Below are 68838 nucleotides of genomic sequence, written 5' to 3'. Positions count from 1 at the left end.
CTACTTTCATTTTATATCATAAATAATAAGTAGACTTCATATTCAATTAACTAATAATATTTATATTTTATTATAAAACTATACTCACTTCATCTCATAAAAATAAGGACACGTTCCTTTTTCATCGGTCCCAAAAAAATACTTCCTCCATCCTATTAGAAATGAAACATTTACTTTTCAGTACGAGATTTTATGTAGTGTTGTTTTGTGAGTTAATAAAGAGTGAATAAAATAAGATTAATGAAAAAAATAGAAATGGTGTTGTTTCCATTTTAGAAAACGTTTCATTTTTTATGGCACAACCCAAAAAAGAAAAACAAATTCATCTATACATATATAAAAAGCGAGTTTTGGCCATTATTTTGAATGTTTATAAGTTTTGGGTAACATCTTGAAAATTTAGGAATTTTGGGTGATGGTAGTAAAATGTTAGTACGTTTTAATAAAATCACATAATAACTCCCTAGAGTAAATGTCATTTATAAAATAATGTAGGCATATACAACTGCCGATGGTGTGGGGAAAATATTAAAATTAGTGACTTTTGAAATCTATGGCCAAATTAATGTATTAGTTTATAAGTTTTGGGTAACATCTTGAAAATTTAGGAATTTTGGGTGATGGTAGTAAAATGTTAGTACGTTTTAATAAAATCACATAATAACTCCATAGAGTAAATGTCATTTATAAAATAATATAGGCATATACAACTGCCGATGGTGTGGGGAAAATATTAAAATTAGTGACTTTTGAAATCTATGGCCAAATTAATGTTAATACATTAGTAATATATGTAACCCCACATGTAACGACCGATGATGGTGTGATACAACTGCCGATTTGCAGGGAAAATATTAAAATTAATGACTTTTCAAATCTACGACTAAAGGTATCCATTGATTAAATCATAAGTTAATATTCATTTTAATTATTATTGATTACCTAGAAAATGCATTTTTGTTACTATAATGTATAGTGGAATTTCAAAGGTTTTAGAAATTATTGGTAGCATTTAGTTTTTGTCTATAAATACATGTTCTTTCATTGTAAAATTATCTTTTCAGTACAAACATTAAATAAATTTTAAAATTGCTTCCTCAAGGGATTCAACTTCAGCAGTTGACGACGGGAGCTCTTTTGCAACGGTTAACGGAGTCGGAGGCGATGGAGATATTTTCCTATAAAAGGCAAAGAGCTGAAGACGCGAGTCTGTGGAGAGAGGGTCGTGTAAGAGAGGTGAAAAGAAAATAACACTTTTAAATCTTATTTTAAGATCATTTTCTATTTAAGTGTTTTAGTTTATAATTAAATTTTTTCTTAATGTTATTATTTTTTATTTTTTGTTTATTTTGCTTGAATATTTTCTATCTTAGCGATGATAGTTATTTTTTCTCAAATAAAGAAATAACAGAAGCTGACTATTTATAACATTTGGAAGCTGAAATTGTTCGTTTGTCGCCAACTTTATTCATACTACTATCAAAATAAGAGTAAAAAATATTTTAAGTCGCGCATAGCGCGTAGGTTAATACTAGTTTTTAATAAAGGGGTGTATCTCATTTTCATTTATGGAAAGTTCTTCTAAACTCATTACTCATACATATTAATTTATTTACAACTTGAGAAAAGATAAATTAATAACAATTGTATATACAAAATACCCTTTAATTTAATTCTATTTTGGGGATATAATTTTATGACTAATTTACCCTTAGTAATTAATATTGGATATTTCTAACTGTATTAGTTTAGGAAAATATCATTGATTTAGATTTTAAACTATTTAGGGTAATATTGATTAACACACTACATAATTAAATTACTATATTTAATTATAAAATAAATACTACTATATAATTTATTAACGTACTGTACTATTTATTTTTAAAAGAAATTTATATTTGATCATTTTTTAGTTTAGTATCTAGTTTTTTTTTGTCATTCATACTATTATTTTTTCATAACTTGTTTGGGTTTTTTTTGTTAATATTTCATTCCAAATTGTCATGCGATATAAATCATCAATATAGTTACAATGAAATAATTCAATATATGAAAAAAATAAATTAAAATAATAAAACAATTTTATAACTGAAATGTCAACTACATGAGAAAATACTTAATAGTCATAATGATTTAATATTTCTTGTGTTTTCTTTTATTTTTGTGGTATTTGTCTTTAATACTGTATTTTCCTAAGCTTGTTCCTTTTTTATTAAATATCCAAAAGCATATATATAACTTTTTTTTATTTTAATTACCTTTAGCAATAAGTTTTTTTTTATATTAATCAAATATTAATCATTATTTCTTTCTTAATTAACACGAAGGGTGTTTATACTTGATACTAAGTAAAACATGTAGTTGCAACACCTCTCATGTACAAGTGTGAGGCCTTGGAAATAGGCTTCTGGCAGGACGGTGGCATCATAAATTGATGAAGAATCAAATTACTACTCCATGTCCTTGAAAAATTAACAAAGTTGTTGTACTCCCTCCTCTACTCTAAGGAAGATGACCCCTTCCTTGAGTGGCACATAATTTTATACAGTTTATTTTGTGTATTAGATGGAGAAAATAAAATAAAGATAAATGAGTTTCTATTTTTAGTAATGGACCATCTTGGATTGGAAAAAAGAAAAGTCGGTCATCTTCGGTGAGACGGAGGGAGTATATGACACAGGTTTTATTGTTTTAATATGCAGTGGGTAAAGTAAGAGAAATAAATGGAAAAAAGTAGAAGAGAGAGGGGAAAAAGTAATGGAAATAGTATTAGTGGATTATGGGATCCACGTGATTAGTAGTTCAAAACTTGCCTTATTTAGACTTTGTCCAGATTTAGGGGACAGTCCAAAATAGAAAAACTAGTCTATTTTCTTTTTTTGGAACATGGAGAGTATTATATTACTCCATCCATCCTAATTAAGTTAAGTAAACTTTTAGGTACAAGATTAAGATAATGAACAAAATAATTTTCATTATATGGGGTAGTCCATTGTATATGCATTAAATGTTCACTACGAGTGTATACACGGTCCATGTTTTGACGTTATGACAAAATATAAGATTTGAATCTGATTACACCCTAATTTCAAAAATGTTCATAGGTCTGAGTCATTCTGAATCATTTTAATTTCAAAAATGTTCATAGTTCAAGCAATAATTGTGGAGGAGTGGGAGAGAGGTCTTGAGTTTTACCCGCTCCGCCGCTCCGGCCTCAAATTTTGAAAAATATTTTTAAACTAAAACCTAACCGATTTCGGCAGTTCACAATGGCCTGATAACGATTTTATAAGATGATCCAGACTAAACTACATGTCGATTCACGGTCAGATCGGTTGAATTGGCCAGTCCAACCGCTTCGATTGGCCAGTCCGATTTTTAAAACACTGATCTCAACAATCCCAATAAGAGTGAGTTCACATCTAAAACAATATTTAAAAGAAGAGGTTATTCTCACTTAGAAGTTAAAACAACCTCACATAGTTGGTAATCTCAATCGAAAACACATCAATCTCAAATATATACTCCCTCCGTCCACCATTAGGAGTCACACTTCCATTTCTGCACTCGTTTTATAAAAATGATAATAAATAGTTAAAGTGGAGAAATGGTAAAGTAAGAGAGAATAATGCAGAGAAAACTTTTCTCTCTCTTACTTTACCATTTCTCCACTTTAACTATTTATTATCATTTTTATAAAACCGAGTGCAGAAATGGAAGTGTGACTCCTAATGGAGGACAGGGGGAGTATTTAAAAAAAAACAAAGAAATGAAAAGCAGATAAATGTCAGATTTTCATTTTCAAATGGCCTTTCCTCAGGTCTCTATTATTTTTCCCTATTTGCTTAAACCGAAAAGCAAATATTTGATTCCAAGCAATATCATTTTGATCACAATGTGAAACACTTTAACACACTTGTGGCACAACATCTGTCGATAAGAACACACGTTGATGCTGGGATTTCAACCTTTTGAAATAAGTGAATTATGCCTTAATCAATAATCTTTGCAAATTTCAAACTTGGATACTTTTTACATTAAAACTTAGTTATTTTGGGTCCAAAAAGATATGCTTTCTGACCGAATCCTAATTCACTAAATATCCCTATTAAATATTGTACAAATAATCAAATTACTGTACTTACTAATTCATACATGGACAACATTTTACTCGATCATCTTTTTGTATGGTCTACAGGTGGTATATTGATAAAGTGATTCATTTTTTGGAGTATATTTTCTATGTAGGGTAGTTCTAATATTATTTTTTAGTTTTCACTTATCAACATCCTCCCTCAAACTCTTCAAGGTGAATCTTGGAAGGGTTGGACCACTGGCCCAAATTTTAAGTCCAGATATACTGTTAGGTCAGTCATATTTTCAGTTTCGGCCCAGATATACTGCTGGGACCCTCAAACTCTTCAAGGTGAATCTTGGAAGGGTTGGACTTCTGATCGATTGGACCACTGGCCCAAATTTTAAGTCCAGATATACTGTTAGGTCAGTCATATTTTTCAGTTTCGGCCCAATTTGACACACAGTCGACGACCCGCTCTGATACTATAATAGAAATCCATGGGTTCCATCCTAAAACCAATTGGTGATAGGAGGAGGGCCCATGAGACTTATATACTGATTTCATTGCTCTTTATACACCGATGTGGGATAGTTCTAATACTTTTTTTTAGTTTTCAATTACCAACAATCTCAAATAAGGCAGAAAAAATAAACCGATTCTTGACTGCAGATAGTTAACCATGGCATAGAAAGCGCCTCCCTGGATGAAGTGCGCCATCTTACCACATAATTCTTCCACCTGCCGGATCTGGAGAAGCAGAGATAGATACACAAGCAAGGAAATGATATTGAAGGTTACAGCAGTTGTCCACCTGCTTCCAGAACCAAAAAATTCGAATGGTCTGATAGGTTGCATCTTCAAGTCGCTCCAGAAGACGGTATAAAACTCAAATTTTAGCCTCAGAATACAGAACCTTTCCGGTAAAAAAAAAATGTAGGTCCTCTCATAAAGTTAAGTTCTGACTACACAATTGATTTAATATTTTCCATGTACCTGCAGAAAAGTATTGGAAGACTACTCTGCTAAAATAAGACATGTGGAAGAGAAAATCTTCAGGTCAATAGCAAAGACATTAAGCTTAAGTGATGAAGACTCCTTTGTGAGAAAGATGCCCACCATGTTTGCACAGTTCAACTACTATCCGCCATGTTCAAAACATGATCAGGTTATTGGTTCAACAACTCTTTTGCTTTCTCTTTATAAACTTTCTTCTTTTGTTTACCGTACTTAAGTTTATACTCCCTCCGTCCAAGAGAAGTTGGCACACTTTCCTTTTTAGTTTGTCCCACAAAAGATGTCACATTTCCCTTTTTGGAAAAAGTTCTCTCTCACATGAATATAAAAATTATATTTTCTCTCTCCATTTAACACACAAAACAAAACCTCCTAAAATCTCATGTCATTTTCAAAGTATGCCAACTTCTCGGAGGGAGTACTTTATATTATAAAAATGGACACTTATTTATCTTAGCCGCCTTAATTCTTTACTACAAAACTGAAGTTGAAATGTGGGCTACTAATTTCACTAGTGTTAGCCCACGCGCTATGCGCGACACATAGTATTTTTATTCTATTAATTAGACATTGTGAATAAACTAAATAAAAAAAATATATAGTACTACTATATAGTAACAATATGTTAAAAAGAGAGCGCGAAAACAAATGTGATAGTTTATGATCTTCATTTTCTTTGCTTCCTTTCGTCATTTTGTTGCTTTAGGTGTTTTTTTGGCATGAAAACTAAAGTTGTAGCTTCAAAATATTATAGATGGTTAGTTAGAAGCTTACGTAATTTCTATATTCGTAAAAAAAGAATTATAAACTGGACAGAAAAATTAAAACAAAACTAACAAAAAATAAAAGAAACTAACATTAAGAAAAAACTTAAATATGAACTAACATCACTGGAAAAATATCTCTCATTGGATACGTGTTTTTGGTCGCCATTCGAGATGCTCTTAGCCATTGGAAATAAATACTTATCATGACTTTTCGTAATTTGCCTTCATTAACATGAAAGAATTTCAAAAAAAAATATTCAACTGTAGATCAATATTGCAATTTTTTAAAAATATACAGATGAAGGCTTAATCTTAGTGGAAAAAGCATTTTCGGCTTCCCTTCGATATGCTGTTAGTTGTTCGAAATAATCTCTTGTCACGCCTTTTTTAAACCGCCGGAAACTTATTCATCGTTGCCAATCGCCACCATATTCTCTCGTACCCCCTGCCGATATACTCTCTCCCTGTAGCCATCACACACATACCAAACACAAATAGGATAACACATTTTTTATTAATGGTATTGGTATTTATAGAAAATTATGTAACTTTTGGCTTTCTTCATTTTTCTTGGGTCAATATCATTTATCCTAAATTAAATCAATGATTCATTATTTTTTTAACCTCTCAAATTATGATACTCACATAACCGCAAATTTTAAAAGTGCATAATAAAACCGTTTTAATGATTAAGGAAAAAACTTTTGACTAAGAAACCGATTATGCGTAGCAATTTATTGTTGGTAAATGTCAATTATTGAAAACCGTTATGCATATGCATAATGTTTCTAAATTCTAATCAATTCAGTGATGAATTATATTTAAATTTATTGTGTAGATTCCAGCAAATAATGGTCTATTAAATTATTATAAGCATGAGCTTTAACAAATAAGTATAATAAAAAGTACAAATAACTGTCAATATAAAAACTTGTTAATTACTACTATAATCCAGTTTACCAAAACTATATACGTCTCAACCAATTTTATATTTCTGCTAATGGTTTTCATTCTGATTTTATTTTCTTATATCTAATTATAAATTTAAGATATTTAACAACTCACAATTCCAATGAGGTTTATTTATTTTTCAACTTCTGAATCAAAAAAATTTAGTTGCAACTTTCACACCATTCCACCAAAATGAATTGGGTGACTAAACTTCTTACATTATTGATTGAATTTGGAGGACGAATATTTCTATAAATCTACAAATTAATTGGAAACCGAAATGAATTGATACAAATCTATAAATTAATAAGCAGGTACAAAAGCAAAATAGTGGGAAGATTTTGTAATGTTTTATAGCTACTATCCAAAACTCATTAATATTTAAAATCCTTTCCAAAACTTTTAAATATTCAAAATATAACTCAAAACTTGTAAATATTCAAATTTACGCCCAAAATTCATAAATATTCAAATTAAGGCCAAAACTCGCCTTTTATATATGTAACGCATACACATATATCCTTACCTATATAGGACGTGGCATAATAATAGGAATCCATAATTGTTGATAAATATTGTCACTTGAAAACATATAAACTGTATAAAAAAAATAGTTGCACACTTTAACTCATTTTCATTTGTATACAAATACATATAGATACTAAATATATTTATCTAACATTATAATGCATATATACACACGTTGACATATTCACGTGTAATAATGTATTTCCATACCCATATTCACATTACTATACATGCCCCCACACTTATACTTTTTTACTCCCTCCTACCCATAGAAATTGACTATATTTCCTTTTTCGTCCATCTCATAGAAATAGTCACATATCTATTTATGGTAATCTTTTTTTCTCTTTTTTTTTTTACTTTTTCATTTATGGGTCCACCATCCACTACACAATTTCAACTACTTTTTCTCTTTCTCTCTTACTTTATCAAATTACGCATTAAAACTCGTGTCAATTCTAAAGAGCCAATTTCTATGGGACGGAGGAAATAATATTTATGTAAAATATGTATAGGGACGTATTTATTATAGGACCTGTATGCATATATAAAAATATCATATATATTTAATATTTATCATACAACTAATAATATAAATACGTAAAGATAATATGAATATGATAATATGTAAAATGATGCATGTTTCAAATTAGGAATGTGATATTTGTGATGCTCATCACCCTAATATTTTATATTTATAGGGATATTTGAGGTTGATTAAGTACATCAATTAAATGATAATTGGGACTCTATACTACTTGGGAACTCTACGCAACTTAGGAACTCCAATTCCATAAATGGTGGGCGGTCCATTTAATTATCTGGTTGACACCTCAGTCCATAAAAGTAGGATATTGGCCCAAAATTTATACAACATCGATAAGAAAATACATTGATAGCTCAACATGGCTGAAGCAATAGCTCTTCCGGAACCAGCACCAATCTGCCTCATAACAGCTCAACAACTGTCCGAAACCGGCGAGGATCCACCACAACGCTATATCTCGACGAGTAACATAGAAGTTGATGCACCTTTGGCCATAGAAATCCCAATCGTTGATGTTAGCCGACTGGTTTCCTCCACTGATGCTGAGCTCACCGCGCTTCACTCTGCTCTCACCAAATGGGGTTGCTTCCAGGTTGTAGCTTATCTTCCTTTTCTATGTATGCTATTCACCATCTCAAATAACGCTGAAAAAATTAACTGATTCTTGACTGGATTCTTGACTGCAGGCAATTAATCATGGCATAGAAAGCGCCTCCCTGGATGAAGTGCGCCGTCTCGCCCAAGAATTCTTCCACCTGCCAATGCTGGAGAAGCAGAGATACACGAGGCAAAGAAATAATATTGAAGGTTACAGCAGCTGTCCATCTGTTGCCAGCATCCAACAAGTTGAATGGTCTGATAGGTTGTATCTTCAAGTCGCTCCAGAAAACGGGAGAAAACTCAAATTTTGGCCTCAAAATCCAAAACCTTTCCGGTAAAAAAGAATTGCAGGCCATCTAATAAAATTGAGTTCCGACTACAGAAATGATTTATCAAGTAATATTTTCTATGTACCTGCAGAAAAGTATTGGAAGACTACTCTGCTAAGATAAGACAAGTGGAAGAACAAATCCTCAGATCAATAGCAAAGACATTAAGCTTAACTGATGAAGACTACTTTCTCAGAAAAATCACCATCATGTCTGCACAGTTCAACTACTATCCACCATGTTCAAAATCTGATCGGGTTATTGGTCTCCGTCCACACACAGATGGCAGTGGAGTAACTCTTCTCTTGCAGGACAGGCACGTACGAGGCCTTCAGCTACTTCATGACAATCAGTGGTTATCAGTTCCCACAATGCCTGAAGCACTGCTCGTTCTGGTAGGGGATCAGCTCGAGGTACGTACGTGCGTACATATATACATGGATATAAGCAATTCTTGAGAAGACGATCTTGTAACATGTTCTTGCTGCAGATAATGAGTAATGGAATATTCAAAAGTCCTATGCACAGAGTAGTTATAAACTTAGAGGCCGAGAGGAACTCCGTGGCTATGTTTTGCTTACCAGATGTTGTAGAAGAGATTGAACCAGTGGATCAACTTGTTGATGAAGACAGACCAAAAATGTATAAGAGAGTAACAAACTATGCTGGGAGTTTTTACAACTACTATCACCAAGGGAAAAGGGCTATAGATGCAGTTAGAATCAGTCAATGGCGGATCCAGACCCCGAAAATAGTGAGGGCGAAAATTTAATATTTAAATATTAATTATATAATTCAATATTATTTTTAATAATAAAATAAATAATATTATATTACTAATATTTAAGTAGCACTAGCTTCGTTAATAAAATATAAACATGCATTAGCTTGCAAATATATATTATTCATTTAAAAATATAAAATTATTATAAAATTATATACATTTAAAATCATCGTAAATATTATATACAAACGTGATATAAGTAGAGCCGTAAATATTAAGATATCAAAAATATTTAAATGTTCATTTTGTTACATAGAGAATAATTATGATGGATGGATCACAAATTATAAGTATTTTAGGACAAAAAAAACGTTAACACAAGATTAAAAATAATTATAACTAAAGAATAAATATAACAACATACTATATGCAAAAAGTTTAGATTTTATAAAGTTATGCTCTTGTTGAGGGTTGATCCCTAGACCTCTTAGAAAAAAACAACCACTCAAACCATAGACAACTCCATTTTATATGACATATATAGAAAACAAAGTATATTTCTACACTCCACGGAGGGGACGGATATGCTATTTTCAGCTCGATTCAAGGAAAAGTTTAGGCTCTCCAAACGGCCGGGAGGGGACGCCCCCAGATCCGCCACTGAATACTAGAAAGTACCTATAGCAATCAAATGAGTTCTTGTCAAGTCATTTACTCATATTAATGATTTGTAAAACAAAACAATGTAGAATAGTCGGGGATCGATGTGTTGCAACACCTCTCAGGTACAAGTGCGAGGCCTTAAAAATAGGCTTCTGGCAGGACAGTGGATTACGCCCTTACTCTTAGTGGGTTACTGTGTAACCTGATTGAGAACCACTCACAATAATGTTGGCCCGGAATATGTGGGGCTCTTGGATGCTGAGAGTTCAACCTTATGGAAGAAGTGAATTATACCTTAATCAATAATCTTTGAAAATTTCAAACCTGGATACCTTTTACACCAAAACTTAGTTATTTTGGGTCCAAAAAGATATGCTTTATGACCAAATCCTAATTCACTAAATATCCCTATTAAATAATGTACAAATAATTAAATTACTGTACTTACTAATTCATACATGGACAACATTTTACTCAATCATCATTTTGTTTGGTCTTCAAATGGTTATTGATAAAGTGATGCACTTTTTGGAGTATATTTTATTATTTTAAAACTTGGAAATCTTCTATTGTAAAAATATTGATATATTCAGTTCTCATTAAGTATCTACTTTTGTTATTTTTGTTGGTCCTCTATTATAAATCTATTTTTACTTTTTTATTATAAATAATAAGTAAACTTTATATTCAATTAACTAATTATACTCATATTTTATTATATAACTATACTTACTCCGTCTCATAAAAATAAGGACATGTTCTTTTTTCGGCGGTCCCAAAAATATACTCCTTTAATCCATTAAAAATGAAACATTTGCTTTTCGATACGAGATTTAATGTAGTGTTGTTTTGTGAATATGAAGAGTGAATAAAGTAATATCGATGAAAAAATAGAAATGATATATTCATTTTAGAAAACATTTCATTTTTAATGGCACAACCCAAAAAGGATAAAAAATTCAATTTTAATAAAGGGGGAGTATCTCATTTTCATTTATGGAATGTTCTTCTAAACTCATTACCCTTACGCTTAATTTATTTACAACTTATATCACCAAAGTCCACTATTAATGTGGGTCTCATTATTTTAGTATCAGAGCATCCGCATCGCGGCTCGATGCTGGCTCGGTCTCGTCTCGACGACACGAGCTGGCATCGAGACAGCGATGCCGCATGCGTCTCGTCTCGACGAGACGAGCCATCTCCTCGCGCGTCGCGCGCGGAAGAGGCCGGCCTCGAGCTGGCTCGCCACGTGGCGCATGCTGGTGCGCGGCGTGACGCCCACTCGCCGGCCCGCGAGTGGGCGTCGTAATAATGACGTCATAATTCATTTTTTTCTAAAAAAATTGAATTTTTGAAAAAAAAAAAAAATTAAAACGGTCAAATGACCGTTGCAGCAACGGTCGAATTTTTCAATTTTTTTTTTTATTTTTCTTTTATTATTCTATAAATATTTCATTCCTCTTCCATTCTCCATTTTACACACAAACACTACACTCATCTATTCTTTTCTCTCCAATTGTTGAAAAAATGTGATAAGGCTCGTTTCATGCATCGGTTTAGGGTTAAAATTCTGTGCATTTGGGGCGCTAATGTGCGTTATTGAGTTCAGGTGCGTAGTAAATCTGTCGGACCCAGGAGTTGTTGTTACCTGACCTGGCAGATGCAAAAGAGATGAAATTGAAGCAAAAAGCAGAAGTCGTCGTTCGGACCTGGGAGAATCAAAAGTTGGCGACAGGAGCAGAATGGAGCGAGAGCAAATTATTTTAAAGAGTCTTACTCAAGGGTAGGAGCATAAAATCACCAGAGGGGATACCCTAGGGATCAGAGCCTCACATATATAAAGAGCTCAACCTTGAAGAAGAAGAGAATCCTGTGAACAGCCACTTCTACGCTCTCCTAGCTCTAGTTCTAGTTCTCTACTTAAAAATTTTCATCTTGGACTGCTGCGCACTTGGACATGGAGGATTCTGGCCACCGTGGTTCTCATCGTCATCGTTGTTATTTTGCTGTGTAACACCGCCTTGTGGAGGCGAAGAAACAATTTTATTTGCTTTCGTTTAGTACCTTGTTGATTTCCAAGTTTCACAACTCTAGTTTCTTGCTTTGATCTACTGGATTCAGACCTATTTCAAGTTATTATGGAAGTTTATGTTTGCTTTTGGTTGAATATCTCTGAGTTTATGTTCATCTCTAGTTTTTAGCTCTCGTTTGTGTTTGTTGTTGGAGGTTGGGAATTTGCATATGAAGATGTTTGGATTTGTTGAATCTTGGTGTTTCGGAGTTGGAGTTTCGCATATTTGGTGCTTGATGTTTACGTTATGCATGATTATGGCTATTTACTTTCTGTTTCTGCATCCTTTAGGTCCAGTAGCGTAGATCTGTTAGTTTAGGCTTTAATTTCTCGTTTTAAGTCTCGTTTTAAGTTTAGATTTAAGGTTGCTCTGTTTTCATGGTGTTTAATACCCTGTTTTATCTGCTATTCTCGTTTGATTCCCGAAGAAGATGAAGTTGTTGGTAGTTGAACCAGATCTGCTTTATGTCAAGTACTTTTCGCATGTACTTTACTTTTTCTCGCATATCTCTGCTAGACCTGTCAGTACGATCTACTTTGTCTCTTTTACTTTTCTCGCATGCTTTTCCAGACCCTGGTAGTTTACGGAAATTTGTCTTGCTTTTCGCTTTATGCTTGTCTGTCCAAATTAGGAAAGTCTGTCTAGTTAAGTTTACTCCAGTTGTCTTAGAACTTTAAAATATCTCACTTTCTCTCGAGTCATGTATGTTCCGTACGCTTTCGTTTCTCGACCGAGTAGGTAGAGTAAAGTTCTCATGATCTATTAGACCCAATAGGTAGAGTAAAGTTTCGCTTATCTCTCAACAAATTATAAGTATTTTAGGACAAAAAAAACGTTAACACAAGATTAAAAATAATTATAACTAAAGAATAAATATAACAACATACTATATGCAAAAAGTTTAGATTTTATAAAATTATGCTCTTGTTGAGGGTTGATCCCTAGACCTCTTAGAAAAAAACAACCACTCAAACCAATAGACAACTCCATTTTATATGACATATATTGAAAACAAAGTATATTTCTACACTCCACGGAGGGGGCGGATATGCTATTTTCAGCTTGATTCAAGGAAAAATTTAGGCTCTCCGAACGGCCGGGAGGGGATGCCCCCAGATCCGCCACTGAATACCAGAAAGTACCTATAGCAATCAAATGAGTTCTAGTCAAGTCATTTACTCATATTAATGATTTGTAAAACAACAGTGTAGAATAGCCGGGGATCGATGTGTTGCAACACCTCTCAGGTACAAGTGCGAGGCCTTAAAAATAGGCTTCTGGCAGGACAGTGGATTACGCCCTTACTCTTAGTGGGTTACTGTGTAACCTGATTGAGAACCACTCACAATATTGTTGGCCCGGAATATGTTGGGCTCTTGGATGCTGAGAGTTCAACCTTTTGCAAGAAGTGAATTATGCCTTAATCAATAATCTTTGAAAATTTCAAACTTGGATACTTTTTACACCAAAACTTAGTTATTTTGGGTCCAAAAAGATATGCTTTATGACCGAATCCTAATTCACTAAATATCCCTATTAAATAATGTACAAATAATTAAATTACTGTACTTACTAATTCATACATGGACAACATTTTACTCAATCATCATTTTGTATGGTCTTCAAATGGTTATTGATAAAGTGATGCACTTTTTGGAGTATATTTTATTATTTTAAAAGTTGAAAATCTTTTATTGTAAAAATATTGATATATTCAGTTCTCATTAAGTTTATACTTGTGTTATTTTCGTTGGTCCTCTATTAAAAATCTACTTTCACTTTTTTATCATAAATAATAAGTAAACTTCATATTCGATTAACTAATTATACTCATATTTTATTGTATAACTATATTTACTTCATCTCATAAAAATAAGGACATGTTCTTTTTTCGTCGGTCCCAAAAATATATTCCTTTAATCTATTAAAAATGAAACATTTGCTTTTCGATACGAGATTTAATGTAGTGTTGTTTTGTGAATATGAAGAGTGAATAAAGTAAGATCGATGAAAAAATAGAAATGATATTTTCATTTTAGAAAACGTTTCAGTTTTAATGGCACAACCCAAAAAGGATAAAAAATTCATTTTTAATAAAGGGGGAGTATCTCATTTTCATTTATTAAAAGTTCTTCTAAACTCATTACCCTTACACTTAATTTATTTACAAGTTATATCACCAGAGTCCACTATTAATGTGGGTCTCATTATTTTACTATCAGAGCATCCGCATCGCGGCTCGATGCTGGCTCGGTCTCGTCTCGACGAGACGAGCTGGCATCGAGACGGCGATGCCGCATGCGTCTCGTCTCGACGAGACGAGCCATCTCCTCGCGCGTCGCGCGCGGAAGAGGCCGGCCTTGAGCTGGCGCGCGGCGTGACGCCCACTCGCCGGCCCGCGAGTGGGCATCGTAATAATGACGTCATAATTCATTTTTTTCTAAAAAAATCGAATTTTTGAAAAAAAAAAAAATTAAAACGGTCAAATGACCGTTGCAGCAACGGTCGAATTTTTCAATTTTTATTTTTCTTTTATTATTCTATTAATATTTCATTCCTCTTCCATTCTCAATTTTACACACAAACACTACACTCATCTATTCTTTTCTCTCCAATTGTTGAAAAAATGTCCGGCGATGGAAACTCCAGCGGCGGCGGCTCCGGCGGCTCGCGGCGGTCCGGCGGGTTCGACATGAACTCGTTTGACGATTGGGCTAGCATGTACAACTTTTTAGGTACTCCCGGTTCGTCGCCGGGCACCCAAGGCTCGACGACTCCGCCGGCGTACCAAACACCACATTTTGATGTGGATGCATACTATCGTCCCTCCCCCCAGAGGTACGGGCAATCGCCGGGATTATCCCAAATTCCGGAGAATTTTCCCGGCTGAACGCACTTTAGAATACCGGCCGATAGGTGGAGGCTCCGTCAGGCTCGGCGTCAATGCCGAAGAGGAAGAGGAGGAAGAGGGCGACCACGAGGTTGTGGGGGACGGCACCCGTCATCCATACAGCCAAAAGGAGACGTTGGCTCTGTACGACGCTTGGATCAGCGTCTCGTACGATCATGTCGTCGGGAATCAACAAACCCACATGTGTTTCTGGAAAAAAGTCACCGAAGTTTACAACGCACGAAGGCCGAAGAAGACCTTTGCCCGCAACGTGAAGATGCTCCGCAGTCATTGGGACCGATGCGACAAAGATATCAAAAATTTTTGCGAGATATACAGGGCAGAAGAGGTGAATTACCAAAACGGAGCCAGTGGAGCCGATATTCTAAGAGCGAAGTCGGCCCCAAGGGACCAAGGCGACAAAGGCGGCTAGAGGGAGAAGGGAGGGGCTGCGGCGAATCAAGCCAGGCGGTCTCGGGCTCGGGCTCGGGCTCGAACACCCTAATGTCCATGTACCTGGTCGCCACGATGGCTGACACTTCAAAAATGAATCCTCGCCAGTTTGAAGCCCATATGGACGGAATTGAGCATTTGAAAGCTCAACTTGGTATTCGGGATCGATCTAACTTGGATGCACCGCCGACTTCGGGGGATGATTCGTCGACGGAGTAGTTTTTATAATTTAATTTAGAGTATTTTAATTATGTATTTTTAATTTTTTTTTTTAGGATTTTAATTATGTATTTTTTTTATGCCTTTAAATTGTAATTTTTATTTTATTTAATGAAGTGTGTTTTTATTAATTGAATTTGTTGGAATTAAAAATAAAAAATGAAATTGAATGAATAGTTAAGGGATGAGATGGTTAAGAGATGGAGGGATGCAGGTGTTGTCTCTTAGTTAAGAGATGAGGTGAAAAGTACAGTGGGACCCATAAATAGTGAAGAGATGAGACGGATAAGAGACAGTGATGCGGATGGCCTCATTCTCTTCATCTTTACTTTACCAATTATGCATTAATACTCGTATTGTCTCAAAATTCCTTATTTTGTTTGGAATAGAAGAGTATTTAAAAATGAAACTCATATTCCAGAGCTCTTTCAACCTACTTTCTGTATATTTCTTAAAATTAGGACCGAATCAAATATGGACCCCTTGATTAAGAATAATTAAGTTGCACATCGGATACTCCAACATTTTCTCATTATTTAAATTGAGATAGCCTATTATCATTTCTATTCATCGTAATTTTACTATTCTTCCAACAACGTACAATTAAAATGGCATGCCTGTATATAAAATAAAAAATTGATAAATTAACTTTATGAATATTCTTAGTTCTTACCCATAGTGACACTAATACACATAATAATTCACACATTAATTATTATGTATTTATTATTTAAACCCATAGTGACAAATTACACACCTATTATAAAATATTGTAGATAAACACCGTAATTAAGTAAATTAGAATTTCACAAGCATCTTTCTTATATGTTTGAAAACGAATCTTATTGAAAAGGAAATTCAAATCTAACATAATCACATATGATTAAGTAAACTAGAATTTCCCAAGCATCTTTCTTATATGTTTGAAAACGAATCTTATTGAAAAAGGAAATTCAAATCTAACATGATCGCATATAATTAGTACTTCCTCCGTCCATTACACGTGAGAAAATTTTTTTGGACACAGATAGAGTAAAATAAAATGGAGAGAAAAAAAGTAAAAGAGATGATAGAATAAAATAAAGATAGATGGCTACTTTTTGCATAAAAGGAAATGTCTCACTTATCATGAGACGGCCTAAAAAAGAATACGTTTCACTTGTAATGGAACGGAGAGAATAACCCCAATCCCAAACACTAGCATCTGACTCATAAATGAAAGCAGATAAGTTGAAATCCATCATTTTCTTTTTCGATGGTCTTTCCTCAAGTCTCTGTAATTTTCCATATTTGCTAAAACCGAACAGCAAATATTTGATTCCATATAATATCATTTTTATCAACATGTGATACACTTTCACACGTTTGAGGCACAACCTCAGTCCATAAAAGTAGAGGATATGGCCTAATATTTACACAACATCGAGTTCTGAAGTTGTGATTGATAGTTCCACATGGCTGAAACAAAGGATCTTCCAGAAGCAGCAGCAATCTTTGGCAAAATGGCTCAACATCTGTCTCAAACCGGCGAGGAGCCACCGGAAAGCTATATCTGGACAAATATAACAGAAATTGACGCACCTTTGGCCACAGACATCCCAGTCATTGATGTTAGCCTGCTGGTTTCCTCCACTGATGCTGAGCTCAATGCGCTCCACTATGCTCTCACCAAATGGGGTTGCTTCCAGGTTGTAGCTTATTGTATGCTATTCACCATCTCAAATAAGGCAGGAAAAATGAACTGATTTTTATGGATCATCTTGAGTATACTGTGTGATGCAATTTGCATAAAAATAATCATATGATCCATAAATAATGTAATCATATAATCAATAAATAATGTAATCATATGATCCATAAATAACTACTCAAGAGTCTAGTCTACAAAATTTGTCATTGTTCTTCCAGCTTTTGACTGGGTTATTTTGATCAATTCATAATGTCAAAACCTCACTAAGAAAAAATTTATAATTCAAATATACGCGACAAACACATGAAAATCAAGCAGAACCGCCAAAACTATATCATCAGCACCTCGAAGAATATTTGGAAGAAGAACAGACAACGAGACGAGTAAAAGTAAATGGCGAAAGCCCAGAACATGATATAACTAATGAAGAGAATCACTGGGAAAGGAACTGATTATGATATAATCAGACAGTTCATTCCAATGTAGAATTATTCATCTAGAACTACATGATAATAGGCACTGGGAGCTAGCATGATCCTGATGAAGCTCATCCGATACAATATCTTATGTAAGTGAAAAAAAATACATATAAAAAGAAGAAAAAAGAACAACCACGAAGATTGCAAGGATAGAATCTCTCATCGATAAGTTAGTCTGCCATCTGTTGCTCTATCAGCAGGATAACATACAGATTAAGGAAATAGTGACACCTGAGGTAAAAAATGAAAAAATATATATATACTGTAAATATGAGCTACATACTACCAGCAGGTACCTACGGCAATTAAATGAGTTCTTGTTAAGTCATTATTTGTAGAAAGAACTAATAATGAGACAAATGAATAGTTAAATGATATCCATTTTCAGTCTTTGGACGACACCACAGTCGATGATGGATCTTTCAGTAATGTTCATTATTATCACAAGGCACTCACATACAAGTTTTATACGTTACAACTTAGATTATAAATCTCACTAAGCATAGAGGTGATCGACAGTTACCGCATCCATTTCAAAATACAGTGTAGGTCCAAAACCATGTACTATTTCAATAACAAATTGCTATTAGCTTCATTTATCAGGAGGGTCCAACTCCAACAGATAAGGTATTACGCAAAACTTGGTAAATGATAACGGAAGCAACCCAAAAATAGTACAGAGCACACATAAAGATACCCCTCTTCTTAACCACCATACACTCTGATAAAGACACTAGTCGTTCACATTAATCTGCTCCTACATATACCTCAATTAAACATATTGCATTATCATTCAAGGCAGATACTAATACAGAATTTGAGAAGTTCTTACTAACTTCCAGTTTTTTCCCATTAATCTGCTGCATTATTTAGAAATGACAGCTTGGAGATATCTACTTTCATCTTTAAACAAGAGTCTTACACTGGAAATCAGACTTTTACTTTTCTTTCACTGTTACGCAGAAGCAACATGAATCTTGCCAAGCTATAACATCAAATGTACTGAACACACCATATATGCTTCATTTTGTGTTATATCATGTTACCAACACTATTTCAATCATCTCTTACCCAATGTATTGAATCCATCCCATCAATATACGATGATCAAAAGACAGGAGCATACCTAATACAACACAAAGCAACCTAATTGTTCTTGTTGGAAACAAATGGGATCCCATTCTTCGGCAAATTGGCCAGCATCGGCCTCCGATGACCTCCCTCCTTGGACTTCCCAAACCTCAACGCCTCAAGCGCCAAATCCAATCTCTCCAGCTGCTCCATCGCACTCTTGTTATACATAAAGAGCCCATAGTATAGGTTGAAACTGTCACTGGCGGCGTTCTCCACCGAATTCAACAGCATCTAGTACCCTTTGGTGTTGATCGAAGTGCTATCGAGCTGCAAATTCTCCAGCGTCCTCCCCATGGTGTACCTGAAGAACTGAGACCCTGAGGCGTACCTATCTTGCTCCGCACAGCTCATTTCCACCATCGTGCACCCTTCCATTTTGAAAATGTCTAAGAAGTAATCGACGGAGTTGATTCTGGAATCCTCGTTTCAAATGCTCACTTTGTCGAACACAAACGGCCAATTCTTCCATGTCACCTTCCCGCTGAACATCGGGTCCATGCAGAGGACATCGAAATGGTGGGGGAGGACCTGCAGGATAATGTTTTAAGGGAATTCCTTCACCGAGAGGACGTCGACGAAGGGCGTGATCAGACTTTAGTTAAAAACTATTGTATTGCAAAAGCTCTAATTATAAATATCTGATTGTGTTTAAAAGAATTAAAGTCAGTTACAGGCTCTCTATATAACAATATTATTGTAATCACCACATGACTTCTAAAACCAGCCAGGCCATGATTGATAGTATCAATGTGGAGTTTGGCCTAAGAAACTAACCTCCCACCAAATATTTTCGAAAGCCAACCACCAGGCAACTAACTAAGAGCATAGCCCCAGAAGAAAGCGACTGCTTCCAACCGAATTGATGCAACATTGGAATTATAGCAATACTCAAATTTACCTATTCAGTGTAAAAATCAGTTCATGGGCCCAAAAATCGCCGTATATATCTTTAAAATTATTTTGTGTAGCATAATTGGAAATGGGCCAAATATACTCCTTTTGGACGGTGCTGTGCAAAGGTGACTATCAAGTATCAATCATTTTGATCAAAATATTTATTTTCGAAAAAATATTAAATATTTCAATCTAAACAATTAAAATGGCTTTGAAGGAGGAATTAGCTGAAATTGTTATGGGAGAATCTATATGCAGAGAGTATCTGATGGGTTGCTTAAGGAGGAATTAGTGAAAATTGAATCGGAGAAGAAATCGAGCTCACCGTCGAAGCTATCATTGCTATTGTCGTCAAAGCAATGCAGCGGTTGCGGGCGCATTTCACAGCGGCGGAGGACGTCTCGTTGTTATCCTCCATGGAACTCTGAACCATCTTATCCAAACAGACCGAGCTCAGACGAAATCTAGAGGACGCTGGTGAACATAATGGTCAAACAACCATTTGGTGTGGGTCGACTCAAAGGAAATTAAAATACGTAAAATAGTACTATAAATACTAAATAAAATTAACTAAGCAAAATCTCCATATTTTTGGGGTGTGCCGCACTTCCTTTGCGATCGGGCTTCTCTCGCCACCGGCTAAATAAGCCAGAGGCAATGACTTTGCTCGTGGTGGTGACGGCAGGGCGTGGTCTATTGTTGAGTCCTTGTCACATTTTATGTGTATATATATTCTTTATCATTCAAAATGGTTTTTTTTTTCTATTAGTATAGTGATTAGTTTTTAAAATTTGAAGTAGATTTATCAATACCAACATTTTAAAGATCGAGCCGGCCCGGTCGGACCATGAACCGACAAGTAGGCAAGTGTTATTCGATTTGACGAGAAAGCTGGAAAAAAGTTGATGAGAGGTGATGTTAAAGGCGATTGGCACGAACGTGAAATTGAAGGATGGAGAGTGTTTTTTTTTTTAAATAAAACAACAAGACATTCAAAGTAACTCTTGCCATAACATAAAAAAAAAAAAAAGTAAAACGGCAAACTCGCACCTAACAAAACCAAGCGACATACCACAATCAAATAAGTGATTCGTATTCTTCTTCTTTTTTTTTACAAGAATCCATTTCTATTCAATTACAAAGAAATAATTATGAATATAATTAATTTCATATTAAAACTTTTTTTTTATTATAGGTAATAATGTATGTTATAAATTTTAATATTGAATTAGTTAGGTTAATATGGTTAATTAGATTTATAATTAAGTCACTAATTTGGTCAAACCATATTTGACCGGTAATATAACGAAAATGTTAATTCTGGTCCAAAACCTATTGTTTAAGACCAAAAGGTAACACATTTAATATATAAAACTAAAATATTTTTTTGCGCAAATGTAAGAATCCAAATTTTAAATTTAGTCTAAAATAAATCTTAAGCAGTTTTTTTAAAATTAATGAAGTTTTAATGAACCATAAAATTCAATTAAACACGAGAAGTTCGAAGATTTTAGAATCATATAATCCATGAAAAATATTACTCCCTCTGTCTCTGAAAAGTATAAACCAGTATTTCCTTATTAGTTTGCCCCTGAAAAGTATCATGAACTTTCTAATTTTAGAATATTTAAACAACACATTACTCATACAAATTATTTTATTTACAACTTATACCACTACATTACTAATAATATGGAACCCACTCTCCACCAACACCACCTATGCATTAAAACTTTTGTGTTGAACCAAATGTTCATTTTCTTCAGGGACTGACGGACTAGTTTGATAAGTGACTAAAGATTTCATTATCATATACTCCTTGAAAAATAGCTTCCTTTAGGGATGTGGTGAATTTTATTGTGGAGTTGACAAAATATGAGAAGAAAAAAAAAATGGGTATAATATGAAAGATAGAATAAAGTAAGAGAGACGATCTACAAAAGTGGTAAGAAAGTTTATCAATAATAGAAATGTCAATTGAATCCGAACTCGATGGCATGGCTTGATTAGCCTACTAAAATTAGAGGGTTAGAGCTGAAAAATTATAAATCAGTTCAAAATCGGGTTAGCGCTTTCGGGCAAGTGGATTAACCCGGTCAGCCCAGCGGGTTGTCCCATTGGTCTGCTTCAAAATCAATTTTTTTTTACTCGCTTTTCATTTGATACGTGTCCCAACATATCATTTGAACCATTCATTCACATTTTCTTCTTCTCATCATTACACATAGCCTTACATAAAAGATAATCCAAAATTTATAACTGCCCCAGTTTAAAAAGGGATTAAAAATATTCAAATGCAAATTTTCTATATAAATATATGCCCTAGAATTAATTATATTTCCTTATTTTCTTATTAACTTTATTTTTTTCTTATATTCACCTTATATTTATATTTTTTTTATTTTTTTTTATGCTAAATATATTTTTATCTATAGTGTTGATTTTGATAATGACATAAGAAATATAGAATCTTCACAATTAATATATAAATATCACAATTTTAGAAATTTAGATAATGGTAATCCCTCAAGTCTCTCTTACATTTTTAATTTCGTATAACAATTATTATTAAATGGCCTTCCATTAAATCTCTCTTACTTTTCCCTATTTGTTTTTAATAGCCTTACTTTCTCTTAATTTCGTATAATAAAATTTGTTTTTTAATAGCCTTCACACAAGTCCCTCTTACTTAATATTATTTAATTATAACATATTTTATTTTATTAATAATCTTCACTTAGATTCCTCTTTTTTCCCAATTCGGTTATAAAAAATTTTGCTTTTTAAGATTTTCGCTCAAACCACTCTTACTTTAACCCCATTTGGCTATAACAAATTTTATTTTTTAAGACATTCACTCAAATTCCTCTTACTATTCTCTATCTGACTATAACTAACAAATTTTATTTTTTTAATAGTTTTCACTCAAGTCTCTCTTACTCCATGTTTGGTTATAACAAATTTTGTTTTTCAAAAGTTTCACTCAAGTCCCCTTACTTTTTCCTACTTGGTTATACTAACAAATTTTATTTTTTAATGATCTTAATTCAAGTCCCTCTTACTTTATTCTATTTAGTTATAATATATTTTGTTTTTAAACAGCCTTCACTCAAGATTCCTCTTACTTTTCCCTACTTGATTATAACAAATTTTGTTTTTTAATGGTCTTGACTCATGATTCTTCTTATTTTTCTATTCGGTTATAACAAATTTTGTTTTTTTCTTACTTAATGGTTTTTCAATCAAGTTCCTCTTAAATTTACCCAGCTTAATTATAAAAAAAATTATTTTTAAAGGCATTCACTCAAATTCCTTTTACTTTTCTCTATTTGATAATAACTAACAAATTTTATTTTTTTCTCTATTTGATAATAACTAACAAATTTTATTTTTTAATGGTTTTCACTCAAGACTTTCCCTGTTTAGTTATAACAAATTTTGCTTTTTAAAAGTTTCACTTAAATTCTTCACTCAAGCCCTCTTACTTTATTCTATTTGGTTATAACATATTTTGTTTTTTAATAACCTTCACTCAAGATTTCTCTTACTTTTCTCTATTCAATTATTTTATTTTTTAATGGCCTTCACTCAAGATTCACTTTTCCCTATTCGGTTATAACAAATTTTGTTTTTTTAATTGTTTTTCACTCAAGTTCCTCTTACTTTTTTACCTTGTTTGATTATAACAAATTTTGTTTTTTAGTCCCAGATAATTTGGGACATTTTGACCCGGCACGGGTTTTAAGAAATCTAATGGAAAGTGAGTTGGTGGGATGTGGGTCCTACTTTTAAAGTATTAATTTTATAATAAATTGTGAGTAAGAATGAGTTAGTGGAATATGAGGTCCACTACCAAAAATGGTAAAAGTGAAGTGGGACAAATTATGTGGGACGGACTGAAATAGAATACTGGAACGAATAATCCAGGACGGAGGGAGTAACAAATTTTATTTTTTGATGGTTTTCACTCAGGCATCTCTTACTTTCCCTATTTGGTTATAACAAATTTTGTTTTTTAAAAGTTTCACTCAAGTTCCCATTACTTTTTCCTATTTGATTATACTAACAAATTTTATTTTTCAATGAACTTCACTCAAGTCCCCTCTTACTTTATCCTATATAGCTATACCATATTTTATTTTTTAATGGCTTTCACTCAAGATTTCTTTTACTTTTCTCTATTCGGTTATAATAAATTTTGTTTTTTAATGGCCTTTACTCAAGATTCCTCTTACTTTCCCTATTAGGTTATAACAAATTTTGTTTTTAATGGTTTTCACTCAAGTTCCTCTTACTTTTCTCTATTTGACTATAACTAGCAAATTTTGTTTTTTAATAGTTTTCACTTGAATACCTCTTACTTTCCCTATTTGGTTATAACAAATTTTGTTTTTTAAGAGTTGCACTCAAGTACCCCTTACTTTTTCCTATTTGGTCATACTAACAAATTTTATTTTTTAATAGCCTTCGCTCAAATACCTCTTACTTTCTCTATTCGACTATAACTAGGTAGATTTTGTTTTTAAATAGTTTTCACTCGAGTACCTCTTACTTTCCTTATTTGGTTATAACAAATTTTGTTTTTTAAAAGTGGCACTCAAGTACTCTTTACTTTTTCCTATTTGGTTATACTAACAAATTTTGTTTTTTAATAGCCTTCGCTCAAGTACCTCTTACTTTTCTCTATTCGACTATAACTAGCATATTTTGTTTTATAAGAGTTGCACTCAAGTACCCCTTACTCTTTACTATTTGGTTATACTAACAAATTTTGTTTTTTAATGGCCTTCACTCAAGTACCTCTTACTTTTTCCTAATTGATTTGTGGCACAATCTCAGTCTATAAAAGGAAGATATTGGCCTAAAATCTACACAACATCGAGCTTTGAAGTGTCACGGATATCTAGCTCAACATGGCTGAAACAAAGGATCTTCCAAAATCAGCAGCAATCTATGGCAAAACATCTCATCAATTGTCTGAAACCGTCGGGGAGCCACCGGAAAACTATATCTGGACAAATAAAATAGAAGTTGGCGCACCTTTGGCCACAGACATCCCAGTAATTGATTTTAGCCTGCTGGTTTCCTCCACCGATGCTGAGCTCAAAGCGCTCCACTCTGCTCTCACCAAATGGGGTTGCTTCCAGGTTGTAGCTTATCTTCCTTTTTTACGTATGCTATTCACCATCTCAAATAAGGCATAAAAAATGAACCGATTCTTGATTGCAGATAGTTAATCATGGCATAGAAAGCGCCTCCCTGGATGAAGTGCGCCATCTTACCACAGAATTCTTCCACCTGCCGGAGCTGGAGAAGCAGAGATACACAAGGCAAGGAAATGATATTGAAGGTTACAGCAGCAGTCCGCCTGTTTCCAGAACCAAAACATTCGAATGGTCTGATAGGTTGCATCTTCAAGTCGCTCCAGAAGACGGTATAAAACTCAAATTTTGGCCTCAGAAACCAGAACCTTTCCGGTAACAAAAAATGCAGGTCCTCTCATAAAATTGAGTTCTGACTACAGAATTGATTTAATATTTTCCATGTACCTGCAGAAAAGTATTGGAAGACTACTCTGCTAAAATAAGACATGTGGAAGAGAAAATCTTCAGGTCAATAGCAAAGACATTAAGCTTAAGTGATGAAGACTCCTTTGTGAGAAAGATGCCCACCATGTTTGCACAGTTCAACTACTATCCGCCATGTTCAAAACATGATCAGGTTATTGGTCTCCGTAAACACACAGATGGCACTGGAATAACTCTTCTGTTGCAAGACAGCCAAGTACGAGGCCTTCAGATACTTAAAGACAATCAGTGGTTATCAGTTCCTATAATACCTCAAGCACTGTTCGTTCTGGCAGGGGATCAGCTCGAGGTATGTGTATACATATATACATGTATATAATGTAATACTTAAGGAAAGCTACGATGTAAGGAAAATAAAGTGGGATTACCTCGGATTAGGGAGTAAAGCAATTCTTGAGAAGATGATCTTGTAACATGTTCTTGCTGACTGTTTTCCTGCAGCTACTGAGCAATGGAATATTCAAAAGTCTATGGCACAGAGTAGTTATAAACTCAGAGGCCGAGAGGATCTCCGTGGCTATGTTCTTCTATCCTGATAATGCAGATGAGATTGGACCACTGGATCAACTTGTTGATGAAGAAAGACCAAAAATGTTCAACAAAGTAACAAACTACAAAGGGGGTTACTTCAACTACTATCACCAAGAGAAAAGGGGTATCGATGCACTTAGAATACAGTGGTTTTTCATCTTGAGTATCCATATGCAGTATGCATATAATAATCATATGATCCAAAAAAATATATTCATATGATCCATAAATAATTACTCAAGAGTTTACAAAATTTGTCGTTGTTCTTCCAGCTTTTGGATGGGTTATTTTGATCAATTCATGTTGTTCTTCCAACTTTTGGATGGGTTACTTTGATCAATTCAGGTTATTAATACCTCACTAGGAAAATCTTATAATTCAAATATATCCAACAAACACATGAAAATCAAGCAGAACCGCCAAAACTAAATCATCAACACCTCGAAGCAGGGTTTGGAAGACCACAACAGTAGGTACGAAGAGGGAACGTGATATAATGAAGAGAGAATCACTGTGAAAGGAACTGGTGTAATCAGACAGTACATTCCAACGTAGAACTATTCAACTAGAAATTAAGGCATACAGCGTAAGTGAAACAGAATCCAGATCAAGAGAAGATAAAAGGAACAACTACAGAGATTGCAAGGATAGAATCTCTCATCGATAAGATATTCTGCCATCTCTGCATAAATGGATTCTCTACTCTCTGTTGCTCTATCAGCAGGAATGCAGGATAATATGATCTACAAATACCAGAAAGTACCTATGGCAATCAAATGAGTTCTTGTCAAGTCATTTACTCATATTCATGATTTGTAAAACAAAACGGTGTAGAATAGCCAAGGATCGATGTGTTGCAACACCTCTCAGGCACAGTGTAGTGTGACAAACACGGATTTTGCATGTTTTTAAAGGCTAAATTTGATCGTTTTAAATGTCAATCATGCAAATTATGTTCTTAAATTGCATATGTTATAAATTTGGTATTTTTGATGTGTTTGTTGATAAATGATAGAAAAAGGTGCAAAAAGGCCAAGGTGCAGTAGCCTCTGTTCGAGCTTATTCTGCCAGCGATTTTGAAGTCCAATCAGTGCTTAATGCATACCATTCTCTTTGTCTTTGAAAGAGCTTCGCGCGGATATTTCACACGTCTCAATCGGAGTTCTGTGGAGAAAGTTATGGCTATTTTACGAACATTGCACAGAGCTGGCGGGAATTTAAGCGAAAATTCATGGAAGAAAAAAATTTATTACATTGTGAAGCCCAATCTCTCCTATTTCTTGAAGGCCACGAAATTATCAAAAAATAAACCTTTTTCCAACCTATAAATACCTCTAACCTAATTCATAATCGCCCTCCAGGGCCTCCAATCCTTCTCCCATCTACACATTCTTTCATTCCATAATCCACACATAATCATCCATCTTCCATTGGAGCGGAGCTCTGCAGATCCAGGCAAGAGAAGGCTGAAGATTGAAAATTCAACCTTGGGTTTTATCAATTTCTTTCATGGTACTCTAATTGGTGTATTTACTTGTCTATGAGTAGAACATCTTTTGTGGATTTTTTTAGTGAAGATATTCAATTGATTTTCCTCGTTAGCTCTTGCAGTTATTTGATTTATCCTTGTGCTTTCTATGTTCAATTGATTAGCTACCTCTTGAATACATGTTAGAGTTGATTAAAGTACTCGGGAGACGAAATAGTTGACTTGGAAAAGGGATAACTCACACTTTAATTCAATATAACTCGGAAGAGTTGAGGTTTCACGTGAGGTCATTGGTCTTAACGATCTTTTAGGAGTTAGGTCTAAGAATTAGAAGGGGACTTCAATTATTACACCTAATCTACGGATTTCTCACCTCGGGAGGGGGTTTAATCTAGTTAAGTGACCGACTTAATAACTCTAGAGACCGTAATTCAAGGAGGTCGATTGTGTTTTGGATCCTAAAATTCTACATCATTCGCCTGCTTTGTATCATATGTTTTTATGCTTCTTGTTATTTGTTTATTTATTTTATGTCTAGTTTATAAAATCAAACCAAAAAAATTTTGTGTCTCTAGATAGTATGTGATGCTTAATATATGGTAGTCAGTTGCAATCTTATTCCCTGTGTTCGATATCCGATCTTTAGCTATACTAGATCTACCTTGTATGCTTACAGGTATATTTAGTGCTAATAAATAGTGCATCACGTGTAGTGTGAGGCGGTGGAAGTGGGTTTCTCACCCTTAGTGGGCCATTGTGTACCCTGATTGAGAACCACTCACAATACTTTCGGCCGGAATATGTGGGGGCTCTTTGATGCTGGGATTTCAACCTTTTGCAAGAAGTGAATTATGCCTTAATCAATAATCCTTGCAAATTTCAAACTTGGATACTTTTTACACCAAAATTTAGTTATTTTGGGTCCAAAAAGATATGCTTTCCGACCGAATCCTAATTCACTAAATATCCCTAATAATGTACAAATAATCAAATTATTGTACTTACTGATTCATACATGGATAACATTTTATTCGGTCATCTTTTTGTATGGTCTACAAATGGTATATTGATAAAGTGACTCATTTTTTTGGAGTATATTTTATTGTTTAAAAAGTTGGAAATCTTTTATTGTAAAAATATTGATGTCAAAACTACTCTTTCGGTTCTCATTGAGTATCTATTTATACTATTTTTGTCTGTCCTCTATTAAAAATCCACTTTCATCTTTTTATCATAAATAATAAATAGACTTCATATTCAATTAACTAATTATACTCATATTTTATTATAAAACTATATTCACTCCGTCTCATAAAAATAAGGACACGTTCCTTTTTCGTCGGTCCCCAAAAAATACTCCCTCCATCCCATTAGAAATGGAACATTTACTTTTCAGTCCGAGATTTAATGTAGTGTTGTTTTGTGAGTTAATGAAGAGTGAATAAAGTAAGATCGATGAAAAAATAGAAATGGTGTTGTTTCCATTTTATAAAACGTTTCATTTTTAATGGGACAACCCAAAAAGGAAAAAAATTCATTTTTAATAAAAGGGGAGTATCTCATTTTAATTTATGGAAAGTTCTACTCAAGTTTCCCTTACTTTTACCTATTTGGTTATGCTAACAAATTTTATTTTTTAATCACATTCACTCAAGTGTCTCTTACTTTATTCTATTTGGTTATATAACATATTTTGTTTTTAAACGACCTTCACTCAAGATTCTTTTTACTTTTTTCCTATTCGGTTATAACAAATTTTAATTTTTAATGATTTTCACCAAGTCCATCTTACTTTTACCGTGTTTGGTTATAACAAATTTTGATTTTTTTTAAAGGAATTCACTCAAGTTCCACATACTTTTCTCTATGTGACTATAACTAATAAATTTTGTTTTTTAATAGTTTTCACTAAAGTAACTGTTACTTTTTTCCTATTTGGTTATAACAAATTTTGTTTTCTAAGAGTTGCACCCAAGTACCCCTTACTTTTTCATGTTTAGCTATTCTAACAAATTTTGTTTTTCAATAGCCTTCACTCGAGTGCCTCTTACTTTTTCCTAATTGATTATCAACATGTAAAACACTTTAGCACGTTTGTGGCACCACTTCAGTCTATAAAAGGAAGATATTGGCCTAAAATCTACACAACATCGAGCTTTGAAGTGTCACGGATAGCTAGGCTCAACATGGCTGAAACAAAGGATCTTCCAAAATCAGCAGCAATCTATGGCAAAACAGCTCATCAACTGTCTGAAACCGTCGGGGAGCCACCGGGAAACTATATCTGGACAAATAAAATAGAAGTTGATGCACCTTTGGCCACAGACATCCCAGTAATTGATTTTAGCCTGCTGGTTTCCTCCACTGATGCTGAGCTCAAAGCGCTCCACTCTGCTCTCACCAAATGGGGTTGCTTCCAGGTTGTAGCTTTTCTTCCTTTTCTATGTATGCTATTCACCATCTCAAATAAGGCAGAAAAAATGAACCGATTCTTGACTGCAGATAGTTAACCATGGCATAGAAAGCGCCTCCCTGGATGAAGTGCGCCTCCCTGGATGAAGTGCGCCATCTTACCACAGAATTCTTCCACCAGCTGGAGCTGGAGAAGCAAAGATACACGAGACAAGGCAATGATGTTGAAGGGTACAGCGGCTCTCCGCCTGTTTCCAGAACTAAAACATTCGAATGGTCCGACAGGTTGCGTCTTCTAGTTGCTCCAGAAGACGGGAGAAAACTCAAATATTGGCCTCAGAATCCAAAACCTTTCCGGTAAAAAAAAATGCAGGTCCTCTCATAAAATTGAGTTCTGACTACACAATTGATTTAATTGAGAACAATTTTCCATGTACCTGCAGAAAAGTATTGGAAGACTTCTCTGCTAAAATAAGACATGCGGAAGAGCAAATTTTCAGGTCAATAGCAAAAACATTAAGCTTAACTGATGAAGACTGCTTTGCGAGAAAGATGCCCACCATGGTTGCACAGTTCAACTACTATCCGCCATGTTCAAAGCATGATCAGGTTATTGGTCTCCGTCCACACACAGATGGCACTGGAATAACTCTTCTGTTGCAGGACAGCCAAGTACGAGGCCTTCAGATACTTAAAGACAATCAGTGGTTATCCGTTCCAATAATACCTAAAGCACTGTTCGTTCTGGCAGGGGATCAGCTCGAGGTATGTCCATACATATATAATGTAATACTTAAGGAAAGCTACGATGTAAGGAAAATAAAGTGGGATTACCTCGGATTAGGGAGTAAAGCAATTCTTGAGAAGACGATCTTGTAACATGTTCTTGCTGATTGTTTTCCTGCAGCTACTGAGCAATGGAATATTCAAAAGTCTATGGCACAGAGTAGTTATAAACTCAGAGGCCGAGAGGATCTCCGTGGCTATGTTCTTCTATCCTGATAATGCAGATGAGATTGGACCACTGGATCAACTTGTTGATGAAGAAAGACCAAAAATGTTCAACAAAGTAACAAACTACAAAGGGAGTTACTTAAACTACTATCACCAAGAGAAAAGGCGTATCGATGAACTTAGAATATAGTGGTTTTAATAATCATATGATCCATAAATAATTACTCAAGAGTTTACAAAATTTGTCGTTGTTCTTCCAACTTTTGTATGGGTTACTTTGATCAATTCATGTTGTTAATACCTCACTACGAAAATCTTATAATTCAAATATATCCAACAAACACATGAAAATCAAGCAGAACCGCCAAAACTAAATCATCAGCACCTCGCAGCAGGTTTGAAAGCCCAGAACATGATATAATTAATGAAGAGAGAATCACGGGGAAAGGAACTCATATAATCAGACATTACATTACAAAGTAGAATTATTTATCTAGAACTACACGATAGAAGGTACTGGGAGCTAGCGTGATCCTGATGAAGCTCACCCGATACAATATCCTATGTATAACTAAAACAGAATACAGATCAAAAGAACAAGCAGGGGGGATTGCAAAGATAGAGTCTCTCATCGATTAGTTAGTCTTCCATCTGTACACAACTAGATTTCTCCACTCTCTGTAGTTCTATCAGCAGGATAACATACAGAACAAGGAAATGGTGCTCGACACCTGAGGTAAAAATGAAAAAGATAACTGTAAATATGGGCTACATATTACCAGCAAGTACCTAAGGAAATCAAATGAGTCCTTGTCAAGTCATTTACTCATTTTCATGATTTGTAAAACAAAACAATGTAGAATTGAATGTTATCCATTTCCAGTCTTTGGACCACAGACTATGATGGATCTTACAGCATTGTTCATTATTATCACAAGGCACTCGCTACAACTTTTATACTAACAAGGTAGATAATAAAGGTGATCGACAGCTTCCATTTCAAAGTAGAGCACATCAAGGTTCAAAATCATGATTTTTCAATAACAAACCATTTATCAGGAGGGTCCAACTCCAACAGAGCACATAGCACACGGAAAGTGGTACTCCAAATGATAACGAAAACAACCCAAAAAGAGTACAGTGCACACATAAAGATACCCCTCTTGTTAACAACCATGCACTCTGATAGAGACACTAGTCGTTCCTCTCACTTTTCTCCTATACATACCTCAAAATTATAAACATATTGCATTATCATTCAAGACAAATACTACCAATAAGAGAAGTTGTTACTAAATTCAAGTTTCGTACATTAATCTCCTGCTTTATTTATAAATGACAAACAATCAAGAATGAAGATAACTACTTCCAACTTTAAACAAGATTCATACACTGGAAATCAGACTTTTACTTTTCTTTTACTGCTACACAGAAGCAATATGAATCTAGTCAAGCTATACATTGCATTCGATCATTTCACAACAGCATATATGCTTCATTTTGTGTTGTATCACAATTTCAATCATCTCTCGCCCGATATATCGTATCCATTCCATCAATATACGATGATCGAAAGACAGGGGCATACCTAACAACACAAAGCAGCCTAATTGTTCTTGTTGGCAACGGCCTCTGATTGAGGTGGCAACAAGGGAGTCCCATTCTTGGGCAATTTGGCGAGCATGGGCCTCCGATGACCTCCCTCCTCCGACTTCCCAAACAACTGCTTCCTCAAGGCCTCGTGCAAGTGGCCGAAGAGCTCGGTCTTCAAGGCCTCAAACGCCAAATCCAATCTCTCAAGCTGCTCCATGGCATTCTTGTTATACATGAAAAGGCCATAGTATAAATCGAAACTGTCGCTGGCGGTGTTCTCCACCAAATTCAACAGCGTCTCGTAGCCTTTGGTGTTGATGGGAGTGCTCTCGAGCTGCAATTTCTCGAGGATCCTCCCCATGGTGTGCGTGATGAACTGCGAGCCCGCGGCGTAGCGATCGTGCTCCGCGCAGCTCATCTCCACCATGGTGCACCCTTCCTTTTTGAAAATGTCCAAAAACGTCTCCACGCGGTTCACTCTCGACTCCTCGTTCCCGATCCTCACTTTGTCGAACACGAACGGCAGGTTCTGCCACGTCACCTTCCCGCTCTCCGGGCCGAACATCGGGTGCGTGCACAGGACGTCGAAGTGGTGCGGGAGGACCTGCAGGAAGATGTTTTTGGGGAATTCCTTCACGGAGAGGACGTCCACGAAGAGCGTGTTGCGGCGGAGGCGCTGGAGCGGGAGGGAGCGGAGGACGGATTCGGTGGAGATGACGGAGGTGCAGATGAGGATGACGTCGGGGTGCTGCTCGCAGAGGTCGTGCGGGTCGGGGAAGAAGGCGGCGCCAAGAGACTGCGCCACGGCGTGGTAGTTCGAGCGGGAGTGGGCGAAGACGGTGTGGCCTTGGCGGATGAAGGCCTTGGCCAGGAATTGCCCGAAGTTGCCGAACCCTACCACGGCGATTTTCAGCTTGCTCGACTGGCTGAACCGGTTGAACAGGTACGCCTCGTAGTCGTACGGCTGCGCGGCGTCGATTGCGCGGATGCAGTGCGGGCGGCGGCGGAGGCGGCGGTGGGAAGGCGGCGGCGGCGGCGAGGGGAGCGACAATTGGTCGGGGTGGTGCGGGAGGAGGTGAGATGTGCGGGTGGAGGTGGCGGTGGCGGACGGCGGCTGAGCGGCGGCGGGTTGAATGGAAGAGAAGGAAGCCATTGCTGCGGAATTAAGGTGCAATTTACGGTTTATGCGGTTGATTATGGATGAGCAGAGTAATTATGGTGTATATATGTGAATAAGCAGACACGCAGTGAAATGTGTTTGTGCGTGTGCGCTTTGGTGGTAGTTTGAGGAGAAGGGGTTTGGTGTCCTGCTTTGGTAGTTGAGCTTTGAATCAAATGAGGTGGCTGCAAATTTTCATTTTTCCTCCACATTATATTGTGTTTTTTTGCTCTAAATTTCTCATAACAAAACCAAAAATAACAAAATTATTTTTCTTTAAATTGATCATTTCCACTCATTTTATATATATATATATATATATATAAAAAGGAATCTTCATTTTTCTTATTCTCATTTTCACACCATATTACTCTTTTTCTCATAATAGTTTTAAAAGAAAAAAACTCTAAAATTAGCGACCCAGTTTGTATTTTGTCAAGAATGAAGCCATAAATTATTACGTAGTCCAATGCAAGGCCATAAGTAAATACTATACTATTATTAATTAAGTAATTAATCAAACCGATAGGATTAAAATTGTTTTTCAAACTATTAGTTACAAAAGCTTTACTTAATCATCACAAGTGGCAAAGTGCCAGATTCCATGACTCACTAATGTCTTTCTATAAGAAATTAAAAAGATTTCGAGATCGAGAAAATAATAGAATATACGACCAATTACAAATTTTCACTTTAAATTATTCATCCACCACGTTCTGCGTATAAAATTAAGCATAAAATATCAACTATGTGGAGGGCTAGGGATCCATCATATTTATCGTACTTAATACTCCTGTATAAATTCAAATATTTTAGGTTACATACGACTAGCTAACATCATTGCCTACATTCGCATGATTAATTTATCAATAAGAAATACTCCTACCTCAATTAAGAAAAGTGATATACAAACTTTGATTCAGTTTACATATATTCCAAAATTTTACTTGTATCATTGTCGAATAACGTGATTCTTAAAAGTTAAAACATATGTGTTGGTGATTAATCCCTCCTCGCACACCAACCAAATCAAGCTTATACTCAATCACAGCATGTCAATTCGCATGCTTTATTTTCTAATTCAAATGAGACTATTATTGAAAAGTTAGCATATTATGAAGGCGATGACATTCTTACTAAATGTGCTAAAGGTCAAAACACATTAAAATTGGTAAGGGTGAGAATAAAAGGAAAAAAGGTGAAAAATTACTTCCCATGGAAATGGAATGGTATAATATCGTTTAGACTTGTCTCCTCACTATTGATGCATTGAATTGGCCACTTGCTTTTAATATACCCTGCCTTTGTTTTTCGTTTTACTTTTTGCTACTTTCATCTCACTAGATTCAGTTTATGTAGGGGGGAAATATCACATTATTCGTCACATTAGTAAAAGTGGTGTTCGGTTTACAGGATAAAATAGTACTACCAAAATATAATCTAAAATAGAGTTGTGAGATTATTTTAGTCATATGGTGTTAGCTACGACTAATTATTCCATGATTATCCATCTAGAATTGAATTGTGGATTTGAATCACATGAACCAAACACGCTACAAATTTAATCTCATATACAATCTTGCATACCGAACAACCCCTAAGTAAACTAAGGTTTCACTTTGTAGTTAACATCTAATCATCTATGATCGGCTTGCGTGCAAAAAAAAACCCCAAATTTGCGGTTATAATTTTCGTTGCTAAATCACGCGAATTAATAATTACATTCTATTGTAAAGCCAAACTAAATTGAAAACTAAAATTTACTCTCTCGTCCCACATTTGGAGTCACTTATTGTTATGGCTCAGATTTTAAGAAAGAGTTGAAGTATGTAATAAATGAAGTGAGATGGTGGAGTTGGTTGAAGGTGAGTCCCTTTAGACTCTTGATTTTTATTTGATTTATTTTAATGTAGATAATGACATTTTTATGTAATTTTGATGAAGAATGGGGTAAAATTGTAGGACCAAATATGGAAAATTCTAAAAGTGACTCTTAAACTGAACGGACTTTTATGGCAAAAAGTGACTCTTAATCTGGGACCGAGGGGGTATTTCACAACTATTTGTTTGGTCGAAAGAGAAGTAGACGAAGATAACAACCAAAAATCAATGGTGTGGCCTTCTTTACGATCTAATCACAGAGTTGGTCCATCACAACTAAAACAAGAACAATCAATTATTGTGTGAATTGCCCTAAAATTAGTATTCAAGGGAAAAGGTTTTGGATTCGAGTTCGCCGTATCCGTCTTAAATTTTCTGTCAGTTTAGCTAGTAGTATAAAATTTCAACTCATCCGTTGTAATCTTATTTTGCCCATTTATTGTATCCGATATAATATTATGGAAATTTTAAAATAGTTACAAAATTCGATTTGGTCGATCCAACTTTATTTGTTTCTTAACTTATTCGTTTTCTGTTTTCTACTGGTATGAAATAATGATTGATAAACAGTGAATTAATTGGGTAGGTAGAGTTTTTTTCCAGCCATTCTATGTATCCGAACTCCAAAGTTGACCATATATGTGATGAAGTGGTTCAATTGAAAATTACTTTCAAATAAATTTTTGATAACTTATCATTTGGCAATGAAAAAGGTTAGACTAGAGTTTTGTAACTTGTAGATATTCCATACATAGTTTAATATCTAGGTTAGGTATAAACTAAAGAAGGTTACAATACTATTCCACAGTAATACAATTTTTAAAAGGTAAAAAATTCAAACCAAATTTAAATACTACTCATGTCACACGACAACGATACGAAATTATGCAAAATATGAATATAATATAATTTATTACTGATTCATTGATTTTGTATTAATTTGTTGATTTCGTATTTTCATGTTGGATCAAGATTCTATTGCCTCAATATTTACTTGCTTTGAAATTGTCTACGAGATTATTTCAGATTAATTTTGTTGTACACTCTGAAAAAGGGTGAATAGAATAGATTTAAAGAGTTAAGTACTGTATTTGTTGAGTTAGAAATAACACAACATTTATTTAATAACTTTGACATGTTTTGGGAATTCTGAAATAGACACATTCTCTTTTACTCCAACGTTCTGGATTTTATTTTAATAAAATTTGTGTGACGTTTATCATATAATGATGACGTCATGTAAATGCCAAAAAACCCCTACTATTCCAGTAAGTATAACTAAGCATAAAGTGATACTTCTGAGTACGATAATTTATCATTTATTTTCATTTTTTTTTATCCATAAAAAATTATCACCTTTTAATTTTACTATTATTTTGTAGTGGACTGTATATTACACTAATTCATTTGTACTTATATTTTACTATAAAATTAATATATAAAAATAGGACTCACATTACACTAATTTTTTCACCCACTATCTATTACAATTCTTATAACCTCAAATAGTGACAAATTATAAGGACGGATGAAGTAGTTACAATATTTTAAAAGGTATAAGAAAATTATTAATTTAATTAATTGCTATTTCAATCTATACAAATTAAATTAAGTACATGAAGCTAATCTAGTGATTTGGTATATCAATCTAAACTAATATCTGTAGCCGTCGTATCAGGTTTTAGTTCATTTTTTGTTACTTCAAGCTTAAAGTCTCAAACACTAAAACTAATAGTATTCAAATTTGTGTGCAAAATAATGAATGAACGTATATTTTAAGCCAATTAGTTATGCACAGTTTTGCTGGGCCAAATCTAAGAAAATTCCCAAAATTGTAAACAAAAAGTTGTGTTAATCCTTTAAAATTCCTCTTACATTTTCTTATTAATTAAGTCATTTTTTTTCAGGTACAGTGTTAAAAAAAACATATAGATATTTAGTGTTAAGTGAACGATGACTAAAATATGAGAATGAATAAAATAAGAAAGAGAAAATATATTACTTTTTTGCCAAAATACAAAATGACTCAATTATTTTGGAACATGAAATAGAAAAACAAGTCAGTTAACAACAAATGAGGAGAGTATATTCATTCACAAAAAAAGAGAGTCTATTTTCATATTTTGGTCTAATATTCACTAAAATTAGTATAAGTAGAAGTTTATTATTTTTTCTTTTATCTCCTACTTTATCTATTTTTAAAATTCCACTCTCCTCTTTTACCTATGTCTATAATGTCATCTATAATAGGACTGTTTTTTTATGATAAGAGAAAATATTAATTTCGTTTTTTCTTTTCGAGTATACTCAAACATCGTAATTGAAAAGTCTAACATACATCGTAATCACTGGGTCACTAGCTACAGGCGCCAACACCAAATCTGGTGGGGCATATTCATTAAATTACATAAAATTATTATTCCGCCTATACATTAGGTGAAGATTGAAGTTATATTTTTAGTGTTGATTTATTTGATTAATATTATACGGAGTATATGTGTTTTATTTTAGAGACTACCTATAAGAAGTAAGATGTTCTTACACGAAATATACATCGTTTAGTAAATGTGTAAACGAAATTTATTTAAAGGTGCAAATGGAATTTGAAAATAGATCCCAAAAATAAGATATATGAATCGCTACTTTTGTTATGGAATTATATTAATATACAATATTTTTTGCCTACGATAAAATCCGCAACAATCCACGCGAGAGGTATATATATTAGACAATATTCGTCCTCAATATAAAAATTACCAATAAAATTGAATCTAACATCAAACAAATTTACAAAAGTAGTGAACTAAGTTTGAATGGTAAAAAAGCGATTTTGTAAAATAAATTTCGTGCAGCATAGTCCAGCAAACGACAAGAGCCTACACATTATTAGGTTGCATCATATTTTAATACTATAGTATGTTTAAATAAACGTGTGGCAACGTGACCAGAATATTACATAAGTCGCCGCCTAGATAGTCTTCCTCTCTCAACTACAAAGCAAAAAAAAAACTGATGCTTTCATTATAAAAATCCCACTCTCTATGCCAAAAAGAAAGTTTGTCAAAAAGTTTAGACTTAGCAACATAATGCAGCCTAGTTGTTACAACGTAGTATTTCCTTTATTTTAAAAAGAAATATTGATTTCTAAAATAATCAACTTTGGCCAAACTCTAATACGTCCAAGAACTTTAAAATTAATTTAAAATATTACAATTTGTGTGTTATTTCCAAATAGACCTGTATAAGATATTTTTGGTAAAAATTTATTCTTCGTAGGCCATCGTGAATACACAGTTTATTTATATGGAAAAGAATTCACAAACATAAATGAATAGCATGCGAACAGGTTGTGAATCAGTAAACCAACAAACAATTACTTCACCAAAATATCCATATTTTTAGTTTCAACTTGTTAGATCTGCAGCAACAACTTAAAACAAGAGATACGGAAAAACAAATGAAATCTGAAAGTATACTGCAAAAAATTTCCATAATATATTAACACTAAGCTATAAACAGAAGCAGAGCAGAGTTATATTGCCTTACTTCAGAAGATCTTGAAGAGCAGGCCGCCATGGACGGCAAAGAAAGGGGCGAATACGAGCGATTCTACCGCCATCAGCTTGATCAAGATGTTCAGTGATGGCCCCGACGTGTCCTTCAGTGGGTCACCAACAGTGTCCCCAATCACGGCTGCCTTGTGTGCATCGGACCCTTTAGGACCAAGAGTCCGGGCATGCTCCGAAGCACCAGCCTGTTGTTGTCACCAAGGATCATTAGTATATAGCGTGCTTCAGTTTGACCGGGATCAAGCAAGCCGAGAAAGTAAATTGATACGTTTACCTCTATGTATTTCTTGGCATTGTCCCAAGCACCACCAGTGTTGGATGCAGAAATTGCAATCTGCATCAAGCAAAACAATGGAAGTTTGTACACCAATATAGATATTTTTTAGCTCGTTAATCATTCAAAACTCTGATATTGTCGCCCAACATAACCGTGTGCAAATAGAATGTGCAGTGACTGATTGGGGTTACCTGAACACCGGAGACGAGAGCTCCAGCAAGGACACCGGAAAGGGTCTCAATGCCGAACAGAATCCCCACAATCAGGGGTGTGAGCATGACAAGTGCACCCGGAGGAATCATCTCCTTGAGAGATGCATCTGTGGAGATCTTGACGCATGTGGCATAGTCGGGCTTTGTTGTGCCTTCCATGATCCCTGGGATGGTGTTGAACTGCCGGCGCACTTCCTCAACCATCTTCAGAGCAGCACTACCGACACTCTTCATCGTCATGGCCGAGAACCAGTAAGGGAGCATAGCACCCACGAGTAGACCAATGAACACTTTCGGAGTTAAAACATCTACAGTAGAAATGCCAGCACGGCTCACAAATGCACCAAAGAGTGCAAGGGACACAAGAGCAGCCGAGCCGATTGCAAACCCCTGCATAGAATGGCAACAATATTTTGTTACAACACTGAAAGTTACTGCAAACTCTTCAGGTAACATGACTTCAAACACAAGATCCAATGATCATTAAGCATACTTTTCTAGAGTAAAGATCGAAAGATTACCTTTCCGATCGCTGCTGTGGTGTTCCCTGCAGCGTCAAGGGCATCAGTCCTCTCTCGGATACTGTGGCTCATGCCGGCCATCTCTGCAATACCCCCAGCATTGTCACTGATGGGTCCATATGCATCGATCGCCAAGCCAGTCGCAATTGTACTCAACATCCCGAGGGCAGCTACAGCAATACCATACATTGCAGCAAAGCTAAAACTAACAAAAATGCTAATTGCGATGGCAAAGATTGGAATGATAACTGATTTGTATCCTAGAGCAAGTCCAAAAATGACATTGGTTGCTGCTCCAGTACGGCATGAATCAGCAACATCTTGTACAGGGCTGGACACATTAAGAACCGAATTAAATTCGAACATGTTTAAATTAATTCAAGATTTTTCTGGATGTGTCCAAAAAGTTACCTGTAAGCATTGCTTGTATAGTACTCTGTAACAAATCCAATAATGAGGCCAGCCCACAAACCAACAGCCACACACAGGAACAGTTGCCTGCGAGCACAAACTCATAGGTTTTGTAAGAAAAGAGAAAGAAATGGTATCTGTTATTACACTAAACATGGAAACAGTACCAGAGCGATGAGGAAACTCACCAGTTCTTAACTACTTTTTGCTCCCCGAAATTAAATATCGTGAAGGAAGAGGGTAGGGCAATCCAGCTAACAATAGCAATTCCCACAGTCATAAATATGGTTGAGATAATGAGTTGCTTCTTCAGTGCTGGCTCAATTTCTTTCACAACCTTGACCTCAAAGAAATCAGTTGCAAACAATGTGGTCAGCAGACAAACAAGTATTCCGATAGAGCTGATTAGCAGAGGATATAGAATAGCAGTCAAGTCATGGTTGATCCCAAAAGATGAGATTGATGCAACAACAAGGGCTGCACAGGAAGACTCTGCGTACGAACCAAAGAGATCCGAACCCATACCAGCAATATCCCCAACATTATCGCCCACATTATCAGCAATTACCTGCAACACTTTCCATAAATAAGTCGTCGACGTTAAAAATTCTATTCAAGCATTATAGTGTTTCCATGGCCATACCGCAGGGTTCCTCGGGTCATCCTCTGGGATGTTCTGTTCAACTTTCCCCACAAGATCAGCTCCTACATCAGCAGCTTTCGTGTAGATACCTCCACCAACCCTACCGAACAGAGCCATTGAAGATCCACCAAGCCCGTAGCCAGTTATTGACTCGAACAGGCCTTGCCAGTCATCGCCATAGTATAACTTGAAAAGGTTGATGGCAATGTACAAAACAAGAAGACCATTTGCTGCAAGGAGAAATCCCATAACTGCGCCAGATCTAAAGGCAATGATGAACACCTTTCCGACACCCTTCCTAGCTTCCAAAGTTGTTCTGGCATTTGCATAGGTTGCAATCTTCATTCCAAGAAAGCCGGAAACCACAGATGTAATAGCACCGAGAAGGAAAGATATGGTACTAAAAACTGCTGTGGCGAGTGCAGGCTTGCACACTTTGGTCTTGTCATATGTACAAGGTTGGCTCTCCGTGCTGAATCCTTCCACGGAACCAAGGAAAAGGAAGATCAATATGGCAAAAGCAATCATGAATATACCAACATACTGGTACTCCGTTACAAGAAATGATGTTGCACCTGTATCATTGGAATTGGCTTATCAGCATAATCATCAATAAACAGGTTTTGTTTGAGAGCCAAATTAAATTCTAACTTGTGCTTAATAAGCCCCGACTACATATTGATCCAATGCCTTATCCCAATTAACATTTCGAATCACACTATCAGAACCAGTGTAGTCCCAAGTTCCACCGATTCTCGGTTCAAATTAGCATAAGTTATTATTCAACATACTGTTATAAATATTAGTGGAGTATTAGTAAGTAGCAAATAATAATGCTAATTAGGTAAGTTTTCATATACATGAATGTTCATTAATACATACACACGCAAAAGATTCAAGATTGAAGTCAGATCCATGATATGTTATTATTAGTTCGATTCTGATGATTGAATATCTTTGTTCTCATATTTACTGTAAGTGCAAATAACTGAAACACTGTCCATTAATACTCATTTAATTTGATTATACAATCTCAACTCCTCAGATACTTTAATGTTTTATCCAATTCTTGTTGGAACAATAATGGCAAAAATGGATCCGAGATACAAGAATGCAAATTTAGCCCAGAGAGAAATGCTATATTAGATATTTTTTCTAGGCAAAGATTTGTTTTTCTTGAAAAGCCTCGTCTTAAATTATTAACAAGGAAAAAGTAATTCCATAAAGATGAGTAACACGACAAAAACGAGCCCGACAAAGTTAGAAAGTGAAATGGAAATTCTGCAGAAGCATATAAATATGCCGAGTTGAGCAATAACTGAACGGTGGAGAAATTAACCTCGTTTGAGCTCAACTAACACGTTTACATAATAATAGCAGACACAAGCTTGGGCCATGCCACACGTGTCAATAAAGAAAGCATTATATGCAGTGATAACAATTATGAACAAATAAATATGGAAAAAAGAAAAGAAAGGAGAAGATGATAACTTGACAAAAAGGAACACGACCACATTCTCCATCAACACGAACCCTACTCTACGAAAGAAACAGTTTAATATGAGGAAACCGACAGAAAAAAGTAATTAATTACTCGATTTCACTTTCTGAAAGACGAGAAATCTCGTCGAAATCAACTCACTCGAAGCAATTGAATTACAATCGAAAAATCGGCTCTTAATTTGCAAAATTGAATTCGAGTCGAAAATGAATTAGTTACCTTCGGAAATGGCGGCCTGGATGTCGGCGCACTTGCGGACGACGGAGTGATCGGCGACGCCGTCCTCCTCCTCGACGAGCGGATCGGTGATTCCATTTTTGGAGGCGGCGGCGGTGGAGAGCTTGACCTTGGAGACAAGCAGCCACTGCAGGGCGGCGAAGGCTATGCCGATGAGGGCGCAGATTGGGATGGCAATCTCGGTTCCGAGATCCGAGAGCAGCGTAGGCCCGCTCATTGCTGAAGAAGAATTCGTGATCACAATCAATATAGCTGCGCCAAAAAATTTGGGAGGTGCTGTATTTACTGTGAGTGATTTAAGGTTTAGCACCTATTTATATAACATGCCTTCTCTGGTTATGGGCAAATGTGGAAATGATTTATTATTGTAAAATGGTGATTAAATATGTATAAAGTTTTAATTGAAATTTTTATTCTATAAAACGTCTCCGTTTCGACAAGATGAATTTGAGGCGTTGTAAATTGTAATGTTGCATGCATATGCAGAAATCAGAATCGATGTGAAGTCTAGATCAAATGTATATATTGTGTGCATGGTGTAGTATCCCATCTACCTACTTACATTCTAACATAAGTACATTCTTGCAACTCTTTTAATGTTTCGCATAATTTATCAAGTCTAATAAATCCTGCTATTCGACGAAAATAACAGTTTTAAACAGAACTCAAGAATTAATTACCACTTACTAAAGAGTAATAGCTATTCGTCTTCTAACATATGTATGATTAGAAAGTTGAAGAGAATGCGAATGTAAAAACGATGTGAAAATTGATTAAATTGAATAAGTTAATTGACAAATATTATCATGGGTGTCAATTGCTACCGATAACATACTTTAATTTAGTACTAGTATTAAAAACGACGTGGAATTGTGTAAAGGAACAAGTAAGCATGAACCCAATTACTAATATTTTTCTTTGATGAGACATTATATGTGAAATAAGAAGCGAGTTGGTTTAACTAAATTAGAGCCAAAAATAAAATATAGGCTCTAGAACATACGTGAAGGTAGTGATTTCTAAAAATACGTCGAAGTCTCTTGGAGTTAAATAAGCCTCTTTTTGGAGATAAATGTTTATTGAACGAAAGATATTTAATCATTTTTAGATACGTATGTTTATAAAATAAGAAATAGAGTTAAATAATAATGTTATCGTGTACTCCACAACTTAATTTTGGAGAAATAAAATCGACTTTCCCTTACACAATCATTTCAGGACTATAGTATTGTAGTGAAATTTTATGATAAAACTGATATACATTGAAAATATTATTATAAAATTGATAAGTGAAGTATAGTGCTGTATATTTAATAAATTGCTATAAAAATTGTAATAATAGTAAACTCTATATGATTATAAAAAACTTTTAACTATGAAAATTGAAAGTTTTATGGAGTATGACTATTGGATCACCAAAATAAATGGTAAAAGCTTATACTCTTTTAGAGCATCTCCAAGGTGAAAATGTAGGAAGAGAAGTATATTTCTAATTTATCTTCTCAAAAAGGTTATTATACCTTATTAAAAAGTAAAAAACTCAAAAAAAAGAAGGTATACTAAAAAGGCAAACAAAAATAACTAATTTTTTACATTCTCTATTAAGAAGAGGTAAAAATACCTTCTCAAAATGAAAGAAGATATAATACCTCATAAAATACCCTTTCTATTGGAGCATGAAATTTTATAAAAAAATAGGTAAATATGATATTTATTTCTCTTTACTTCTTCATTTACCCTTTTCCTTGGGGATGCTCTTAGTTTCGATATTCCTCAAATAGCCTAGATTCTGTTGTTATATAGTACTAGTATAAATAATTGTAGAATATATCGACTCCTTAAAGTATACCACTACAAGATTCTTTTATAATAATTTTTTAAAATGCTTTATAAGCATAAAAATAGAAATGAAACTGATAAGTTAATTAATTAATTTGACCATAGAAATATGAGCGGTTAGCAACATAAAGAAGAGAAAGGGAAAGAAATCCCCAAATTACCGTATCCTCTCTCTCTCGTTTTACCCTTTGCTAGATTTTGTTGATTGGCATCTCCGCTTCTCGCTGCTCTATCTTCGCGGCACCTTTCACCCCCATTTTCCCTTAAACCATCAATCAATCACCCCAAAACCTCAACCTTTTCTGCCTCCCAATCTTTGCTCACATTTATTTATTACTACTACTATATTGCTACTATTGTTTTTGGAAATTGCATAATGGGGAAAAGAAAAAGAAGGGCTGATAAAAATAAAGCACCGGCACATCCAGGTAAATGCTTCTCATGCCTGATTTCAACTGCAAAACTCCATCTTTTTCGTTTTCGATGTTGGAATTTGCATGATCAATGATCGATATTTTGGGTTCTATTTGTTTTATATCATCGGATGATCATCTTCCGCGCTTAGCCTTTGAAGTTGATTTTGTGATTAAGGAATGAAATAATCCGCCATTTTTCTTGTTCCTTTTTTTCCCGGGAACAGATTTGACTTGTTGATTTTAGTTGTTTAGTGATAGCGGTAGGTTTTAATCGACGCCATTGATGCATGAGATGATGCCACGCTTCCTTTTTATGCTTTCACCCAATTTGACTTTATGTAGTTGATTCGCGTGCGTGATTAGGCTGGCTGATTGGCTTTTTTTTACGAGTTTAGGCTTCGCGTTTTTTAATATGTGTTGTAGCATTAAGGTTTTTGTTAATAGTCATTGAGTCAATTTAGGACTTTGCTGTATAACTTTTAAAGATGATAGAATATTTTTGTGAAATGTAGAGCCGATGCTTTTGGGGATATGATTCAGTAGGAGCAGTTCATGGGGCGGATTAGAGTCGAATGTTTTACAGGAAGAAGTGATCTCTTCTCTTATGTTTTGTGTACTTTGATGACTCCCAAGTTTGTCCTTTTGATTTCTTCCTTTAAATAATACCAATGCACTTCGAGGTGCTGGTGCAAATTGAACGTATAGCATTGTATAAGTGTCAGTTATATGCGTCATGAATGGACTGATAAAATTTAGAGTGGGTGATTTTTTATAGTGGATGCTTTGGGTTTAAAAGTAGTCATCATCAGTAGTTATAACCTTTTTACTAATTGATACTAGAGGTAATCTATAAGTCTCTACTCTCTTAGCTGATATGCACGTTTTTGTTATAAAGACCAGGCATTTATGTGAGCACCCCCATTGTGTGAGTTATAATTTGAATGAGAACTACGGAATTAGGGTAAACTTGACTTTAGTTTCCATGAACTTATGTTTATCCCATCAGCTGATTACTAGATTATCAGCTTTTCATATCCAATTTTAAGTCTTTCGTCTATTTTTATTCTGGACATGATATCACCAATATCTACTTTTTACCCTGAACTTAGATGAGCGATTTAAAATTTTGAGAGTTCCATCCATGACTTGAATATTCTTGTTTTCTCACAAATATCATGCATCCATCTTTTACCTTACAATTTACTACATGGCTTTAGATTTTAAGTTTGATTTTACTTGAGAGATTTTATAATATTTCATCTTTAGCATTCCATCTGCTTAAAAAATATATGAAGTGGAGACTTCTCGTTGCTTGCTATATCATTTTTGGTTAATCTGTATCCTAGAATTGGAAAGCCCGGCATACCACATTTGGTATGACATAATGTGGATGAAGATGACTGCCAAATTTGCTTTTGTAATTCCAATATCTTTAAGCCTGGTATAATCATGTGTGCATTATAACAGGCATGGAGGTAGATGTCAGAACTTAGCTATGGTTGATTTGAGTTGATTTTGATCCAGATTTTGCTAGCAAAACCTGTATTCAAGTTCTATTTCCAGATTTTCTTGTTGATGATGATCCAGAATTTTGTCAATAGCCATCTTCATTTGTATGTGTTTTCCCACGCTTCCTGGAAAAGAACAAATTTTGTCGCTAGGTAGTTGTAATTTTCATTGTTCCGCATGCAGTAGGTGGTTATCAAGAAGTTTGTGTCATTTTTATTTTGTTCTGCCTTTCAATCACCTCTATTTTATGCTGGTTCTGTCAAATAGAATTTGTGGTTTCCAATGACATTAAGTTTTTTTTTAGGAGTCACTAACTATCAGCTGTCAATTTCAGACATCATACCACATGCATCTCAAGGGGATCTTCAGTCCAAACAGGTTAGTCCATCATTGTCAGTTTTGGCTTACCCCTCTCCCCCTCTCTCATTTTTGCATTAAAAATTTTAAAACATAATGATGTACCAGATATCTTTTGACCAAGTTGAAAGCAGTGCATCACAGGCGCTATTAATAGATGCTCCGGGTAGTTCTCTTAAGAGATCACCAGGTCATGAATCACCTCATCATCAGAATCATGGCTCCAGCCATAGAATATTGCTGAGGCATTCTCGCCATCCATTTGGTCGCCATTATTCTAGACGAAGCTCTAGTAATTATTCCGATGCATCTCCTTCCAATTGGAAAGGTTCACCTGTCTATGATACTAAGCTGTCCTTCAAACCAGAAAGTAAAGATCTCTCAGCCTTCCAGTATAGAGGTATAACATATTACTCATCTACAAATCTGATTTCTGGAGTTAATCTGAAGTCTGAACTGTCATGTATAGAAATATTAGATAAGTAGCCTTCAAAGTTGTTCTTGCAATTTATGGTCTCACCTGAAACATGTCTCGTCATTTTTACATGTTGAATTTCAGGGGGCGGGATATTTCAAAAACCTGAGAGGATAAGGTCAAATTCATTCGGTGAGAATTCAATATCTGGAGATGTAAGGAAAATGGAATGCAGGATATGCCAGAAGCGTCTAAGGAAGCACCCATTCATTTTTGAGAATTCTCCATCTACGAATCTCTCTGTTGTGGCAGTTCTAGTTTGTGGCCATGTCTATCACGCAGAGTGCTTGGAACAGAAGACAAGCCACGTAGATAGCCAGGACCCGCCATGTCCGCTGTGTGTAAGTCAGACGTCATCTGTTGTCTAAATGGAATAGAAGTTGTGCTAAAGGTATTATGATTTAACGCTAGGAAACCAGCCTCTGAGATTCGAATTCGGTTGGGCCTAATATAGTTAACAGACTATATGTATATTAGTCACTTTTTATCAGCTCCCTCTAGTGCTAATGCAACATGGGTTTGCAACCTTTCAATATAGTCTCTAACAAAGTCATGATCTTTAGTTTTTGGGTACGGCTTTATGTTGTCTATGAATCTGATGGAAGTAGATACGTAATGATCAGCTGTAATTTGCTGTTACTTCTTTAAGTTCTTATTTTGTAGTTTTTGTGGAGTAGTCAACAGAGAGCTTTATAAAAGCTGCACTTATTGTCAATATTTGGTTTCTTTCCTTACAAACACTGTTGGTGAATTTCGACATACACTCACACGTATACAAGTGTATGTATTATTGCAGAATGTAAATGGTCAACATGTGTGTCTGAACAGCCATTGCCACTTCTTCTGTGATTTTGTTTTCTGTCTTCTGCTTCTGTATGAAGCTGTTATCTCTTTCACAACTCCATCTGCAGGAGAAGCTTTTTCCTACGAAAGTTGAGTGCAGAAATGTAAATCTGCGGTAGGCATGCATATGAACTATCACTCAAGCTGCAGCATAAACAGGTAAAGAACCTTACTTGTGCTTGGATTGTGGAGTGATCTTCTTCCGGTTGTTGTTTATTGTTTGTGTCTCCATTCCCATTTTTACCAATCATTTCTGGACCTTGCACTGTTGAAGAGCTGGATCTCGACGTGGTGTTCCCTTCGACAATCTCCAAACTCAACTGCAGAGACAAGTTACATGTGTAAGTACAACACATCCTTACCATATCTTGCCATTTCAATCTCGTGTTTTGTTTCATCAGTGCATGCTTATCACATATTGATTCGAGATTAAAAACATGAACGGACCTCAAGTACCCGTTTTTCAAGGAAAGCGAGTCTCTCCATAAGCGTGCCCTTGTGATGGACTTCCTCTAGAGCTGAGGACAGAGTCTTGCACTCATTTTTGCTTTCAATTGCACAAACACCACTCTTTGAGAAGCTATGCTTCTCTGCCAAAAGCTGAATCTGCATAAGTCTTTCACATCTCTTTCATAGATTGTTGAAAACATCCAAATCAGATGTAAAAAGAGAAAGGGAGAGTTTACCAAACGATCGAGGCGATCCAATCGTGCAATGACTGGAAGGAAACACGGGGCTTCTTGGTTTTCATCGCCATGCTCCATCACGATCACTACTGTACAATCATAACACGAAATTTCTTTTTGTCTTTTTCCTTTCTACTATGTGTGTTGTGAGGAGGAATGGGAAATGATATGAAGGTGAGAATGAGGAAGATATATAGTAGTAGTAGTAGATAGGATAGGTTGATTAATGGCAACTACCTAGCCCATACTTTAGATGTCATTTTATACACATATGACTTATCGTATCCAATAATTTGGCATATCCAACCTCTCCATTTACATACACCATATCGTTGACAACAGCTGTACGACTTAGTTTCACACCCTAAATTTAATATACTAAATAAGTTCATGATATTATGGGTATGGTTGAAACTTGTATAGCTACATGATTTTGTAATAGTTTTAGATGCAGATTGAATTATGCGAAATATTTTGGGAATTGAATGGGAGAAATTAAGTGTAATTGCTATGTGAAAATGAGAGAAATTACATGTTTCTATTGTTTTCCATAAAAATGATAAAATATGTCCTCAACCTTCTCGCCAACAAATTCAAGACCAACGTCACCTACATTTTATTGTATTAAATTAAATTAAATCCTCCTTACCTTCTAAGTTTAATGCTGCGTATTTTTTTCATATGGAGCATTTATTTTCTCATTTTTTTGCAAGGGGAAAATTTGTCATCATTGAACTTGTTCTACCTATAAGATATCTACCAATCATAAGTCTTAGTCAGAATCATTTAATAAGAAACTAATAGTAGTACTAACAATTATTTATAGACCCACCATCAGCATTGCAAAACCGCTTGGTATATTTCATTTCTCATTTTTGTGAAAGGGGAAAATTTCATTTCTCATTTTAGCAAACATTTGATTTAATTTAGGTGAGCGTAATGTGCCAGTGTTGTTTAACGTTACTTACGGTCGATTACTTCCTTACGTCATAACTTGTTTTAGAGGTATATAACTCTATATTGATCATTCACTTTAGCCTTAATTATCGTAGCCACAATTTCCTTGTAAGTTGCACACCTAAATATTCATCTATCGTCAATTCACAATCCAATATGCAATCGAATTTGCACTTGCTTTTGTACCAATACATATTGATACTAATCATCAATATAATACTCCCTCCGTCCCGCTTTAAGAGTTCCGGTTGATCAATTTTGGGCGTCCCGCTTTAGGAGTCCCGGTTGAGATAAATTAATAAAAAATGTCTACAAAGTGTTAAAAGTGGATCCCAACATCCACTACAACTAATAAAAAAGTGTTAAAAGTGGGTCTCAACATCCACTATAACATTTATTTGTTGGACACTCGATTAAAAGTGGGTCTCAACATCTACTACAATATTTATTTATTACACACTCAAACACTTTTTTCTTAAAACATGTGGCCGACTCAACCAGGACTCCTAAAACGGGACGGAGGGAGTATCTAAGGGGTGCAAAATATCAATTGGAAGGTAAGTTGACACTTTTAACCAAAAAAAGGGAACAACAAGTACTTTAGTTTTATGGATTTTTTTTTATAAACTTAGGGCAACGCTCGAGGCTCAAACCATAAAACTAGGCAAACGAAAGAACAAGACATATCCAAAAGAAATACTAAGATCTCTACTATCCTACTACAAGACTTGACTAACAAACACACTCACATAACAAATTATAAGTAAAATTAAAACAACTCACCGAACGAAAACACCTTTAGCACAACAAGATGAATGAAAATAGAACCTCGAAAAGCTAAACAAGTGATCAGATTAAGAACAAAGTAAGAAGTACCTCAGAAAAACTTTGAATCAACTTGACTTACCTCTTTGAATCAACTTTCGAGCATCAACCATTGACCCAAGTACCAAGACGCCATAAAAATCGTTTCCTTTTGACCACCCAACTTAAAATCTTGAAAAGCCACGTCCACGTGCATGTACTTGAATGTAGTGACTTTTGTTTGGATTCTTTAAGTCTTCAATGAGTTCCATCACTGGTGTGGCTACAATTTTATGGAGTAATTTAGGATTTCCTAAGCAAATAGTGTGAATACTGAGTAGGTAAGTGTACTTCGTTTGGTAGTGTCACTTTCTTTTATTTAAAAGAGTTCACTGTCATTAATATTATCATAGTGTGATTAAAACATGACTTTAAAAACAGTACTGATTAAAACATACGTGATTGTGATTAAAACAATGTGTTTAAAAAATTGATTGAATTGTAAATCAACAAATTAAAAGTGGAGATAAAATTGCTATCTTTAAACTCGTATTATAATGACAAATTTTAGAAAAGAAATTATGGAACAAGCAACTTATTTTCTTCAAATCTATCGAGCCACGAAGTAAGAATTTGGGAAAGTAACTTGGTTAGATTTTGTTGATTTGTAACTGAGTTCTATGACTAAAATACCTATATGTGGCTGCTACGTCAAACTATTGTAAGGTTATCTCCTACGGCGCCCTTCCCGTTCGTCCGTCGGGGACGGGCGACCCGACGGGCGCCATAGTGGGCGGGAAGGGCGCCCACGCCGGTCCCGGGTGCCCCTGCGATGAGCTCGCCCCTCCCGTCGACGGGCGAGTGGGACGGGCGCCACTGTGGCGAAGGTCGCCCGTCCCAACTCGGACGTCCGACATATTTTTTTTTTTTTTTTTTAAACTCTATAAATAGGGCTCCTCCAACGTCATTTCATTCACACCACTTGTGTTGACAAGTTTCTCTCTCTAAACCTCTTTTTTCAATTATCTATAATGGCGAGTAGTCGTGCGGGTGGTAGTGGCGCAGGCGCTAGTGATAGTGATGGCTTTAGCGATGATGAATTGGATCTCGCTGTGCAAGCGGCGATTGATCGACGGATCCGGCAGAGGCAGCAGCGGCAGCAGGCGGCGGCGGCCGTGCCTCGGCCAATCCATCGCCGACGGCATGTACCCCGGGACCACATTGCTGCACATCAGCGGTTGTATGAGGACTACTTTGCTCCAGAGCCGCGTTTTGGGGATGCCTTATTCCGCCGACGTTTTCGGATGCATCGTCCTCTGTTTATGCATATCGTTGGTGCATTAGAGAGGAGGTACGAGTTTTTCAGGATCGGGGAGGATGCGGCTGGCAAACCCGGACACACGCCAATACGAAGTGTACGGCCGCAATCAGGCAACTGGCGTACGGAGGGCCGGCCGACATGTTCGACGAGTACCTCCACATTGGGGAATCTTCCGCCGTCCAGTGTCTGTTGGAGTTTTGCGCGGGCGTTAGAGCGATATTCGGGGATCAGTATCTTCGACGTCCGAGCCCCGAAGACTGCCAGCGGCTGATTAATATGCACGGGTCGGTGCACGGGTTCCCTGGGATGTTGGGCAGCATCGATTGTATGCATTGGGAGTGGAGGAACCGCCCCGTCGCCTGGAAGGGGATACACACTTCCGGCTTCAAAGCCAAGCATCCCACGATGATCCTTGAAGCCGTAGCTGACTACCGGCTGTGGATATGGCATGCTTATTTTGGAGTAGCCGGGTCGAACAACGACCTCAACGTCCTCCAGTCGTCGCCCCTGTTCAACGATAGGTGCAATGGCGTTGGTCCCGCCATCAGTTTCATCGCCAACGGCAACCAACACAACATGGGATACTATTTGGCGGATGGGATATACCCAAGCTGGCCCGTCTTTGTGAAGTCGATCAAGCATCCGGTCGGGCCAAAGAAGAGCTACTTTGCGACCCGGCAAGAGGCAGCGCGCAAGGATGTTGAGCGCGCATTTGGTGCGCTCCAGAGTCGATGGGCGATGGTGAGGGGTCCGGCACGGCAGTGGTATATCCCCAACATCGGCGACATCATGTACGCGTGTATCATTCTGCACAACATGATTGTCGAAAGTGAAGGGGACGAATTGACTCAGTGGAACAGCGAAGATGACACGGGTGCCGGACCCAGCCACGGTGTGGCCACCGCGAATGTGAACATGGGTGTACCTCATGGAGAGGTTGAGCGGTTGCGCGCATTTACCGACATGCGGCAAAGAAATGCCCATATTCGACTTCAGGAGGATATCATCGAAGAGGTTTGGACGCGGAGGGGTGGACACTGATGTGGTTGTTTTTTTTTTCGCATGATGTATGTTTTTTTTTTCTACTATGTAATTTTTTTTTTCGAATTATGTATGTTTTTTTTTAATGAAATATTCGTATTTCCCGTTCGTATTTTTGTCGGATTATGTCTTCCGTGAATTTAAATTTTAATTGTGAATTAATTTAATTGTGGGAAGGGCGAGTGGGAGGGGCGAGTGGGAAGGGCTAGTGATGTGGCAGTGGAATGGGAGGGGCTAGTGCTGACGTGGCATGGGAAGGGCGCGTGGGAGGGGCGAATGGGAGGGGCGCCGCCGGAGACAACCTAATAGTTAATGTATAGCTAAACTAGCTTAAGTTGTGTTTATCAATTTTTCTCGACAAATGATTGACTAATTCTTAAATATACATATTACATTCCAAACACGTCATCATTAATGTATATTCTTTTTTTAGGATCCATTAATATGTAAGCAATACACTTAAAAGGAAATTTCTTTACATATGGAGATACATATCCTATGCTAAGTGCAACCGTAACTTCCAATTCATCATGCCCAGAATTAGTTGAATAAAATTGCACACCTTAGTTAACTTGAAAGAAACATTGAGTTGCGTATGCATTGGAGAAAATAGAAAATATATTGAGGTGAACCTAGGTCTTGAAGTTAATTTAAGATAACTTGTTCAACGTAATTTAAGAAAAATATAAATTGCAAATAATAGTAAAATATTTTAACTCTCAAAGGAATATTTGTTTCGATTGTAATTTTATTCTTCTTTCCTTATGTTAAGTTCTTTATTTTGTTTTTGCTTTTTTCTTCAACAAATGTCCAAATTTAAAAGTAAAACGATGAAATTTTTTATTTTATCCTTTTTAATATTTTATCGGTATAATAGACATTCAAATTATGAAATTTGATCAAATTTTGTCCATTCCCTATAATTTTATTAATTTATGAAGTTTCAGTTTTTTTTCCCAATTGTCCCCTTTATATTTAAAGATGTCATTCTGTATATAGTTTAGACAATATTACGAAAATTTGAAACTCCATTGTTAATATTTCAATTTTAAACTTCATGTAACGGATTAGAAATTAATCAAATTAAATGATTTAAATGGCTATTTTTATTTTATAATATAATAATGAATTACATACTAGGAGTATATATTTATTATGATAACTGGCATAATTATAAAATTTCCTCTCTTTGGTACATGTAATGTGACAATATAAAAGTTAAATGAATTATGAAATGATACGGCAGAAAATCTGTGCTAAACTGCGTACACATAATCAATGAAATAAAATAATGATATGTAATGATATCGCCAATTCAATACAAGTACAACTGTTTGAAATGTAATAAAAGGGTGGGGCCCGCATCACTCCAACCTCAGCAACTAGAATCGAATCTCCCACTCCGAACATTCCTCTCAAGTCTCAACAGATGCCAATTCCTGAATCCAACGGCTCAGATTGAATAACCAACAAATAAAAATTGTTCGGTAATAGCTGCCGATCCTTTTAACCGTCAGACAAAAACAAACCTCTTTGCCATCTCACACTTCCCACCCTCCAATTGCCCATCTCTTTTCTCTGTCTCTCCCTGGAATCAATTCTTTCTGTGTTTCTCACTTTCATTTAGGAAATCGCAGGAGCAGGAGTTTCATTGCAGTAAAAATCCAATCTTTGAGATTTTTTTGGATTTCCAGATGTAGTTTGTTGCTTCAAGCTTGTCCGTTTGCACAAAAGTCTCTTCCTTTTCAAAAAAATAGATTAAACAAATAAAATGCCACTTTCATCCTCCGCTTCTCCCACCAATTTTCCGCTGGAAAGACAGGAATTTGCTCACAAATTAAATGTCTGATATTTTCTTGGCTTGTAGGAAAAAGTTGTTGTCTACTCAATTCTAACCTCTGATAAAAAAAAATTGTATATACATAGAGAAATCTCCATATCTATATATATTTTGTATATATAGATATGATGGTGAAGGCGGATTCAACCAAGGATTCGAATGCCATAAACAAGGTTTTCGAAAGAGTTGGGGTGTACGGATTTGGGGGCGCCACCAATTACAAAAGGCTCAAACACACCGAAAAAGATGATGATGAAGATGGAAACATGGAGCTCGAGCAGATTGGCGCCGAGAGGGCCAAGACTGTCCTCATTCTCATGAGCGATACCGGCGGCGGCCACCGTGCCTCCGCCGAGTCCATCAGGGACGCCTTCCAGCTCGAATACGGCGATGAATACAGGGTTAGCCTTTTTTTCTTTTCAAATTGCCATTTTATGTATGTGTTGTTGGATGTTTGGTTTTGATTGTAGAAGTTATGTTTTGAGGCCATGGGAATTAAAAGATTATAGCCTTTGTCATGTTTCTTGTTTATATACGTCTGTAGGTGAGAATGATTAACAATCTTTATGTGATTCATTTCCTAAAAATCCCACCTTTAGTCGTTTTGATATTCTATGATGAACTATATAGATGGTTATTGAAATTCAATGCCAAGAAAAAGAGGTTTGGAACTCATGGATGGTTCTTGTCTTGATTGTGATGTGGGTCGATTTATCATATAGTGATGCGTCGTGATCATCTCTGTTTTTTCGTTTCCTGGGTAGAGCATGCTGAATTTCGTAGTCTTAAAAAGACCTTTTGTATGTGTAGTGTAAAAGCCAAAAATGGATTATATTTTTTTAATGTATTCATTTGAATGATTCATATGCAGATATACGTGAAAGATGTGTGGAAGGAGTATACTGGGTGGCCACTAAATGATATGGAGGGGCAGTACAAGTTCATGGTCAAACACGTCCAGCTTTGGAAATTTGCATTCCATGGAACTTCTCCGAGATGGATACACTCCATCTATCTTGCAGCTATTGCTGCCTTCTATGCCAAGTACGAATGCCTCTGCCCTATTAATCCCTCTTTAGCTTTCAGTCTCGAATTTAGATCAGTCCACTCATCATGCCCTAAAGTTGGTAGACTGTTCTTGAAATTGATTTGATGACCACACTTAGCTATGTAGTTTCCTATCCATTTTCATTTGCAGTTTCTTGATAATTCATGTTTTGTGGTTTGCAAGGGAGGTAGAGGCAGGCCTAATGGAGTACAAACCCGATATCATTATAAGCGTTCACCCGCTCATGCAGCACATTCCGCTATGGGTGCTCAAATGGCAAGGCCTGCAGAAAAAGGTCTTCTTTGTAACTGTTATTACTGACCTCAGCACTTGCCACCGCACATGGTAAGGACCTCATTTCATTTGTTGGAGCCGAGGACTCAACGATTGTATTACTGATATGGGATATTCTTTAAGGTTTCATCCATTAGTGGATCGACTGTACTGCCCCTCAGAGGCTGTAGCAAAGAGGGCGGTGCTAGATGGCCTAGACATATCTCAAACTCGCGTATACGGCTTGCCCATTAGGCCTTCCTTCTGCAGAGCAATTCTATCAAAGGTAGCGGTTTTACATGAGATAATCTGCTGATTAAATTACAAACCTCAGACATTGTTGCACATTCGACCCAATCTACGAACTCTTGCAGTCAAGTCCTAACATTTTTAGAGTGGACTAGACCTCCCCTAAAATTTTCCAGTCATAGGGTAATGTTGACGAACTCTTGTTTCATTTCCTTTTTCTTGAACTCTTCTTCGATGTAGGATGATTTGAGAGTCGAGCTTGAGATGGATCCGCTGCTGCCAGCCGTTTTGTTGATGGGAGGCGGAGAGGGGATGGGCCCTGTGAAGAAGACAGCATTTGCTCTTGGAGAGTCACTATTCGATAAAGAACACGAGAGGCCAATAGGGCAGCTCATAATCATCTGTGGCCGCAATCAAGATCTAGCCGCCACCTTACAGTCCACCGAATGGAAAATTCCAGTCAAGGTAACTGAATCTCTTCTTCAAGAATCTAAGGTTAGTGAAGTTTCGACAAAAACTTATCCGAAGTTATACTACAATGTAGGTTAGAGGATTTGAGAAGCAGATGCAGAAATGGATGGGTGCTTGTGACTGCATTATCACTAAAGTATGTAACTTTATACTTTCATATCATGACTCTAGTACACCCCTTTCATCGCCTCATTGTTAATGAGAAATTTACCATGTTTTATAGGCCGGACCGGGCACCATTGCAGAGGCATTGATACGAGGCCTTCCCATCGTTCTAAACGACTACATTCCTGGACAGGTAGGTTAAACGAAATCTCACCTCTTTAATTTTAACCTCCCCTAACTCATCTACATTCACTTCACATGGTAACAACAGGAGAAAGGAAACGTTCCGTATGTAGTTGACAATGGGGCGGGCATGTTCACTAGGAAGCCCAAGGAAACAGCGAAGATTGTGGCAGAATGGTTCAGCACAAAGAAAGACGAGCTCATGAAAATGTCTGAGAACGCACTGAGACTCGCGCAGCCAAATGCAGTGTTCGACATTGTTAGAGACATCCACGAGCTGGCTTGCCAGCGCAGCCCTATAGCGAACGCCCCGTACATGCTGACGTCATCGTTCTCAAGCTTGATTTAGTGTGCAGGTGTGTTCCCAGGTTTCCATCTCTGGCACGAGATTAAATTGACCAAGTCCAATTTGGTGTAGCATATGAAATTATAGGATTCTTTGTACAATATATGCCCAAAATTAAGAGAAGAAAGAAAGAATGTTAGTTGGGGTTGAAATTTTGTTTGGTATTGTATTCTTTTTAGGATAGTCTTGACATGTAGGAATTGTACTTGATGTGAATTGTGAATTATAGTTGATGTGAAGTGATTTATTCCACTTTGATTTGCCAAGTTTGTGCTTCCAAAGTTGTTTGATTATACTCAACCATTCCTGGAATGTCTTCGGTTATAAACACTGCAACTTGTTGGGAAAAAGTTTTTTATTTTTTGAGACATGTGAAAGAAGTTATAACTAACTTGCTCCACTAGATTGAAAAATTAGATAACGACACAATCAATGACTACACAGAAATGAACATGAATGTTCACATTTTAGCATGGATGGGCGCTGTCCGTAGCTTTTAGTAGTAATACCCTTACCCTACATCCCAACTCAGCAAACCATTTTCTTCCCCAAAAGATTATAAATATAAGCAAATACAGCTGTGTTCTCTTTTGGCCTCAATTAATTTCAGGTTGGCAATGTTTAAGATTCGTGATTGGGACCATAGATATTTTGGAAAAGTTGATTTAAGGCAATTGCAATATTATAATAAAGAGAAAATTTCTACCAAATTATGCCATCATAGTCTGCAAAAGTTGAAGCAAGACTAGTAGTCAGTAGGATAAAATATTTTTTAAAAGTTTTTTTGGGTCAACAACGCCATGAACTTACAGGGCCGCAAAAGTGGTGTGGGGCAAGGCTCGACGGCTGCATTGCGGAGGTTGGGGCAGCAGTGTCAGTGGCGTTAGCTGCAAAACGGTGATCGACGCATCAAAGCAGCACAATTTTCCATATCTCAAACCAAAAGATCATCATATGAAAAAAATAAACAAACAAATAACAAACTCATAAAGAAGACCCAAGGAGAGAAGATCAATTATGTTGGTAATCAATTACAATGAACTTTAAGAAAGTCTGCAATATATCTCAACAGGTTTCTACATGGCTCTCCTTTATTTGTGTATGGCTAAAGCTACATTTTTACTATCTAACAAAATAATTCATTAAAGAAACCAACACATGATCACATGGAAAACAGGCCATGTAACTCCACCTAGAAACACATGGATTGTTACTAGTTGAGTCTGCTGTGCTGTCGTTGCCTCTGTTCATGGTGTGATGACATTCATGAACTTTCTTTTGGCAAATGCTAACCACCATTTGTTTGGAGTTCCATTGGATCGATACGCCACACTCAATAATCTTCCACTTGTTTCTTCGCGTATCTGCTTCAAGTAATTTCTGAAGAGCTCTGCATTCACATGTCATAGAATTCCAAAAAATGATTCAGGCACATAGTAAGCAAAATAAATGTATGGCATGCAACCTGCCAGTATTCACCAAAATTAAACTCTAACATCTCGGTCTAAGTCCTCAGTATTCAATATTTGTTCATAGGGTATTTTTAAAGATAAGTAACATCTTGTGAGACCAAAACCTCCCTTTTCAATCTTAGATGGAGTACAAGGATGAAGATCAGAGGCAGCATTACAAACCACTATGTAATAATAGAAGTTCAGACACAGTGATATCAGATATGATTAGAAGATTTCTTTGAAGACGGCATAAGGAATACTAAAAGGAAGGAAAGAGGGCAGTAAGATAATATCTCTAAATCTGGCCTAATAAACAAGATTCACATGATATGCCTCATTGTGCTGCATGACATTATTTTACCTGCTTCATCTTCAGACTGTGGCTGTGAAAATAGTCCTGGAAATGGGAATCCATGCTCCCCGGGCACAGGGACCTTTTCCAGTCCAAGATTGATAATTGCTTTAGTTCCTTCAGCCAATGTCCGGCAGCCTTCTAGCCTCTTCAGAGCAAGATTTATGTAGAATGTTAAGTAGATAAGAAGCTTATCAGCTGGACTCTTAATGTCAAAGTTTCTGAAAAAGACATTGGCACGAAAGAATGTAATCGCCTCATCCACAATATCAGTGCTATCTGCGCACAACACAAAATACAGTTGATTATAATACATTCAGTTTGACAATTTTCAGCAATAAGGGTGATCCTGACCTTGTTCTGAGACTGGAGCTGGTCCTTTAATGTGGCTTTTTAGGGGCAGTAGAGGGCAACCACATGCTTTAGAAATGTCTTCAACGTCAACGAAACTGGAGTGGTATACCTGCAATATCATTTCCACCCCCAAAGTGCCACACATAAAATAAAATTTACCAATGGTATCGAACAAGAAGATGAGAAAGATAGTAAGCAGAAAAGGAAGATTTCCTTCAAAGAAAGAAAACCATTTTCAGTAGCAACTTTATATTTCTAGAAAACAGTATGGTTATAAAAACACATTTTAGATTATGAACTCCCTCAGTTCTCTTTTTCATTGCATTTGCGTGCGTAATTTGGTACTCCAGTGGTTATCCATAATTTCATACACTAAAAGCCCAGAGGAAAGCCTGAACAAACAGGTAGGCTCCTATAATCTCCATGCCACACAAATGAATATAATGAAATAGAAAGCAATATCATCTCCAAAACAACATTAGCCAGACCAAATAACCAGCAGAGATGATTATAAATATCATCAACAGGTGATAATCAGATCATTCCCATCGACTTGCTTACAAAATAGAATCAACACATTTGAAAAGAATTCTAAGGAACACAACAGAGAACGAGTTCTATAAAGAAGCATAAGTTTTTCTCCCAATCATATAATTCTGGATCACTGTATGGTTAAGTGTCATGTCACTCAATCCAGGAGATTCCTTCTGTTTACCTGATACAAATATAGATCTATGTACGTGGATTAAAAAACTTTGAAATATAATATTTACCAGTTGTTAAAAGGCAACAGATGAGGGGAGCTGGTTACAGCTTAAAGTAGTCTAGATGCGGATAAACACACACTTTAAAGTTTGTTATGCATTTGGCATGTCATCGCACATTAGCGTTATATTTCATGCAAGTGATCATTAACATGTAATTAAACATGAGAACGAAGTTCCCAGGCATTCAAGGAAACAGAAAATAAGGGGTCCTCTGTAAATTGCTGCAATAAACTTACTAAGAAACAAGAATAAATGCTTTATCTGAGTTTAATTAGGAGTCAAATAGCAAACACTTTAATGGAAAACCAAACAAAAACACAAACAGCAAAGAAAATAAGTACTCCATGATTCTCACCATGTTAATCCAATGTGTATAGTTCTTTGTACCCAATGTCTGCCGAAGCAATATTCTGCAGTTGTACAATTATTATCATCAATATTATTCACTAAATTAAGGATCATCAGCTTACAATGAGCTACAAGATGTTCGCACCATGGTTGATACCCTGCACTTTTAAACCAAACGTTTTTCATAAAGGAAATTGGCGTTTAATTGATTTTCACAATCTATATCTATACATGTCAAAAAGCAAGACAATCTGTCGCATTTTCCACACACACTTCGCTAAAATATCTTCCACACTTTTAGTTTCAATTACTGATCACATGATAATCGTTCTTCCATATTTAGGCGTGGTGTAGTGATCAATCAATCATCATCTCAGATCTAATCATCTAAATCTAATTCCATAATTATGAAAGATTTTAACTGAAAATAGAAAAGCGTTCAGAAGTATAAAAGCAATTGTAGGTCTCGATAGATTCCTTTTGTACCAAGGTATAGAGTAATAGTAGTAAAGAGATAAGGGCATACTCGGCGACGGCGGCGAGAAGCGATGGGAAGCGGTGGGCGAGGGAGACGGCGTCGGACGGAATTGAGAAGAAGAATTAGAGCATCTGCAATGGTACCGCAACAACAAAAAGCATTAGAAATTGGAAGGGATCACCTAAAACTACTAAATCGCTTGGTGAAGAAGAAAAGCCACGAGGTAATTTATTTTTGTTTAAATGGTAAAAATCAAATTCCGATTATAAACATTATTTCCTCTATGTCTATAAAAATGTGTATTTAAAATGAAATTAGAATTAATTTTAAATGAATAAAGTATGAGAGATGAGTAAAGGGTAGTTAAAATAATATTAGTTAATAGGGAGATCATATTAGTATTATTTAATGAGTTGTTACGGTAGATTAAATAAATTGATATGTATTATAAAAGTAATATGTTTTGGATAACTTTTCGTAAATAAAAATGTCCATATTTTTGTGAAAACAAAAGTGCACGTCTTTCAATGAGATGGAGAAAATAATATTTATTATTAATCAATATAACCAATTATTTATAGCAAGTTTAGACTAATGAGCATTCACAAATCACAATAGCATAGCCCTCCCATAATTACCAAATGCTACATCATCAGCTAAATACACGGCCCTCCCAAGGTCCTCCCAGCCTCATAGCCCTCGTAATGGCCTTATTATTTAATTTTTTTTAACTGGTATTTATCAAATATTAAAATAATAAAAATGAAATTAATTGAAAAAAAAACATAGAAAAATGCAAACGTACTTCAATAATAATAATAATAAACTCTAGTATAAATCAAAAAAAAAATATACTCGAGAGAATGAGAGCTGTAAATAAAATAAAGTGCAATGAGTTGTATATATAGAGTTGAAATAAAAATAAATAAAAAACGTGGATAGTGGTCGGATCCGTGCAATAGGTGTCGTGCGAGCGCCGAGCGACCGCTGTCCCATCCCCACCCCTGCCCTTCTAGTCGGCGCCCGCCGACTGCCGTTCCACTGCCCTTCCCGCGCACTGCATCCTTATTGTGAGTGCTCTTGTACATGTTGTAACATACCTAAATAAGTATTTTTCTTTATCGCATTTAAAAGAGTGATTGAATATTTTAGTAAAGAGAGAATAAGAGGAATTTGTGTTCACATATTAAAATTTGAATATTTTAAGTGGAAAGATAGAATCTTAAATTGGACCGAGGGAATAATTAGGATAGGATTTACTCTGTACCACCCTAAACATTATTGTAACAATTTAAATTGAATAATTAGTAAGTAAATTCAGACACGTCGTTTTGAAGTACTATAAATTAATTTCATATACTAATATGAGTTTCACACTATTCTCTGTTTGAAACGGTGGAAATTATATTATACATACACAAAGTTTTATCAATATTTGAATTAAAAAATTAAAATCTAGTGTAATTTCTCCATGAAATTGCGTAGTCATATTTTACAAAGGAAACGTCATCCTAATTCCTTAGCCTATTAACTAATTGGACGAGCTACCTACCCCCATCACCCCCCCGCCCGCCCAAACTCTGCAACTCCTGATTACAACACCAACGCCCTAATTTAATTTTACTGTGATTCACTCTTACTTCAATGCTCCCACAGATCTGAATCACTACTCGCTCATTCACCCATTCCTCCATTTCCTACTTCATGCCATTCCTTTGACCTTCGATTCTTCCTCTCAGCTCTCCCTCCGCCCGCAATGTCGTCGTTGCAACGCCTCACCGCCATTTCAGAGGACTCACAACACCCGCCCGAATCCGCCATCGCTCTCAGAGATTCCCCCGCCGCCGCCCCAAACCCTAGCTACTCATGCCGCCACTTGTCCGACCTCCGATCCCGCCTCGGCCCCGACCCCTTCCTCAAATTCCGCGGCTGCATCCGCGTCCGCCTCCCCGGCCGCGCCTCCATCTCCGCCCCCGTCAGGTGCGACGTCTGCGGCCGCGCCCCGCCCCGCCTCTTCGCCTGCGTGTCGTGCGCCGCCGTCGGCTGCGGCGAGCACGCCCCTCCGCACGCGGCGGACGCCTCGCACCACGTGCTGGTCGACGTCGGCCGGGCCGAGCTCTTCTGCTTCGCCTGCAGGGACCAGGTCTACGACCGCGACTTCGACGCCGCGGTAGCCGCCGCCGCCGTCGGAGGCGGGCCCCTCCCCCCGACGGAGAGCGTGCGGAAGCGCAGGCGTGTGGATTACAAACCCTGGGCGCCCGATCTTAATGAGCTGGCGTTGATCGCGGAGAAGTCGAGCCCTCTGCCGCCGAGTCGAATCGAAGGGGGCGCTGTGTTGCCGTGGGGGCTGAGGGGACTCAGCAATCTGGGGAATACTTGTTTCATGAACTCCGTTTTGCAGGCCTTACTCCATACGCCGCCGCTGAGGAACTATTTCCTGAGTGATAAGCACAATCGGTACTACTGCGAGAGAGAAAACAGAACCATCGTCACGCGCAAGACCGATGCTGCTAAAGGCAACAATAAGAATTTGCAGCTGTGTCTAGCGTGTGATTTGGACGCCATTTTCTCGGCCGCCTTCTCCGGGGATCGGATGCCGTATAGCCCAGCAAAATTCTTGCATAGGTCTGCTTTAGGGTTAAGAGTGTTGTTAACGTGCATATATTATTACCTCCCGTAGGCTTCCATTTCCATTTCCCATAGTTAAACTTTAACTAGGAATTAAAAAATCATAATGAGTTTATGCCTTTTATTATATACTCCATATTGGTCATTCGGGTTGTGAAAGAAGTGATTCTTGTAGGTGATGTTTTTACAAGTTGAGATTTTTATTGGTTGCTGCAATTTCTTTAGTATCTTTATTGCTAAATAATTGGAGTGTCTGTCCTTGTTTAGCTCACATTTTTTGAGCAGATAGGCTAGATTATATTCACATTCTCATGCTGGCTGTGTTTTGTGATACAGTTGGTGGCAGCATGCTTCAAACCTTGCGAGTTATGAACAACAGGATGCTCATGAATTTCTCATTTCCATGCTTGACACCATTCATGAAAAGATGCAGAAAGATGTGCGCAAGCCCCATAGTCAAGGTAAGACCTTCACCTGACCTGAATAAGATAAGATGCTACGGTGAAGCCATGTGAACTCTTGACAATTAAGAGGTGATGGTGCATGTCCGTAAAATTTGGCCTGAACTGAATAAAACAAAATGAAACCTTTTCTTTTTGGTCCTATGCACAAACTCTGCCATTTTACCAGATGTTTGTATTGGAATCCTGATGTCTTACACATGTTTTTGAATCAGCTCCATTTCACTTCTTGTACTTTCAAGGGACAAGTTTGTCTTCTTTTACATTTAAATAATAGTAATATTCTTGTTACTCTTTCCATTTTGATATACATTCGTTCGTTTGCAGCTAGACAAGTTGAAAATTTTATACTACTACTACTACTACTATTTTATTGTGGTCTTCAGGTCTTGTTGAAATCCTAAGCATTATGCTCTACTAGATTTTTTAGCTTATTCTGTTTGATATAAAAGATTCATGATTGTCTTGAGTTTTCAGTCATGATGAAAAACAATACGAGTGGAACATGGAAAAATGGTTTTATAGTGTGTTAAATGGTTAGGTAATCTTGGATTTGTCTTACATTGGTTCCAGTGCATTTTTTTCTTTCAGTTTGTATATTTGTTTTTGGAATGCAATGACTGTGATCTTGATGAATGAATGAGTTTTATTGAATTATATGCTAGGCAGTTCTTGACTTCCTCTCAACATCCTACTCTCTCATACTACATTAGTATCTCTAGGCAACCCAAAGTACTTTCAGATTGAGTAACATCAATTTCTAAATGCAGGGTACTTGTCTAGGTTTTCCAGTCGCCTTAGGCATTGATATGCAAGTGCTGTCAGATTTAGAGCCATTCCAAACTGCGAGCTTGCCATCTGCTTCTCTCCTGTAAGTCTCATTTTTCTATGGTGCACTTGCCTTTCGTCATAGGGTCCTTGCTTGACACAACTTAATTTGCTGCTTTAGCTTCTGTTGTTATAAGAATCCACACATTGCTAAGGTTTCTGTAGGACATGGCAATCAAACCCTTTCAGCCCAAACACCTAGACATTTTGGTGTAGTCCAAGATTCTTGCTGTATCTTAGTTAAATTGCCCTAGCTTCTAGAAAATATTTAGTTGGTGTAAGTTTATAGGACTAGATAGAGTCACCCCAGTTGAAACTTTTGAGTGTTGTCTTGAAGTATCTTTTTAGTTCTCTCACGAGGAATATTTGTTCCATTGTGGGCCCATTATTTAGCTATAATTAAGAAAGGACTTATATATCCTTTGTAGTTCGAAAATGAGCTAATTTAGTTTTTAAACAACCATTTGGGCAGTAGATGCCGTGCCTCATGGTGTTTCAGTCATCTAATAAGAGCAAGAACTAATAGCCTCAGATGATTCTTGAAAAATAGCACTTTGTTTTTCCTGTAAATTACCCTTTGTTCCATTATCCTACATTGTTTACATCGAATGTGAAATCTACTAGCATGCTTGGTTACTGCTTGTGACCTTCACATGCCTTTGCAGTTCATAGGTTGTATTTTTAACTGTGAAGAATGCATGATTGCTCTGATGATATTACTGACACGTGTTCTGCTCTCTAGGCAGTGGAGATTGTTGTATTGCCCACCGTGTATTTTCTGGCATCCTTAGATCTGATGTCATGTGCACATCTTGTGGTTTCACATCTACGACATATGATCCATGTGTAGATATTTCGTTGGACTTGGAACCAAATCGTGCCAGTTCTACAAAAATGGCATCTGTAAAATCAAACTATTCTCTCTACAAGGAGGCAAATTCACTGAATTCCGGTGTTTCTACATTGGTCGGGTGCCTTGATCATTTCACAAGACCTGAGAGATTGGGGTCTGACCAGAAATTCTTCTGCCAGAAGTGTCAAGTGAGACAGGAATCGCTTAAACAAATGTCCATAAGAAAGCTTCCTCTGGTTTCTTGCTTTCATATCAAGCGGTTTGAGCATTCACCAATCCGTAAAATGTCTAGAAAGGTTGACCGCTATTTGCAGTTTCCATTTTCTCTGGACATGGCGCCATACCTCTCGTCATCCATTCTCAGAAGTAGGTACGGAAACAGAATCTTCCCATATGATGGGGATGAACAAGAGGCATCCAGTGAACTTTCTTCGCAGTTTGAGTTATTTGCTGTGATTACACACTCGGGTAAACTTGATGCTGGTCACTATGTGACTTATTTGAGACTAGGTAATCAATGGTACAAGTGCGATGACGCTTGGATAACTCGAGTAAATGACGACGTTGTCAGGGCTGCGCAAGGATACATGATGTTCTATGTGCAGAAAATGCTCTACTACAGAGTGAGTGAAAGTACGTGCGCTGCTTGAGCCTGTTTGGTGAGAATCAAATGTGCCCTTGCTCTCTTGATATCTGCATGTGCACTCTGCGTGGAATTTTTCTCGAGCAACGGGATAAGGCTGGGATGCTGCTAGTTCAGTGAAGGGTGCTAAGGGCTGCATCCAAATAACTCCTGCGATGGTGTTAGTTCGGGTTACCAGGTACGCCGGGATGGGCATTTTGGTTGGAGATTGTGTGTGTCTCCATTGAAGCCTTGGTGTTATTCTTAGTTTCGATCAGATTTTGCTGTTCATGGAAAGAAACAAATAAATGGTCTGTTTCGATTCTTTTGTTTTCCCATAATGATAATTCTACTGTGGGGAAGTATCAGACTAACTAGATGTGGGTATACAGAAAAGCTCAAACAATACTCTTATTACAAACTTTCTTCTGTTGGAGATCAACTCATTTAAGAACTCTGTTTTTCCTTCATTCTTGTCTCCCTCTCTCTTAATCTTTATGTATTTGTGTCCTATTTTATTTTCTACTTAATCAATTGTATATTAAAATTTGTGTCAAGCTTATTTATTTAGGGAGTATGAACTATCGTAACTAATCAGAGTTTAATTAATGCAACCAATTTGAGATAGAGTTCAAAGATCAAAACCGTTTGACTTAAAAGTTAAAATTGTTCAAAATTTGATTTGATTAGGAATTATTTAAATTAATTTTATCATTAAAGGTAACTAAAATGTATAAAATTAGTAGTACAAATTTGATGTGCTTTTGCCTCAAGATTAGTTTAGGGCGTCCACCTACCCATTAGAGCATCTAATATTATATTTCCAACAACTTAGACAAGATTCCCTAATTGATCATAAAGAAGAGTCCTAATTATTTTGTTAAATAAACATCTTAAAGTCAATAATGTTAAGCCTGATTAAATAAGAGTGTGCTGCTCCGGTGCTACCTAGAGACAGGAGTCACATGACCATTAAATTTTTCATTAAGTGAAATTAAATTATACATTAGAGTTGATACTCTCAAATTCAAAATGAAGCAAGCAACATTAGCAAATAGATCCAATAGTACTCCAAAATTAATTTCATCTTAAATTTGTTAAGTTTGATGAGTATAACATTATAACATATAAGTGAAAAAAAATATTATTTTAAATTTGAATTATTGTTGCAATCAAGCATTAAACTAAAAATGAATGCTTAAAAATAACCCTTCAATACTTTCTAAATACTAGTACTACAAATGCATATTAATTTCCCAATTATAATGTAATAATTTAAATAATACTACAAAGATTTAAATAATTCATTTTTAGATAACACTACAAAGATTTAAATAATTTATTTTGAGATAATATAAAAAAATTTAATAATACTACAAAGATTTGTCCCTAAAAAATCACAAAAGAAGTACTCCTATAAATATTCAAAAATAAAAAATTTGGTCCTCAAATTAAACTAAATGGACATATATACCACTCAAGGATAGTAAAAATTGAGACCGAATTTGAGATTTATGAAATTTTTTGACTGAAAATATGATTTTGTAAATTTTGAATACTAAAAATATGCAAACTCTATTTTCTGGGTACTAATTTTGTAGTTCACTCCCTTTTAAAAAAGTGTTGCTTGGCCTCTTATAAAAACCACTATTTAATAGTAGTATTATTTTTATAGGTCCATGATCAATTGAGATTTTTTAGGGTAATTGAGAAATGAGATGCAATATCAGCCACTCATTTTTATTAAATGAGTGGTCCAGATTTTGCCACATAAAAATTATTTTTAGATTAGTTTATTATGAAAGGGCAGAATGGTAATTTCATGATTTTAATTAGATTCTTAAGCTTGTGCTATTCAGCTGCTCATCCTCACAAAACTCATCCTAACTCAGACGAGTCCAACCAGCTCCTTCC

The 68838-nt window shown here is 36.0% G+C and overlaps 9 protein-coding genes, 1 long non-coding RNA gene and 1 pseudogene across 21 annotated transcripts; 6 read left to right on the top strand and 5 right to left on the bottom strand.

Annotated features, from left to right (window-relative positions):
- Positions 1-8230: 8230 nt before the first annotated feature.
- On the top strand, positions 8231-9667 carry LOC125190670 (protein SRG1-like). The gene is made up of 4 exons (XM_048088022.1): positions 8231-8480; positions 8575-8822; positions 8909-9230; positions 9308-9667. The coding sequence occupies exons 1-4, from the start codon at positions 8247-8249 to the stop codon at positions 9587-9589; spliced, it is 1086 nt and encodes a 361-aa protein (XP_047943979.1). The 5' UTR covers positions 8231-8246; the 3' UTR covers positions 9590-9667.
- A 9397-nt stretch (positions 9668-19064) lies between these two features.
- Positions 19065-20663, bottom strand: LOC125190674. 2 transcript variants are annotated; one of them, XR_007170949.1, is made up of 2 exons: positions 20364-20663; positions 19065-19699 (listed from the first exon to the last, which is right to left on the bottom strand). It is a non-coding gene; the product is annotated as an uncharacterized LOC125190674 (long non-coding RNA). The 2 variants fall into 2 exon arrangements; XR_007170950.1 differs by having other exon boundaries at positions 19065-19672.
- A 4149-nt stretch (positions 20664-24812) lies between these two features.
- Positions 24813-26412, top strand: LOC125190669 (protein SRG1-like). Its single transcript, XM_048088021.1, has 4 exons — positions 24813-25185; positions 25268-25515; positions 25594-25915; positions 26068-26412. Exons 1-4 carry the CDS (start codon positions 24952-24954, stop codon positions 26377-26379), a joined length of 1116 nt encoding a protein of 371 aa, XP_047943978.1. The 5' UTR covers positions 24813-24951; the 3' UTR covers positions 26380-26412.
- A 3420-nt stretch (positions 26413-29832) lies between these two features.
- LOC125190673 lies at positions 29833-31314 on the top strand (annotated as a pseudogene).
- On the bottom strand, positions 30613-33938 carry LOC125190668 (arogenate dehydrogenase 2, chloroplastic-like). Of its 4 annotated transcripts, none has more exons than XR_007170948.1 (3): positions 32601-33938; positions 30893-31056; positions 30613-30712 (listed from the first exon to the last, which is right to left on the bottom strand). XR_007170948.1 is itself a non-coding variant. In XM_048088020.1 (2 exons), the coding sequence occupies exon 1, from the start codon at positions 33756-33758 to the stop codon at positions 32619-32621; it is 1140 nt and encodes a 379-aa protein (XP_047943977.1). In that variant the 5' UTR covers positions 33759-33937; the 3' UTR covers positions 31449-31743; positions 32601-32618. The 4 variants fall into 4 exon arrangements, 1 of the variants encoding a protein (XP_047943977.1); XR_007170947.1 differs by having other exon boundaries at positions 30625-30739; XR_007170946.1 differs by having other exon boundaries at positions 30665-30802.
- Positions 33939-38995: 5057 nt separating this feature from the next.
- On the bottom strand, positions 38996-43315 carry LOC125190665 (pyrophosphate-energized vacuolar membrane proton pump). The gene is made up of 8 exons (XM_048088015.1): positions 42999-43315; positions 41279-41853; positions 40824-41203; positions 40636-40722; positions 40225-40555; positions 39683-40093; positions 39489-39548; positions 38996-39399 (listed from the first exon to the last, which is right to left on the bottom strand). The coding sequence occupies exons 1-8, from the start codon at positions 43231-43233 to the stop codon at positions 39193-39195; spliced, it is 2286 nt and encodes a 761-aa protein (XP_047943972.1). The 5' UTR covers positions 43234-43315; the 3' UTR covers positions 38996-39192.
- A 1692-nt stretch (positions 43316-45007) lies between these two features.
- On the top strand, positions 45008-49442 carry LOC125191310. 5 transcript variants are annotated; one of them, XM_048088833.1, is made up of 7 exons: positions 45008-45283; positions 47115-47158; positions 47282-47537; positions 47697-47953; positions 48524-48614; positions 48730-48796; positions 48909-49442. In XM_048088833.1, exons 1-5 carry the CDS (start codon positions 45232-45234, stop codon positions 48572-48574), a joined length of 660 nt encoding a protein of 219 aa, XP_047944790.1. In that variant the 5' UTR covers positions 45008-45231; the 3' UTR covers positions 48575-48614; positions 48730-48796; positions 48909-49442. The 5 variants fall into 5 exon arrangements, with proteins under 5 accessions (XP_047944790.1, XP_047944788.1, XP_047944789.1 ...); XM_048088831.1 differs by having other exon boundaries at positions 47246-47537; XM_048088832.1 differs by having other exon boundaries at positions 47085-47158.
- LOC125191312 lies at positions 48287-49283 on the bottom strand. 2 transcript variants are annotated; one of them, XM_048088834.1, is made up of 4 exons: positions 49142-49283; positions 48903-49061; positions 48629-48775; positions 48287-48536 (listed from the first exon to the last, which is right to left on the bottom strand). In XM_048088834.1, the coding sequence occupies exons 1-4, from the start codon at positions 49217-49219 to the stop codon at positions 48420-48422; spliced, it is 501 nt and encodes a 166-aa protein (XP_047944791.1). In that variant the 5' UTR covers positions 49220-49283; the 3' UTR covers positions 48287-48419. The 2 variants fall into 2 exon arrangements, with proteins under 2 accessions (XP_047944791.1, XP_047944792.1); XM_048088835.1 differs by having other exon boundaries at positions 48903-49055; positions 49142-49281.
- Positions 49443-54775: 5333 nt separating the features above from the next.
- Positions 54776-58045, top strand: LOC125187479 (monogalactosyldiacylglycerol synthase 2, chloroplastic-like). The gene is made up of 8 exons (XM_048084077.1): positions 54776-55505; positions 55976-56148; positions 56336-56497; positions 56570-56711; positions 56915-57139; positions 57219-57281; positions 57369-57443; positions 57522-58045. Exons 1-8 carry the CDS (start codon positions 55230-55232, stop codon positions 57780-57782), a joined length of 1377 nt encoding a protein of 458 aa, XP_047940034.1. The 5' UTR covers positions 54776-55229; the 3' UTR covers positions 57783-58045.
- Positions 58046-58443: 398 nt separating this feature from the next.
- LOC125187480 (actin-related protein 2/3 complex subunit 3) lies at positions 58444-61767 on the bottom strand. 3 transcript variants are annotated; one of them, XR_007170616.1, is made up of 7 exons: positions 61581-61767; positions 61062-61116; positions 59940-60048; positions 59595-59864; positions 58972-59169; positions 58590-58666; positions 58444-58504 (listed from the first exon to the last, which is right to left on the bottom strand). XR_007170616.1 is itself a non-coding variant. In XM_048084078.1 (5 exons), the coding sequence occupies exons 2-5, from the start codon at positions 61062-61064 to the stop codon at positions 59027-59029; spliced, it is 525 nt and encodes a 174-aa protein (XP_047940035.1). In that variant the 5' UTR covers positions 61065-61116; positions 61581-61767; the 3' UTR covers positions 58773-59026. The 3 variants fall into 3 exon arrangements, 1 of the variants encoding a protein (XP_047940035.1); XR_007170615.1 differs by having other exon boundaries at positions 58444-58666; XM_048084078.1 differs by lacking the exons at positions 58444-58504; positions 58590-58666 and having other exon boundaries at positions 58773-59169.
- Positions 61768-63110: 1343 nt separating this feature from the next.
- On the top strand, positions 63111-67394 carry LOC125187478 (ubiquitin C-terminal hydrolase 22-like). Its single transcript, XM_048084076.1, has 3 exons — positions 63111-64157; positions 64497-64621; positions 66192-67394. The coding sequence occupies exons 1-3, from the start codon at positions 63289-63291 to the stop codon at positions 66950-66952; spliced, it is 1755 nt and encodes a 584-aa protein (XP_047940033.1). The 5' UTR covers positions 63111-63288; the 3' UTR covers positions 66953-67394.
- The last annotated feature ends 1444 nt before the right edge of the window (positions 67395-68838 follow it).

The sequence above is a fragment of the Salvia hispanica genome, chromosome 5, assembly GCF_023119035.1.
Source record: "Salvia hispanica cultivar TCC Black 2014 chromosome 5, UniMelb_Shisp_WGS_1.0, whole genome shotgun sequence".
Taxonomy (NCBI): domain Eukaryota; kingdom Viridiplantae; phylum Streptophyta; class Magnoliopsida; order Lamiales; family Lamiaceae; genus Salvia; species Salvia hispanica.
This window is presented reverse-complemented; position numbering and strand designations above follow the sequence as displayed.

Bases quoted from the DNA above. Each gene is read 5' to 3' on its own strand.
- LOC125190670 (XM_048088022.1), top strand. From the start codon at position 8,247: ATGGCTGAAGCAATAGCTCTTCCGGAACCAGCACCAATCTGCCTCATA. The intron at 8,481-8,574 runs GTTGTAGCTTAT...TCTTGACTGCAG, and splicing joins CCAAATGGGGTTGCTTCCAG to GCAATTAATCATGGCATAGA. The intron at 9,231-9,307 runs GTACGTACGTGC...TTCTTGCTGCAG, and splicing joins TGGTAGGGGATCAGCTCGAG to ATAATGAGTAATGGAATATT.
- LOC125190669 (XM_048088021.1), top strand. From the start codon at position 24,952: ATGGCTGAAACAAAGGATCTTCCAAAATCAGCAGCAATCTATGGCAAA. The intron at 25,186-25,267 runs GTTGTAGCTTAT...TCTTGATTGCAG, and splicing joins CCAAATGGGGTTGCTTCCAG to ATAGTTAATCATGGCATAGA. The intron at 25,916-26,067 runs GTATGTGTATAC...GTTTTCCTGCAG, and splicing joins TGGCAGGGGATCAGCTCGAG to CTACTGAGCAATGGAATATT.
- LOC125190668 (XM_048088020.1), bottom strand. From the start codon at position 33,758: ATGGCTTCCTTCTCTTCCATTCAACCCGCCGCCGCTCAGCCGCCGTCC.
- LOC125190665 (XM_048088015.1), bottom strand. From the start codon at position 43,233: ATGAGCGGGCCTACGCTGCTCTCGGATCTCGGAACCGAGATTGCCATC. The intron at 41,204-41,278 runs GTATGGCCATGG...AAAGTGTTGCAG, and splicing joins ATGACCCGAGGAACCCTGCG to GTAATTGCTGATAATGTGGG. The intron at 39,549-39,682 runs GTAACCCCAATC...TGCTTGATGCAG, and splicing joins CTCTCGTCTCCGGTGTTCAG to ATTGCAATTTCTGCATCCAA.
- LOC125191310 (XM_048088830.1), top strand. From the start codon at position 45,232: ATGGGGAAAAGAAAAAGAAGGGCTGATAAAAATAAAGCACCGGCACAT. The intron at 47,159-47,245 runs GTTAGTCCATCA...ATGATGTACCAG, and splicing joins GGGATCTTCAGTCCAAACAG to ATATCTTTTGACCAAGTTGA. The intron at 47,954-48,523 runs GTAAGTCAGACG...CTCCATCTGCAG, and splicing joins ACCCGCCATGTCCGCTGTGT to GAGAAGCTTTTTCCTACGAA.
- LOC125191312 (XM_048088834.1), bottom strand. From the start codon at position 49,219: ATGGAGCATGGCGATGAAAACCAAGAAGCCCCGTGTTTCCTTCCAGTC. The intron at 49,062-49,141 runs GTAAACTCTCCC...AGACTTATGCAG, and splicing joins TGGATCGCCTCGATCGTTTG to ATTCAGCTTTTGGCAGAGAA. The intron at 48,776-48,902 runs GTCCGTTCATGT...TTGTCTCTGCAG, and splicing joins TTGAAAAACGGGTACTTGAG to TTGAGTTTGGAGATTGTCGA.
- LOC125187479 (XM_048084077.1), top strand. From the start codon at position 55,230: ATGATGGTGAAGGCGGATTCAACCAAGGATTCGAATGCCATAAACAAG. The intron at 56,712-56,914 runs GTAGCGGTTTTA...TCTTCGATGTAG, and splicing joins GCAGAGCAATTCTATCAAAG to GATGATTTGAGAGTCGAGCT. The intron at 57,282-57,368 runs GTATGTAACTTT...CATGTTTTATAG, and splicing joins GTGACTGCATTATCACTAAA to GCCGGACCGGGCACCATTGC.
- LOC125187480 (XM_048084078.1), bottom strand. The intron at 59,865-59,939 runs GTCAGGATCACC...TGTTGTGCGCAG, and splicing joins AGCTCCAGTCTCAGAACAAG to ATAGCACTGATATTGTGGAT. The intron at 59,170-59,594 runs GTAAAATAATGT...ATGTGAATGCAG, and splicing joins ACAGTCTGAAGATGAAGCAG to AGCTCTTCAGAAATTACTTG.
- LOC125187478 (XM_048084076.1), top strand. From the start codon at position 63,289: ATGTCGTCGTTGCAACGCCTCACCGCCATTTCAGAGGACTCACAACAC. The intron at 64,158-64,496 runs GTCTGCTTTAGG...TTTGTGATACAG, and splicing joins CCAGCAAAATTCTTGCATAG to TTGGTGGCAGCATGCTTCAA. The intron at 64,622-66,191 runs GTAAGACCTTCA...TCTGCTCTCTAG, and splicing joins GCGCAAGCCCCATAGTCAAG to GCAGTGGAGATTGTTGTATT.